The sequence below is a fragment of the Muscardinus avellanarius genome, assembly GCF_963383645.1.
Source record: "Muscardinus avellanarius genome assembly, chromosome: X".
Lineage (NCBI taxonomy): Eukaryota > Metazoa > Chordata > Mammalia > Rodentia > Gliridae > Muscardinus > Muscardinus avellanarius.
The window spans coordinates 36,223,758-36,295,846 of NC_137792.1; the positions used below are offsets into that span (position 1 = coordinate 36,223,758).

General features: G+C 35.9%; 1 pseudogene across 1 annotated transcript; it reads right to left on the reverse strand.

Annotated features, from left to right (window-relative positions):
* Positions 1–27,946: 27,946 nt before the first annotated feature.
* Positions 27,947–57,347, reverse strand: LOC308278852 (peroxisome biogenesis factor 2-like; annotated as a pseudogene). The gene is made up of 2 exons: positions 57,188–57,347; positions 27,947–28,914 (listed from the first exon to the last, which is right to left on the reverse strand). The product of its transcript is annotated as a peroxisome biogenesis factor 2-like (transcript).
* Between the last annotated feature and the right edge of the window lie 14,742 nt (positions 57,348–72,089).

The window sequence follows — 72,089 nt, forward strand, 5'->3', positions numbered from 1 at the left end:
CACAGTTGGACACTAAAGAATGATGACTACAGCCTTCATTTTTTTCTCCTGACACCATCTCCCCATGCTTAAACTTTCCTGTCACAGTGGGAGATAGTACCACTCAAAAAATTTGGTGGACCAGCAAAGATGTCATAGAGAAGGTTTTTTTTACCCTTTCCTCTCTTTGTGTTTCTTTAGTATTCAAAGTAATCACTGTATGATGCTGAAACATGTTTAATCTTTATCATCTTATCCATTATTATAGTCGAATGCCTGGTACTATATGTAATCTATGGTCTTGTAATAGTATCCTCACTGATCATCATATCTGGGGGCACTGTCTCAACAAATGTTTATTGAAATGTGAGCAAACATTCATTGAAAAGTTATCTCTGGATATAGACTTTCTGTCTATGTCAGGCCTGTTGTGTAGTATGTTTTGTTCTACAGGGAGGAAAAAATCCTTATTTCCTATTTTTCTCCAAAGTGAATGATCAGACCTGTGTTCTTGGAGGGGTCTATATAATGGTCAAAGATGGGAATGAGATGAGGCAGAGCTTATGATTTAAAGATCATAGCTCTGCAATTGGGATGTCAGCAGACTCTAAGCCCATTTACCTATGGCAGGTTGTGAAATTTAGCAACATATTATAAACTGAGTGTTTTACTTGGCTAATAAACTATTTTATGTTGTGTACCAAGCACCATGTTTGAGGCTATGGAAAACAAAAATATGCAAAATGAAGTGTCTTCCTCTATTTATTTATTGTAATGCTATTATTTGACTGTGTTTCCCCAAAGGTTGTATTGGAACCCTAATTTCCTCGATGTGGTAGTGTTGGGAGATGATACCTAGTAAAATGTGTTTGGAGCATGCACATGGAGCTCTCATGAATGGACTAATGCCTTTCTTGTGTAACCAAGTTCTTGATTTTGTGGGATCTGATTAGTTACTGCAAGTATAGGTCATTATAAATCAAGTCCAGTTTCCTGATGTTCCTCTGGCTTCTTTTCTGCATGTACCCATTTACCTTCCTCTTCCATTCATGAGTTGAAGCAACATGAGACACTCACTAGATGTAGCTACCAGCCGGGCGTGGTGGCGCACGCTTGTAATCTCCATGCCTGGGAGGCTGAGACAGGAGAATCACACAGCTTTGAAGCCAGCCTCAGCTACTTAGTGAGGCTCTCAGCAACTTAGTGAGACCCTGTTTCCAAATAAAATAAAAATGGGTCTGGGAGTATAGCCCAGAGGTAGAAAGCCTCTGGTTCCACCCCCAGTACTACCAAAATAAATAAATAAATAAATAATTAAAAATAGATGTAGCTACCAATCTTGAACTTCCCAGCCTAAAAAATTTTGAGCCAAAATAAACCTCTTGTCTTAATAAATTTCTCAGTCTTATGTATTCTCTTACAGCAACAGATAATGGATAAAAAACATACAGGTTCCTACTTTGGCCATGATTTCCTCTTTCTCTAGCAGTAGCCTGCTTAGATAAGCCTACAGCAGCTGCAGTATGCAGCAGAGAATTAGGAGGGTCTACATGGCTCCACAATCAACTAAAAATGTCAACATCTTGTCTGGTGTTCTCTGGGGCTCCAAATGCATCAGGGTACTTTCATTGTCCCCTTCCTTCATGTATCCTAGTGGTTCTAAAGCCTGGTTGTACACCAGAATTACTAAGAAGCTTAAAAATGATATACAACACTTAAAAATGGATAGTAAATTTTATGTTGTATATATTCTACCATGATTTTTAAAAAGTTTTGGGTTTTCTACCCTCAAAGAAATGGAACATAAACCTCTTTCCTCTCACACATGAGATGCTTATGGTGACTTTCTTCTAAAAGAAAACAAGAAGGAATACGGAAAGAGGAAAATAGGAATGGCTATGCAGTGGAGAAGCCTGAAAAGACTCAGCATGGCTATCAAGGATATGAATGATGATAAATTGTATTTATAGCATGCACCTTGACTGATATATCTCAAAGAGAACAGCACTTTACCTGTGGTCTTTCTCTCCAAAATCTATAATCCAAATATAACCATCAGAGAAATATCAGAAAAATCCCAGTTGAGGGACAATCTTCTAAATACCTAACCAGTAATCATCAAAACTACCAATGTTGTCAAAAGCACATAAAGTGTTGTCCTGGATGAGAGGCTGGCACATAAAAGTAACATTAGGGGAAAACTGAATAAATTATGAATATTAATTAGTAATAATGCATCAATATTGGTTCATTATATACCCTAAGTGTTCCGGGTGTGGGATAAACAGAAACCCTCTGTACTGTTTTTGCAACAATTTTGTAAGTCTAAAACTGTTCTAAAAGAAAGGATTTGTTAAACCAGAGTGCTTAGGTCTTATCCTAGGTAAAAAGAAACCCTATCTTTAGGTATGGAGTTTGGGTAACTGTATTTTTATTAGGTCCCCAGGTGATTCTGATGCACAGTGAAAGTCAAGCATCATTGGCTCTGCCCACTGCAGATCAAGGTTCTGATGTCAGTCAGCTGTTTCACTTCACTGTTTTTTGCCTTCTTTGGCTCTTATAACTGGATTTATTGATGGGTTTTAACTCTTGGCCTAGCCCCAGCCCATTTACTCAGTCAAATCTGAGCAGGCTAAGAGATCCAGTTTTAATGGTAGTGAACCTGGGCTGGAGATGAACATTTTTTTTTCTGCACTACATTCAGACTGGGGACAATGTTCAATATACTTGCCTTCTATATCAGCAAGTCTACATCTGTGGATTAAACCAACCACAGATCAGATCTATTGGATACAAACTGTTCTGAACATGCTCAGACTTTTTCTTGACATTACTTCCTAAACAACAGAGCACAACAAATATTTACATAGCATTTATAATCTGTTAGATATTATAAGTAACCTAGAGATGGCTTACAGTATATGGGAGTATTGCATAGGTTATATACAAATAGTCTAACAATTTATATAAGGAACATGAGCATCCATGGATTTGGGATTTTTCTGTCTGTGGAAGGTCCTGGTATTGATTCTCTAGGGATACCCATATTCCTCACCTGTTGATTGGCTTTTTTCCAATCAATCATACCCCAGTGTGTAGGGATGTACTTCCATGGAAATTCCTTTTCTGTGGTATTTTTCAAAACTGCTTATATCAAGACTTCTTCTTTGGGAGGAGCATTGGCCCCTTTATGTGGAGACCTTACCTTCCTTAAAGATTCTGCCCCCCCGCCCCAGGAATTGATTATACACTGATGGGGGTAGAGATTGTCTCTCAAATGATTTTTCCTGACTCCTGTTTAACTGACTTCCAGTGATCTGAAAGTTTTTACTACTTACTAGGTTCCATCTGCCAGGTTGAGCTCCTGAGTTCTGTGCCATGAACTTCCCAACTTCCTATCCCAGGTCCTATAGCCTTTGAATAAGGTTCTCCAGTTCATACTTGGAATATTAGAAGTGATCTTCACTCAGCTGCATATTGCCAACTTTCTTTGGCTCACCACTGATAATTTAATCCACTCCCATTATGACAATAGCCTTTCTGTTAAACCAAACTTGCACTTCTACTGGCAGTCAATGTGTGCCTCTAAATGAACCTGCCACCTGCTATCCAAATACATCAGTCTGGGAACAATACTTTCATATATACTGCTCTCCACCAAAACTTCACCATTATCTCACACTCACCCCATTCTGCTCAATTTCATCCATATATGCATTTTCCTCTTCCTTTCTGCATTACCAAGAGAATTTTTCCAATTCCTTTTCTTGCCCCACCAATATCATCAGGTATGCGAAGAAAACCTGTAATTTGAGAAAAAGACGGAAAAAAATTAAAAGAGAGACAACACATGAAATAGAAGACTCAAAAGAGTGGGAAAAGATGTATATTGTCCTAAAAGTGATTAGAGAAAGTATTTCATTTATAAAATGGAAAAAATTTCAATATTTGAAAAGTAAAAGTAAGAGAAGGCATGGTGATGCATGCCTATAATCCCAGTACTTGGGAGACCAAGACAGGAAAAATTTTCAAAATAAAAATAAAATAGGGATCAAAATCTAGTTCAGAGGTAGAATGCCCCTGAATTCACTCTCTGTTAATCAACTCCCCCCCCCCAAAAAAAATAGAAAAAGTAAGAAAAGGTTCTGAGTTAAAATTTGAAAACAGAAATTTTAAATCACCATTAGAAACTTTTTATGTTTCTTGCTGCTTAGATTTTCAGTGCAGTGTAGAGACTTTATTGGCACCTTTCAATTTCTTGCTTCCTTCAAATGAACAAATCAGGCAGAGCTCCTGCTGTTGGGTGTGTGAAATTGCTCTGGGGTTATGGACCATGTAATACTTGAGTAGAATTTGAACATCCTTTCTTAAAAACTTCACCATCCACAATGATCTCTGTGTGAATGGAAGCCTCTTCCAGGTTAGGAATGGTTAGGAATGGTCTGGTAGTCTCTGTTTCTATACTGTTTTTTAAGAGCTTTCTTGTAATTTTGCATGTATGACCCTTATAAGCACCATCCAAAAGGTGGTTGAAAAAAGAATCTGATCGTGCCTCTTAAATTTTTCATCATCCACAAAATTCTCTCTCAAAATGCAAAGTTCTGTCATGTTGGGATTGCTTTGGTTACTTCCATTTCCATATTTCTTTTCAAATTTTCTTACAATTGCATATTGCATATGTATGCATCCTAATGAAACCAGGATATTTTATTATTGAGCATTATACAAAAGGTTCTGAAAATATCTTTTTTTAAACAGGGTCTCACAACTAAATTTCTGAGGGTCTCACATGGTGAGACTGGCCTTGAATCTGTAAGTCCTCCTTTCTCAGCCTCCCAAGTACTGGGATTACAGGCATGCACCACTGCACCCAGAAACTATCTTGTTATTTTAAAAATAGTTAATAATAAAACCAATAATAAGCACTAACATTTAAAGAGCACTTATTTGGTGCACATGAATTGCATAAAATAAGTGATAAATGAACCTACAGTCTACACTGTAGGGCCATTCATATCTCTGTAGGACCACCAAAGGAAGTGGGTCTCAAGATCAGGACTTGAGGTGAGAATTAGGAAATTTCCTTTTAGACTTAACCCAAATCAGATTTTAAATCTGGATCTTCTCTGAAAAACCTCTATATGAATATTTTTTGATCAACTGCCTACTAATAAAGTCCCACTTGGGGCCCATCTTATTTCTGACCTTTGTGTGCATATTTCCACAGAATCCAAGATGGGAAAGGGTGAATGGTAACCTGAACACTTAACATATACTTTTCCTCCAGTAACTAGAAGGGAAGTGTTAAAAACCAAGGCATATCTCAAAGCTGGATGTTTAAGCAACTTTTAGTTGCCACAAGTAAAATAAATTCTTAATGCTACATTAGGACATTCATATGCCTCTATTATTTACCACCTCAGAAGACTTATATTCTGTATCTCCCACCCTTTGCTCTTATCAACTAAGATGATGACAAAATAACAGTCATATGTAGCACTTACTTTGTGGCAAGCATTGTGCTAAGTACTTACAAATGCTAATTCATTCATTCCTGATTAAAAAAAGTATTATAAGAGCCAAGTGCAATTTTTATTCCCAGGTTATAGACTAGAAAACTGAGACACAAAGAGATAAAATAAATTGCTTATGATCTCCTAGATTAGAAAACAGTGGCTGACTCTACGCCATGATCTCATTCTCAAATTTGCTGTTGATAGTGCCTTAGTACATTACTGAAATTTTGGTTACTGTCCCTCCTCATTTCATCTTTTTATTGAAATCTTGTCTATGATTCAAAGACTAACTCAAGTGTCATTTATTCCATGAAATATACACTTTAAAAATCCCTCTCTCTCTCTCGCCGGTCATAGTGGTGCATGCTTATAAAGCCAGAGCTTGGGAGGCTGAGACAGTAGGATCAAGTAGGTTCGAAGCCAGCCTCAGCTACTTAGTGAGGCTTTCAGCAACTTAGTGAGACCCTGTTTCCAAATAAAGTATAAAAATAGGTCTGGGAGTATAGCCTGGAGGTAGAAAAGCCTTTGGGTTCCACCCCCAGAACCACCAAAACAATTTCTTCTCACTCTTCAGCATTCCCATTAGCTTCTATAACTTTGGTAGGATTCCCCAGAAGCAGATACGAAGATGAAGCTTTGCAAGCAAGTGATTCCTAAAGGAAGTGCTCCAAGCAGGTATGGATAAGGGTGTGGGAAAGCAGGTCAGAGAAATGCAAGAAGCCAAACAAAGGGGAGATTTTAAGCAAAAAAGTTACATCTCAACATTTCTTTTGACCCAAGGAAGGGGATTAGACTATCCCTGTACCTGCCAGTCGTTGGCTAAGCATGGAAAATATAAACTCCCAGGCATTTCAGACTTTCTGTATTTTAAGGCAAAGTGGCTTAATAGCCAAGGTAAGTATATCATAAGAACATGAAAGTTGTAGGAACATGGCATCTTAGAAATAAAAAACATGTCTAAACAGGGTGGAGGAGCTCACAGAAATGGTAAAGGGGATCTGAGGGTATCAGGGCAGAATCACAGCAGTGCCTAACAATCTCTGTTATTGAAAAGCTATAACCTACTTTATTATTTTAGAATGTGTATACTTCACTATACTTTTTGATGACACCCCTCTATCTTTTTTATTTACACCAGGAAACATTATTTGTATTTAAACATAATAACGAAGAGAAGCCATGACCAGCCTTACGAATTCTCAATTCATTTCTTGGTGTTTGAAAATTCTTCACTTCCTACTTCCTATTCTGGGACCTATTCATTTTATAATCCCCAAAGACATCAACCTTTACTGAAAGTTCTCTTTTAAATTTAATGAATGGAAAAATTACACCAAGAGCTGTTTTTATCTTAATAGAGACAAAATAGCCAAGTTAGCCCTTTTACCCTTCTATTCTAGAACCAAAGACATTTCTACCCTGTCAACACCATCCTCTTCCATCTTCCATAACTCAATATTGAATAATGAGGATTTTTTAGGATGTCTTTGTAGGTGACTTAATACCAAAATAGCTACTAGATTCATAATGTTCAAAAATGAATACCCCGTTTCACAATATGAAGATAGAGGAAAAATTCTGCATGTAGAGTTGTTGCCATTGCAGTCACTGTATGACAATCTATTTACAGGCTAAGAAAACCATTTTCTGTCAGTGCCTGCTCAGGTCTAGAAGACTATACTAATGCAGTCATTTGGCTTCCTGAGAATACTTATAGCAAGAATGAAAATGAAGAGAGATGCCTGAAATAACTTGTTATATAGACATTAAAGTAGAAGCAAGAGACATTCTTTTTATCACATTTCTACAAATAATGCCCAGCATTATTGATTACTTATTGATGGCCAACCCATAAATGAGTGTTAGGGATATGTTATCTATTTTACCCTTATAACTATTCTTTGATGTGGGACCTGTTTCCTAAGTGAAGAAACTATGATCTTAGAACTTAAGTCATGTTTCCAAGGGCATATATCTGAGTTCTGAGTTCAGAAATAAATGATGAATGTCAGCATCTGGTCTCAGATCTTTGTGGACTTCTAGTTCTTCACATAGGATTGAAATGTTGAGGTTCTGTTTTGGGTTTCTTTTGTTTTCTTATTTTTATTTTTGGGTACTAGGCATGTTCAAGGTCATTCTATCTCTGGGCTGCACCCTCAGTCAATTTTATTTTTTATTTGGAAACAGGATCTCAATAAGTTGCTGAGACTGGCCTTGAAACAGCAATCCTGTTGCTTGGGCCTCCTAAGTACTGGGATTACAGGTGTGTGCTACCACACCAAACTTGTGAAGGTTATTTGATCAAGCTATTTCCAAATATACAGAGTCTGTTTATCATCAATATCATCAAATCATCTTGAAAATTCCACATCAAATATAATACTCCTCCCTATTGAACCTTAAAATTCATGAACAGAATTGGACACAAAACTTCAAATCATTTTCAGAATCCCAGATCAGATATAGTTCCACTGAAGTTTGTTAATTATAAATAAAATGTTCATGAAATATAATAGGAATAAGAATTCAGGCAAAATGTTTATCCTACTAAACAAAATGACTTGGTATGCATGCATTTGAGAACACTGAAATCAAGTAGGAATGGTAACTAAAATTGAAAACTATGTAGATGAACCTCTGTTCCAGAATCTGTGGTTAGCCACTAATCCATGTATGTCTATACATACAGAATAGTACATATACAATTCTATGATTTAGAAATTTGATTATTTCAATCTGGCTTTACCTCTATCAATCTTATTTAATTAAACTGCTAATTAAAAACTCCTAACAGAACTATTAATTAAAATGAATGCTTTTTTACTTAAAGCAATGATGAATAAAAAGGATTTATCAGGATGCCTTTGTAGGTGACTTAAGGCTAAAACAGCTACGAGAAACCTTTATGTATGTTTTTTGAGGGTAGAACATTTTTAATTTAACTTGATATGTTAAATTTTGTTTCATTCTTTCTTAGGTTAAATTTAATGACTAATATTATAGGATAGAAAATCTTTCATGGCTGTCTTTCTTATGGTATCAGGGTACCACCAGGAAACAGATGTCTAGCTTAGGTTAAAGCATTTGAGGGATGTTTAATAACATGACTAAGAGATGTGAAGAGTGTAGAGAAGTCATAAGGGATGGCACAGTACCCAGGGCTAGTAACAGAAGAGAGGAAACTTCTATCAAGACTACAGCCATTTCACTGTTATATAAATACACACACACACACACACACACACACACACACACACGATCTGACAGATCCTGCAGGAAGAAAGTGGAGGAAATAACCTCTCAATCTTGCTGTTCTCCCTCCTTCCATTCTCCCATCACTGGAAGGGCCCAATACAGAGCCAGAGGGTAAGGGAGCCTATTGATGGTCTGCCTCTCAGGGTAAAGAACCAGGATGTTGGCATACTAACCATTATAGTGTGGGTATTGGGTCCCTTCATCTCTCTAACTCCTACATATAGCAAGACTTATCTGAAGTCTGAGCTAAAGTTTCATTATTAAGCTGGGTATGTTAGTTCACACCTGTAATCTCTATTTGGTTTGAGGATAGCCTCAGCAATGTAGCAACACTCTCAGCAACTTAGTGAGATCCTGTTTCAAAATAGACAATAAAAAAGGGCTGGGGTACACATTTTGGAAGCAGAATGCCTCTTGGTTCAATCCCCAGTACCACAAAAAATTAAAAAATTTAAAAAGTCTTTTATTATTGGAAAAAAATCTCATCAATGCAATCTGTGGAAAATCAAAAGAACAGAACAAAGCTGTGCAATAAAATGAAGTCTTGCTTTAGTACATTTGTTTTGCATCTTTCTTATTTTCACATTTTTCTATGTATTTCTTCATCTTCCCCTTTACCCTTTCTCTTTTCCTTCCCCACTTAGTGGGTAAGACTCTGGTGATAGAAGATAACACATGTGGGACAAATGCCAAGAAATCAAAAGACATTTACTTCTTTCATTTGGCTTGATTAAGAAGACAACCATTCTAGTGAAGACCCAGTGCCCTCACTTCCCTTTTTGGCACCCAGGCCTATGTGATTTTCAAATACCCAGCCCACCATGATTTTCTCTCACAGGGGCAATCAGAAACCAATCAGGATGTTTGACTCAGTGCCTACACATGCACATTCAAATCACTTGATACTGTAGAAAGGTTTTGGTGGTCTGTGGTACAAGTTACGTTTGGGTCTTTTATCTTCTCCAGAAGATAAGTTGCCACATATTTTGTCTCTTACTTTTTATGCTTAATGTATATACCCTTCTTCAATAATTTCCATAAAAGTACTCATTCTACCTAGCACTTCTTGTCCTTCTCTGTCAAAATTCATCGAATAGCCAGGTGTGGTGGCACACACCTGTAATACCAGTAATCAAGAAGCTAAGACAGGAGGATCACAGGTTTGAGTCCAACCTCAGCAATGTAGTGAGATTCTCAGCAACCAAATAAGACCCTGTTTCAAATAATATTAATAATAATTAATAATAATAACAACAACTTGGAGGTAGAGTGCCCCTGATTTCAATCCCCAATAACACACACACACACACACACACACACACACACACACATATACAATAAGTATGCAAACATCAACCAAGCCTCCTTCTAAGCTAGACCCTCTTTTATACATCCCAGTGTTCTCTTATTACTTGGAATCATCCATTCCACTCTACCTCCCACTTTACTTGCCAGAAATCTTTCCTTTCCTCATTTGCCCACAAAATTATTTTCTCATTCCAGCTCAGATTCTCTTAATCATATTTAATTTGTATCTTGCCCCTTTTATTCACTCTGTACTTAGTCACTGTAAAGTGATTTACTTCACAATTATATTATTATGTTGGTAGTAATTGTCTGATTTTTATAATTATCCTATGGTTATGATTATCAATATTGATTTCATGTATATTTTATCCTTATTACTGGAATATGGTTTTCTGATAACTGTGCTATTTCTATGTTTTATACTATGTTTTATGTTATATTGCCTAACCTCACAACCCTGCAACCCAACTTACTTCATAGCATTTTTTGTACACATTGTTATTGAAGACAGACTTAAGCAGTAAGTGTTCTGTGACATGGAATAAGTAACCCAAGAGGCAGTGTTCATGTAGAAAAGAAATAGTATAGAAAAACTACTAGGAAAAACAACAAATATTTTACTTAGTAACTTAAGCATTTGTGTTTTTAAAAGAACAAGCAATAAAAAGAAGAGTGAAGGGACAATTGTGGCGTGTTTAGCCAGGACAAGGAATGAACCCACAGCACCTCTTCTAAATGTGGAATATTGGCTTCACGTTGTTAAAATAGGGTTGAATTCTGGTTTTAAAAGACATAGTCATATTTATCTGTCTCTCAATATACTCATTCAATTCATCTTATAACCATACCAATAAATCTCTTAAAAATTACAGGAAGCCATTGTTATGGAGTAAGCTCCTATGGCAGGCCCAAAAGACCAGGCTAAAAGTCCAAGTAGAGTTGCTCATGTTCCAGTTCCACATCACCAAGCTGAAACTAAACTGCTTATCTGACCTTCTGAGAAATCAGGATTAGAGAGGTAACATCCAAATTGTACAAATAGGCCAGTTTCAGTCGGTGTGAAGTTTCTTCTGCCTTAATCCTTACACAAACAAAAAGCAAGCTTTGTAACCTGATATTAATCAACCAGTTATTTTTCTATTATTCTGTCTCTCTGTCCCTCTATTACACAGAAAATAACTTAAATGACTAGTGTACTTTTGGGGTTTTGTTTCTGCCATTTTCTGTCTATAAAATGAACCTCCTCTACTCAGCTTACTAAAACACTTAAATTTTTGTGGAATGAAGTATCATCCAATTCTAGAATAAAAAAATAAAACCAATTAAGACCTTTAAACAAAATTATTATAATTTTATCACTTGACAGACTTAATTAGTGAGAAGTGAAAATGTGCACTTAGATTTTTATTACCTCCTCTATCTGGCTTTTAAAGCTTTTTGAAGTTCATTCTTGGTGTGACCTGTTTAGAAATTAGGAATCTACATCGAACAACTATTCATTTTCTTTAGAGGAAGTACATGATTATATTTCACTGTATAAACAAAAGAACGTCATGGTAAAGATAGAGTACAGGGTTTTACGGATTGAAAGTCTGTTGCCATGACAAATACCATTTTCAGACTATGGAATACTTTGTTTGCAGATGAGCACAAGCTGTTTTTTGACCAACTGAGCACAAATGTCAAAAGTGATGAGTACAGTTTACAAAAAGGACATAAGAAAGTATCATCTATGAATCCTTTTGTTGCAAAGAGCTGGAGTATCAGTAAAATTAAAGCATATCATTAAAATAAAGCTATTTACTCAAAATATTCAAATAAAATTTTTTCTCATACAAATATTCTTTTATCAGAGCTCTGGACATTTTATTTAAACATTAATATTATCATCTTTATTATTACTCATCATTAGCTGTACACTTATTATGGATTTGTCTCCTTTACTCACTAGCTTGGCATTTGCCTCTCTGTGCTTTACAGCCCCCATTGTAAAATAGAGATTAAAATCATACACACCTCATGTGGTTGTTGTAGTAATAAATGATGTAATACATATAAAGCACTCATGACTGTGCCTGGTGTTAACTGTTACTAGAGACAGCTATTATTTGAATCACTATCATTATCATTGTTTTTCCATGTTTGTTCATCTGTGAAGTTTAAATTAGCTATTAGTGCTCTCATTTTACAGATGAGGAAAATGAAGCTTTGAGAAGTTAAGCAACTTTCAAGGTAATGTAACTAATCAGAAGAAGAGCCAATTGAACAACTATGCTTCCAAGTATATTTTTATCTGCATTTCACTAATACAGGTGAATAAGAGAAAACTTACTATTTTAACTATGTTGAGAATGGACTGTGTCAGTTTTATTTATTCAGTGACATTTTCATTACAAAAAGATCTCTGCTTCCTGGCTTCCTTAGTCCTATTTGTTTTCACATTCTTCCATTCCAGGCCCTCCCCCAGCAATTACAGGTTGTGCAATGAGAAAGAGGAGGGAAGGGTAGAAAGACAGAATCAGGCTGGAGTACAATGTTCATAATCTTTGCACATTTACACTCAGAACTCAGAACTCAAACGCATAACTCAGCTCCAACAGCAACCCATCTTATAAATCAATTTGGCAAGGCATCAGCTTTAAAATCCATTACACTGAATCAGGAGTGGAGTTTACAGCAAATATGCCAACAGAGTACCCTTACAAAACAGTGACCTTTTAAGCTGGCATAAACCAGTGTTCTTGCCCAGCACTGCCTCTCTCTATGCTATTTGAGTCACTTATGTTCCTACCTGTTACTTTACACAGAAAGATCTCAAGTTTTGACTCTCATTCCCCATAGAAAAAATAGATATTAGCAGAATAATGACATTGTTTCTTACTGAAGATTATCTCTTCATTGTCTACTTACCATAACAACCATCATCAAATCTGTTTTCTTAATAGGAAGGAGTTTAATATATGTTCTTTTAAAAATGCTAATTCATTTACCATTTACGTTAAAACCTGGATTGTTCTGGAGAAGCTTGACAAGAATTGTTTTCTGACAAGTCATTAGTAATGTCCTAATTACCAAATCTGAAATTTGATTTTTCTTCTCATGTTTGGCAAAGCTTTTCTAGCATTCAACCATATGAAACATCTTTCTTTCTTGAAAATCTTTGTTTTATTTGCTTCTATAGCATTCCAATACTTTGGTACTGTAGTCACCCACCTGAAGACTACTTAGTATCAAGATTTTCAGTATTTTGTAGATAATTGATGAAATTATTTTCTTTTAAATTTCTATGGTAGACAGACTATTGACCCTAGTATGATCATGTCTAAACACCTGAGACCTACAAACATATTGCTTTACATAGCAAAAAGGACTTAGCAGATGTGATTGTGTAAAGGGTTTTTAGATGGGGAGATTGTTTCTGGATTATCCAAGTGAGTCCAATGTAATCACAAGGATTACATTAAGAGATAGTTAAAAGGGCAAGAATCTAAGTCAGAGATGTGATGATAAAAGAAAAAAAAGAATTTAAAGATGGCCCATTACTGGTTTTGAATATGATAGGCCCTCTAAAAACTGGAAAAAAAAAACACAAAATGTATTTTCCCCTGGAGCTTTCTAAAGAAACACAGCTCTGCCTATATCTTGATTTTAAGACTTCTGACATCTTGAACACTATGATTATAAATGAGTTATTCTGAGGCACTCAGTTTGTGATGATCTGTTATATAAACCATAGGAAACTAACACGACTGTCTTCAGTTTTTTGTCATTCTGAAAGAACTGACAATTATCTTCTAGACATCTCTACCTGGATACCTTACCAGCATCTCAAACACAACTATTTCAACAATAAACATATTGCCTTCTTCCCCAAATGCATTCCTCCTGTGTATTTTTCTTATTGCCTTCATTCAGTTTAAATGACTATTTAACTTATTTATTTACAAACCACAATGTTTCTGAGTGTCCATATTGCCAGATACTATACAGAATACTATACTCTTAGAATACAGAAGTGAACAAAAGGCAAAACTTTCTGCCTTGATGTGAATCACATTCTAGGAAAGAGACAAAACCCAGAAACAAATAAATCAAGTAATGCCAGATGGTGAAAGCTTGATGAAAACTTTCAAGAAAAGTAAGAAAATAGAGATGGTGTGAGGTAAGACAGCTGAGGTGTGGCTATTTTAAGCAGGATTGTCAAGCAGGGAATGATGTCCTGGAAGGATGAAATAGGAGGATTAGAGGTTCAAGGTTTATCCCAGCAATTTAGCAAGACCCTCAGCAACTTACCAAGACTCTGTATCAATATTTAAAAAAAATAATAGGACTGGAGCTGTATCTCAGAGGTAGAATTTCCCAGGCTTAATCTCCAGTACCCAAAAGTATAAAAGTAAGATGGTCCGTGAAGGCTTTGGAGAAGATAACATTTGAAGAGTTGAAAGAAGGAGCAAGAAATTATGTATGGAGGAAGAGAATTCCAAGAAAAATACAAAGAATATAGGAAGATGCTGAGGCCCAAATGAATTTGTATTGCTCATAATTAAGTGGCTGAAAGAAAATGGGAGTTGAATGAGCAGAGTGGAGAATGGTAAAAAGATGGGATCAGAAAGATGGGAAGATTTTTAACTATCATATGATCAGTCATAGATGAAATTCTGATTGTTTTCTGTGTGTGATAGGTGACCATTAGAGGATTTTGAACAGGCTGCTATACAGAGAACAAAAGGAAGTGGCAAAGAAGTCCATTTAAGAAACTAAGTAATGGATGATAGTGGCTTGACCCAGAGTAAAAGCATAGGTGGACAAAATCAAGATACATTTTGAAAGCTGATACCGCCTGCCTAAAAATTGATGTATGGAATAGAAAATAATTAAGGATAAACACCTATGTTTTGAACAATTGGAAAAAATGTGGTTGTCATTAACTGAAATGTGGAAGACAAAAAGTGGAAGGTTTGGGGACAAATATCAAAAGTTTGGTGTCTGATATGTTAAGACTGGCATTTATTTAGTCATCAAAGTGGACATGTCACAGAGGTAGTTGAATGTTGGTGTGCAATTCTGCTGTTTAAAAGGCACTCTAGAATGAAGATAGACTTGAAAGTCATTAGCATAAAATGATGTTCAAATCCACAAGGCAGGATAAATTAACGTAAGGAAAGACTGAAGATAAAAAAAGATAAGAGGTCTGAAGGATAAACCACTAGGGGACTCCAATATAGAGAGATGAAAAGAGGAAGAGAAGCCACTGAGGGTGGTTAAAAAGGATCAGCCATGCTGGAAGTGGTGGCACATGCCTGTAATCCCAGTATTTGGGAGGCTGAAACAGGAAGATTGCAGGTTGGAAGACAGCCTCAGGAAGTAGTAAAACTCTCATCAACCTAGTGAGACCCAGTTTCTAAATAAAGAGAAAATAGGGCTGAGGATGCTGCTCAGAGATGTAATGCCCTTGGGTTCAATACTCAGTACCAAATAAAAATGTATTTTCAAAAGAGAAGAATGAGCACCTCTGTTAAATGCTCTTGAATACTTGCATAAAAGGAATTTACACAATAAAGCACTTAATTTGTTGATATAGAATTCTGCTCACCATGACAAGAGTTGTTTCCAAAAAATGGAGAGAAAAGATATTTGCTATAATAGGTTTAAGAGAGAAAAGCAGATGAGAATTTGGAAAACAAAGCATGGAGACAGCAGATTTTTGCTATTAAAGGGGGTAAGAAATGAGATCATAGCTTAAAAGAGACATAAGATAATGGGGTATTTTGATTTAATATTCAAAATACTAAATATAAAATAGTCAATTTTATAACAAGTCTACATGTTGATGAAAATTATCCTATAGAAATGGGATTATTTCTAGAGCAAAGACACCAGATGTTACAGAGGAGAGGAATACAGTGTATAAATATAGTGATGATTATTATTTATTTGTTTTTATAGGTAATAGAAAGTATTGGTTCTAATAGAAGAAATTATAGATGTGATAAGAATAAAAGAGAGTGTGAATGTATTGGAGAACTGTAGAAGAGAAAGTAGAAAATAGACATCTTTGAGAACAGCCCAATGACTTCCTAGCAAGACAAGGCATATTTGCTAGGCATTGATGAGGACCCACTTGGTTAGTGCTAGGAAAACATGATAAGTTTTAAGAATAGTAGGAGTGAGGGTATTAGTTTACTAAGCTTAAAATATAGAAAGATATTGTATGAAATTGTGGTATTGAATTTGAGATTAAGGATATTTCCCATTATGAAAGGCTGAGTGACTAGGAGTGCAGTATATGAAAATTGCTAAAAAAAAACAAAACAAAGATTGTGAAGTCTGGGTTAATGTAATTAAAAACCTTCACAGGGTTTTTGATGGAGAGTGCAAGTAAAATTATAAATGACAAGGACATCTATCCTTTCTTGAGGTTCTCTAAACAGCATTTAGGAGGACTGTAAAGGAAGCATCATTGTCCTCAGAAAACAGATTATGTGTAGAAGAAGGTGAAGGGAACATTATGAGATGAGGTGAAGGATATAGGACTTTGCTGATGATAGACCACAAGTCTCAGAGGCAAAGGAACTGAGAATCAGGAAAGTGTGAGAAAGGAAGTCAAACTTGTACATGTACAATGCTGGATAGGAAGAGAATCTGGATGATGAGGGATAACCTTGAAGACCTGCACTTTTAGTAGTAACTGATGAAGGAATGGGAGAGGTAGGCTAAGGGAAGGTAAGGGGGAAAGGCCTAGTTCTAAAATCATGTCTTTTTTATCTACAGATTCAATGTAATATCCATTAAATTACTAAGATCATTCCTCAAAGACATAGAAAAATCAGTCCTTAAATTTATTTGGAACAACAAAAAACCCAGAATAGCCAAAATAGTTCTCAGCAACAAAAACCATGCAGGAGGAATCACAATACCTAACTTTAAATATACTAAAGAGCCATTGTAATAAAAACAGCATGGTACTGGCACAAAACCAAATACATAGACCAATGGAGCAGAATAGAAATAGAAAATGAGCAAACTGACACTTATCCACTTACTTCTTCCTTGTTGTTTTTTCTTTTCTCCCATTACACAAAATAGCTTCTTTCTTCCTCTAAACTTTGAATTCTATGCTTTCCAGATATTAGATATATGGGTTCTGTTCCAGGATAGGAATTTTGTCTCTTGACATCAAAGACACTTTCCCCTCCCTCTTGGGACAAGGGCTGAATTTCAGCATGGACACTGGCATGTTTCCTCCAGAAGGAAACACATACCAAGACCCAGGTGTGATTATGTGGACTCACAGAGACTCTACCATCTTCAATGACTGTTCAGTGAAGTTAGAAGAGGTGTTAATGCTCCACAGGTTAAATTTTTACCAATGAGACAAGAGACAGAAAGGAAGTGGCAAATAAACAGCTTTTCCTTGTTCTCTTTTCAACACAAATGGATGGTTCAGAAAAGCAGTATTTCCACAAATCCTTTATAAAGATATCCTATATGACTGACCAATTACATAATTCTCTTGCATACCTGTGAGTATCTTGGTAATTCATCACTTTATATTGGCTTCTATTCTTTGTTCAACTAAAATCCCTGTCCTTTATTCTTGATTCACTGAGATTGTAGCCTTTCCAAAAGTCATGCATATAACTTGTATATGATGTTCGCAGGGTTTGTTTTTAAGATAATTCAGTGTAAGACAAAAATGGAGACAATAAGTTTTCATGATTGTGTGCATTTCTATTAAGTAAACAAGGACTTAGGGGACTTGTTTTGACCAACAAATGAATAGTTATCCTATTTGAGAATATTCTATTTGAGAATATGTTCTAGAGTAGAACTTGTTTTGCTTAGGCTTAATTTATCATCCAATATGCTTTGAGGCATATTTGTAAAGTCACCTAGCTAGAGAATATCTGCAGCTTGCCTACAACAAGTCTAGGTTGGGAAAATATTTAGTGTGGGACATTTTTAAACTTACAGAGATCAAATAAATTTTGACCCATAATGATGACAGAATCTCTGTAATTATGAATATATAGACGTAGCAATGAACTCCTTATGCTATTATCCATTTTACAACTATACAATATAAATTAAAAGCTGAATTTATCACATCACACAACAAATAAAATTGAAATAACAACAGTTTTATATAGCAGGTATTTTTGGTTAGAGTTAAAGTAGTATTCACCATTGATATTTCATATTGATATATCATAGTATGTTATATGATGACTTGATTCTCCTACTGTTTGCCCTGTTTAAACAATTTTAAGACCTTTTATTTTACAAATATCTTTAGTTTGTGTCATATTAATGGACCATTAACATATTAGTTTAGCTTATGTCTTTTTCTATGAGCCCAAACAATTAAAGTATAACCTTGCTCCAAAGCACACTGTAGTTTTCAGGATATCACCTTAGATTCTATATAATTAAGTAGCATAAGTCAAAATTTAATAGTTTTATACACTAATACATTTTAGTTTTATTTTTTATTTTAATGCTTTTATGGTTGCATTATAGTCTCACATTGTAATATAAAACATGTTAATGACATACATACACAAAGTACTTTAAAACAAAAGTGTAGGATTTAAACAGTTTAAGGGTATCAATATTTGCACAATGGTAGGTGCTAGAAAATTTTCATTTGTGGCATTAGGGGAAGCTAAAATGAGTAAAGAGATATACTTACCAGCTGTTATGGTTTGTATTTGAAATGTTACCCACACTTCATGTCCTACACAAGACAGCTATGTTGGAGGCAGGGATTGGTTGCTTGTGAGTGTCTCTGGGAGTATGGCCTTGAGAACTCTTTCTCTGCTCTTGCCCTTCTCTTCCTGCTGCCATGCACTGAGCTCTACAAACTTCATGTAGCCTAACATAAATTAGTATCTCTGAAATATCCATAACTTTTAGCAAATAAATCTTCCTTACTCTAAGTTGTGGCCATTAGGTATTTTGGGTCATAGCAGTGAGAATGCTGATTGAAACACCAGCATACCAAAACTTAAATGTTGTCACTTCACAATTTTTTATGGTCAAAATATCATGTAAGCACAAATGCAAGCATGCATGTTGAAATAAAGCAAGCAGTACTTGATTATAAAGTGGTCAATGATATGATACAGAATGTGTCATTCTTATTAACTTTAAAATAATCAGAATGGAAGCTCATGGGTTAAAAAAGAATATTGTAATAAACACATAGACATACAAAACACTTTCCAATGAATTCCCAGAAAGACGAAGTCCTTCATTGGGGAAACATGCTCTAGGGCTGTGGTTTTTAATTTGTCATCTCTTTGTGAGTAAGGTTAAAAATTCATTGATCCTCATCCTATAAAATCTACATATGTGTGCACAAAAACTTATTTTGACTATAGTTTAGTAAGATCATGAATGTCCTGATACCAATCCAAGGAGTGACATAATTACATTATTTCACTTAATTTCTCTGATTATTTTGGTAAGTAGTATCCTGTAGAGCAATCTCAGAGTAGCATAATTATTCTCTTTTGTATGTTAATTGTCTTTTTTCTGAGATTCCCTTAGGACATTTTTACTTAATTTTTAAATATCAATAGATTTACCAGTTACTTTTCCTAGGAAATTTTCAACCCTTTTATTAAATCTTTATTTTATCTCTATCCTACTTTTGTCATCTTTCTGTAATTTTATAACTTATTTCTTTTAAATTTTATTTTGTGTGATATTTTTGAAGCTTGATTTCCAGTATCCTGATGTTGAGCTCAAATATTATTCTAGTTATTGTTACATCCAATGTCACATTTATCTCTGTAAATATTTTCATTTATTTCTCATATTTATTTTTATTTCTCATATTTCTTCCCAGTGACAACTTATTTCTCATCTCCTAGTTTTTGTTTCTTTAAAAGCAAGACTGTGATGCTTATACTTTTTTTTAACTCTTAGCCTTTAAATCATGCTGAGTAAAACATGCTATGCATTTGTTTTTTAGGGCTATGTAATTATTATTTTTATACTTTTATTGGTACATTGTAATTATACATTATAGCAAGGTTCAAAGTGATAAAGACATACATGAATATAGAGCTTGATGTGTTTCTTCCAAATTCCACCCAATACTCACCTCTCTGAGTACATATTTGTATGATTGTTAGTGATACCTTCATAGATGAACATAGCATTACTTGAACTATTTTCCTTATCAGTTCTTTCTTTTACCTTCCCACCTCCTTCTCCCAATCCCCTTCTACTATTCTACTGGTCTCTCTTCATTTATCTAAAGTGACTTTAGTTTCCTATTTTATCTCTAACTTCCATATATGTGAAGAAGCATGTGACCTTTGACTTTCTGTGATTGGCTGGTCTCACTCAGCATAATATTCTCAAGATGTGGCTCAGCGGTAGAACACTTGTCTATTATTTGCTTTTAGAATGTTTTTCCTCTGTTGAGTGATTTTTACTCATTGTTCAATTAGTTTGTCTTTGATTTTCTAAAATTGGACCAGATATTAAACTTTAAAGAAATTCCTTACTAGTTCCTGCTTTCCAACTTCCAAATATTTTCATGTAAGAAAACTGATTATTCTTAAACAACCGTTAGGAAGGGCCTTTGTCACTTACAATCAAATATAATTTCTAATTTATGCATGTTAAATTTATAAATGGAGATGTAACATTTATAAATATGTATACGTCAAATATTGTGTTATCATTAGTAAACAAACTATAAGAAATATATAGAAATATAGATAAAATTACATTAGCATTAAATAGACTTTGGTTCATTATTCCACATTCATATTAAATCAATTATATACAGAAGTATATAAATATATGAGAGAAATGCTATAATTAAATAAAGTAAAATTAATTGTTATATGTTAAACCAAAATTAACTGACAGAAAAAGCATGACATAGGCTGGCAAGTTCATATAAGACATGAATAATGTCATTCATGAACTTTGACTTTTTGGTAACTGAGAATAATAAATTAAAATCTACCTAAGTGGATTAACACTTAGGTACATTTACCACTTAGGTAGATTTTAATCTATCACTAAGGTAGTTTAATCTACCACTAAGGTAGCTTAGTGAGATCCTCAACAACTTACTGAGACCATTTCAAAATAAAAAATAAAATAAGGTTGTAGTTCTGAGGTTAGACAGCTCCTGAGTGAAATCCCTAGTACTTAAAAAACTAGTACTATTCTTTTGAAGTTGATTATCACTTTATTTTATCCTATCACCTTTTGATTTGTAGGTTTGGGGATATGTTATTAGACATAAATCTAAAATTTTCATATTTTTGAAAGGTTAACTCTAGATCATAAAATGTCTTTCTTGATCCACAACGTCTAGACAAAGAGAACAATGAATGTGCTAAAAGAGAAATGGTCATATATTTAATTACTGAAGCTTTCTGACTGCTTAATTGCTGGCTCTCATATTGCAGCTAGAGTAAACTCAGCACTTGAATATATTGTCTCAACAGCTGGAAGCATAAAAGATTTGTAAAACTAAAATAATATAAAACATCTTTCTTCCTAGAAATGCTTTTGTCTCAAAGATTGCTCTGTCTTATATTAGCTACATCACATTCCTTGTGGCAAATTATATCAATATTTTTCTATTCTTTAAATTTCTTGTGTCTTGTGAGGCCGGGATCAGAGCCTGCCGTGAGGCTAGGCCGGTGATGGGGCCTCCAAGGCCAAGATCGGAGCCTGCAGAGGGGTTAGGCTGGAGCTGGAACCAGTGAGGCCGGGATCTGAGCCTGCCGTGAGGCAAGGCTGGTGCTGGGGCGTCTGAGGCCGGGATTGGAGCCTGCTGAGGGGTGAGGCTGGTGCTGGGGCCAGCAAGGCCGGGATCGGGGCCTGCCATGAGGCAAAGCCAGTGCTAGAGCCAGTGAGGCCGGCATCAGTCTGCTGGGTGGCCAGGCCAGTGCCGGAGCTGCCAAGAGTGGGATCAGAATTTGCAATGCGGCATACACAGAGAAATATCACAGAAAATAAAAAACCAGATGCTTTCCCTAATATGCAAAAACTGGAAGAAATAGGTAATAGGAGGAGATCTAGTTGAAGAAAGGGCCCTATAGAGGAGCAATTAAGGTGACCAATCAGAGGGGATAGGATGGGGAAGTATGGAATCGCTTTAAAATTCATGATGTATGTAAACAAATGTATCAAAGTTAATCACCAATCAAGCATGGGCTTGAGGGAGGGGGAAGGAATGGGATGGGGATTGGATAAAGGCTAATTGGATGACGTGTGCTTGTATATACTCACAAGTTCTTGTATTCCATTGTGATGTATGACTACAATGCATCAATATAATATATATATTAAAAGAAATAAATGGAATTTCCGGGAAGATGGCGACCGAGAAAAGCGGGGCTTAAGAGCCCCGCTAACAACAAATCTCCATTACCACAAAATCAGCGCCTTTCATAGCCAGAAAACACCATCACCAGTGAAACAAAAAATCACCAGGCTCCAGAGAGAAAGCGGACTGAGAACAGAGCCACAGAGGAGATAACCGGCCTTGCGCCCGAGGACGCGGCAGACGCGGCAGCAGCGCCATACTGCCGGCGGCACCAGCGAATTCACAGGACGGCTACAGCAAGCCGAGGTGAGCCACTGCGGAACAGCCAGGCGGGATTTCTCCGCGCAGAGGGCATCTAAAGCTCCCAGTGGCCGTGCTCAACACACGCTGCAGGGATTCAGAGTAGAAATCAAAATCAAGAAGGAAAACGCCAGCCCCATAGCCGAGGGCGTAGCAGCGGCGCCATATTGCCACCGGCGGCAGCAGCAGCGAATTCAGCGAGGCCAGTACAGCTACATCTGCGTACTCAAGAACAGTGAGTCAAATTGCGGGCCACAGAGGAGAAATCCCAGTACTGTACTCCCTGGGACTTGACCCAGTGGGGGAGGGGCGGTGGCAGAGATATCACACCATAGGAGAACGTGCAACCTGGAACCCCCCACAGTCTAAAGCAGCCTCTATCGACTCTCTGGGTTGGAGACTCTGTGATAAAACCCAGTAAAGGAGTAGTGGGGTCCGAGATACTACTGACTCGAGATCCAGAACACCTTAAGGGTAGTCATAGTGACCCAAGGGAAGAACCCAGAGAAGGCACAAACATCCGAAATCATGGGAAAGAGGAATAATACTGGAGCAATTAATGCCCACAACCCCACAACATCAGAACCTGATAAAACAGAAAATCAGAGATTTCTAGAAGATCAAATCAGGAAAATAACTGTAGAAATTATAGAGGTGCTTCGAAAAGAACTCAGAGAGAGCCAAAAAGAGATAAAGGATGCAATTAATGAAGTAAAGGCCTCAATTCAAAGCACAAACAACCGATTAGAACACATGGAGAACAGAATCTCGCTCTTAGAAGATGAGCAATCCAAAAATGAACTCATAGTTTCTAATCTAGAAAAAAATATCCGACAACAGGAATCTGATATTGAAGAAATATGGGCCCATTTTAAGAGAGCTAACCTAAGAATAATTGGAATAGAGGAGGGAAAAGAAAGTGAAACCAAAGGGATCAACAATCTCTTCAAAGAAGTAATAGCAGAAAATTTTCCAAACATAGAGCAAGAGGTTGATACAAAGGTCCAGGAAACTTATAGAACTCCCTTTAGACAGGATCGGAGAAGAGGATCCCCACGCCACATAATTGTCAAAATGACCAATGTGGAAGCCAAGCAGAGAACCTTAAAGGCAACAAAAACAAAGGGCCAAGTGACATTCAGAGCCAAACCAATTAGAATCACTCCAGACTTCCCAAACCAAGTCATGAGAGCCAGAAGGGCTTGGAGTAACATATTCCAAACTCTGAAAGAAAACAACTTCCAGCCAAAAATTTCCTACCCAGAAAAACTTTCTATCAAATTAGATGGAGAAATAAGAAGCTTCCATGACAAACAGAAACTGAAGGAATTTATGTCTTCAAAACCAGCACTAGAGAAAATACTCAAAGAGATTAACTACAAAGAAGAAATAGGTAACACACACCAGAACCAGAGAAAGAAGAGTTTCCATCCAACAGACAATTAAGATTGGTTATCTGTGGAGATTCATTATTTATGTTTGTCTTTTACCTATCTCTAAATGGTATTGTTTGCTTTTATTGTTGTTAATTTTTAGGATTTCTAGTTGGAATATTAATATACCTTCAGATATAGCAATTGGAAATATTTTATCTCATTCTATTAGTAACTGTTAACTCTGTTTATATTGTCTTTGGATATACAATTTTTTTTTTTTTTTTAGGGAGTGTGTATACTCCTCTGTTGCCTGTGCCATTGAAATCATAACCAAGAAATCACTGCCAATTTCAATGTTGTGAGGTTTTATGACCCAGATTTTCTCCTAAAAGTTTATAGTCTTAAGATTTATATTTAGGTCTATTATCTATTTTGAGTTAATATTTGTATATGGGATTAGGTAAGGGTCCAATTTTATTCTTTTCCATGTATTTATTATTTTTTAACAATATTTAGTTAAAAGATTATCATTTCCACCACCAAATGTTCGTGGAAACTTTGTCAAAAATAACTTGACAATATAGGGAAGAATTTTGCTCTAGGCTTTTATTTAACTCCAATGGTTTATATATCTGCCTTTAGAATAGTACTACACTGTTTCAATTATTGTAGCTTTATATGGTTTGAAATCAGAAAATATATATCTTCTAGCTTTGTTCTTTTTCAAGATCGTTTTGGGTACCTAGACTCCATATTCCATATTAGAATAGTTTTTTTTCTGAAAAATAAATATATAAATATGATAGTTTCACCTAAAAAATAGAAAAAAATATTCTCTGGTAAGAAAGAAAGCAAAAAGAAATATTGAAATGTTATCTTTAAGTCATCAAAACCTTGGTATCAGACAAATGAAACTGTTATGTGAGATTATCATTTTTAATTTTAGATAAATTGCCATAATACTAGATGTCAACTACTAAGCCAAGAATGGGAGGGAGGGATAGGGAGAGAATGGGGTGGGGATTGGGTGGGGGCTGACTGGGAAAAGTGTGCATGTATGTCTACAAAAGTATGTATCCTACTATGATGTATGAATACAGTGCACCAATAAAAAAAAATAATAAATTAAAAAAAATGTAAAAAAAAAAAAAAGAAATAATTGGGTGTGCAAAAATAAATTTCTTGTGTCCTTATATTTGTGTATAGTATACACAGAATATAATTGAGCTGGGGTTTTTATCCCATCTAATAATATTCAAATCATTCATATTTTATACTTTTATTGGTGCATTATATTCTCATCATAATGTAGTTTAGAGCCAGGTGTGGTGGTGCACGCTTGTAATCCCCGCATTTTGGAGGCAGAGACAGGAGGATCGCGCAGGTTCGAAGCCAGCCGCGCACGCTGGCTTAGGAGACCCTGTTTCCAAATAAAAATGTAAAAATAGGTCTGGGAGTGTAGCCCGGAAGGAGAAGGGCTTCCAGGAACCCCAGTACCACAAAAAATGTAGTTTAGAGTGATAGTTACATACATGCACACATTAGGTGAGTTTTCCCTCATGGCTCGCTTCCAATTCCTCCCCTGCCCCATACAGGGTATTAAGACTGACACTGGTATTCTCACATAGGTACACAATGTCAATTGAAGTAATTCCTTCACTGTATCTCCCTCTCCCTGCCCCCTTCCTGTAGACCAACTCCCTGGTTCCCTTAGAGTTTCTCCACCATTATCTGAAGTCCCTCTAGTATGCTGATTATTCCCTATATCCTGCATATGACAGAAAACATATTATCCTTCACTCTTTGTAACAGTTTAATTTCACTTAACATAATGTTTTCCAGGTCCATCCATTTTCCTGAAAATAACATAATTTTGTTCTTTATTGCTTAGTAGAATTATGTTGTGTGTATATATATATATATATATATATATATATATATCCCATAATTTTGTAATCTATTCATCTGTTGACAAACACCTAGGTTAGTTCTATAATTTGACATTTGTTAATTGTGCTACTATAAACATGTATATGCCGGGCATGATGGCGCACACTTGTAGTCCCCAAGCTTGGGAGGCGGGGACAGGAGGATTGCACTGGTTCAAGGCCAGCCCCGCTGGCTTAAGAGACCCTGTTTCCAAAAATAAAAAAGTATAAAATAGGTCTGGGAGTATAGCCTGGAGGTAGAAGGGCTTCCAGGAATCCCAGTACCACCCAAAAATCCCCACATGGATATGCATGTATTACTATAATATTTTGATTTATGACCCATTGTAAGGATACTTAGGAGTGGGATCTCTAGCTAATATGATACCTCCATTACTAATTTTCTGAGGAATATCTGCATTGATATTCATAGTGGCTGGACTAATTCACAATCCCACCAACAGTGCATAAGTGTTCCTATTTCCCCATATCCATGCCAGCATTTATTGTTGTTTGGCTCCATAATGATTGCCATCTTAATTTGGGTTAAGTGGAATCTCAGTATACTTGTGATTTGCATCTCCCTGATTGCTAATGGTATTGAACATTTTTTTCATGCATTTATTGTCCATTTGTATTTATTTTCTTATAAACTGTCTATTTAGTTCAGTTGCCCATTTCTTGAGTGGGTTATTAGTTTTTTTTAGTATTAAGTCTTTGTGCATTCTAAATATTAGTTCTCTAGCAGTGGAATAGCTGACAAAGATCTTCTATTTTGTAGGCCCTCTCTTTAGACCCTTGATGTTTTGCTTTGACGAGCAGAAACTTTTTAGTTTAATCCCATCCCATTTATTAATTATTGTTTTAATTTCCTGAGCTTTTGGGGTGTTATTGAGGAAGTTTCTACCTCAGCCTATGTTAGAGTGTTGGGCCTATGATGATGATATTCTCTAGTAATTTCAAAGTCACTGGTCAAATTTCCAAGTCTTTGAACCATCTGAAGTTGACTCTTCTGAGGGTAAGAGGTAGGGATATAATTTCATTTTTTCTACAAATGAATAACTAGTTTACCTAATATCATTTGCTGAAAAAGTTGACTTTTCTCCAATGGATGTGTTTGGCACCTTTGTCAAAAATCTATTGGCTGCAAATATATGGGTTTGTTTCTATAACTTCTATTCTATTCCATTTGTTTATGTGTCTGATTTTGTTCCAATACAATGCTGTTTTTATTACTATAACTGTATAGCATAATTTGAAGTCATGAATTGTGATTCCTCCTGTATGGCTCTTAGTGCTAAGAATTGCTTTGGCTATTCTGAGTCTTTTGCTCCTCCATATGAAATTTAGGGCTGATTTTTCTAGCTCTGTGAAGAATGACATTCGTGTTTTGATAGAGATTGCACTGACTCTGTAGATCACTTTTGATAAAATGGCCATTTTGATAATATTTATTCTCCCTCTCCAAGAGCATGGAAGATCTTTTCATCTTTTAAAATCTTCAGTTTCTTTCTTTAGTGTATTATAGTTTTCATTGTGGAGATCTTTGACCTCCTTGGTTAGGTTTAATCCTAGGTATTTAATTGTTTTTATATTTAAAATAATTATGTTTTTATATTTAAATCTACCATGCTTTCATTTCTATATATTCCATACATTTGTTTTTTCTACTTTCTTGATTAAATGATATTTTTCTCCAAAATATTTTATTTTTAGTCTCACTTCTTTCTAGGAAGCAGCCAAATGAGGGAGCATTCTTAGTAGTCATCTGACAAAAACTCCATTATTCTCTACATTTCCAGTGACTAGAATTTAGTCCTGCCTTGAAAGGAACAAAAGGGAAGGAGTGAGAAGTAGGAACCTTCTAAAAGACACCTAAATGTGATACTTAGGATGATTAATAGTAAGGACGTAAGTATAATACTTTTATTCTCAGAGGAGATAAATTTTGTTCCTAAAGAGCATTCACTCTGACATCTAAGTTCTGGATTTCAGTGGCTGAACATTGTGTACCTCTGTCCCACACTTACGACAAGGAAAGTACATGTCAAATAAGAAACTGCTCTGAATACAGTAATAACAGAAGATGTGCTCACATCCTATGGTGTGAGGCATGGTGGGCCACTTTCCACATAAAGAACATTCTTTGCCACTTGTGGCTAATGCACCATCACTATTAGGAGCACCAGTAAGAGGGATACATCATGAAGATAATTTGGCTTTCAACTTCTGGATATTGGTAAGTGATCAGAGAAAAATCAGAAACTCAGCAATACCATGCCAAAAAAGTTCCCTATTCATGTACTCAAAGCCAACCTCATGGATGTTTTAGTGCTTGCAAAATACAGAATTAATGCCTAGGAGATATTCTGTCAAAATTGCAAACTTTCCCCTTTAAAGGAAAATAAATCAATCAACTCACCCAATTTCAAAAGCCCAACCACAAAATTCACACAGTGTTTGACTTTCCCAAATGATGCTAAATGATGGTTTTGAAACAAATCATAGCCTCATTCTTCTAATCATCTCCCACAAATGGTACAAAAACATACCAGAGTTTCTGGTTTTTACTTCAAGAAAAATGTTTTTGTACTGAGTATTCAAACCTGACTGTCCCATGGATATTATTTTTGGAGTAGATGGTGAATCTCCATAAAAAAGCCACAGTAATACTTTCACTTCTGGTTTGAAGTGAACAAACAACCCTGGCATAAATCCATGAAAGCACTGAGTAAACGGGGACCAAACTAGCTGCTCCAGGGCATTGTTTAGTTTCAGGGCATCCAGCTGACTTATCTTGAGCACTCTTTTTAGACTCTCTGGGTGCCATGCCTTCTCTGAAGTTCTCTTTTCCCTCCTTCCGGCAGCTCCTTTAAGACTTGATAGCCTACCACTATGGCAGCAGGAATTTTTGCTGCAACATTTGTAAAATCCTTGCCTCACACCTGCCAGGGGGGCTTAGGAGTTTGTGAAATGCTCACACTGCGCATAACTTTTTCTAAAAAGCTTGTCTGTTCCTAGCAGAATCTGGGTTACTCTTAAATGTTATTTTGTTATTCCACTTCTATTATAAAGTTTCCATTATATTTCTTTTTATTTCTAGTTTCTAGTTATCTACTAGAAACTCTGGCCATAGTAACACCAATTATGCTGGCATAATCAGTACTTGGAAGGCTGAGACAAGAGGATCACAGGTTTGTGGTCAGGCTCAACAGCTTAGCAAGATTCTCAGCAACTTAGTGAGACTTTGTTTCAAATTTTTTTAAAAAAGTGCTGGAAGTATAGCTTAGAAGTACAAGGTCCTTGAGTTCAATCCCCAGGGCAATATTTTAATCTCCTGAAGACCTGTTTCTGTTGTCTAATATTTTTCCTGTTTATTTGCATATCTGACTATTTTCACTGTATATGATTACTAAGTATAAAAATTATATAGACAATTTAAAGTTCTAGATTAGGTTTTCTTTCTTCAGTGATGCTTTTCCTTCATTTCTCCAAGGCAGTTATGATCAAGTATCCTATTGTCTGATATTGAACTGCTTCAAAGTTGAATTTCAGTAATTTTTTAAGGCTGGGTTATTTACCATTTAGTATTATTCTTAAATTAGAAGAATTTGGGGGTCTCAGCTTAAATGTTATGGTGTTTTGTTGGGTCCTTCATTCTTCACAGGCTCTGAACATTAATTTCTCCCCCAGCCTATGAAATTGCCGGAAACCAACAGTTTAGGATTATTAAATGCCTAGAAGTGTGCATTAACTTCCTATAGTATTTTATAATAACACACATTTATCACAGCATAGTTTCTTTGGTCAGGAATCCAGGTAACTAAATTCTTATTTTACCTGTATAAGATGAACAGAATTCTAACACTACTCAAGATCACTTTAAGGCAGACTATTCTGATCACTACTTTATCTCTATTGGCAACTATGATAATTTTATCCATGTTGTCTTTGGAAATTTTGTAGTAGTTTCTTAGGACCACCTTACAAAGTACAATGAATTGGGTGGCTTAAAACAGCAGTATTTATTCTCTCACAATCTGGAGGCTGAAGTGGGAAATCAAAGTGATATCAAGGATTTTTTTTCTAGAAGCTCTGCAAAAGAATTTGTATTATTACCTCTCTCCTGTGAAATGGTGGTTGCTGACAATCTTTAGTCTGCAACTACATCATTTTAACCTCTGTCTCTGTAATTACATGGCCTTTTTCCTGTGTGTCTTTATGTAAAATTTTATTCTTCTTATAAGGAAATCTTAGAGTAGATTAGGAACCACTCTAACTCATTATGACCTCATTTTAACTTGATTACATCGTCAAGGTCCCTCTTTTCAAGTAAGGTCACATTCATAGGTAGCAGGGGTTAGTATTTCAACTTATCTTCTTGGAAGGCACAATTCAATTATCAAAAGTCAAAAGTAATTAAGGAGCCAAGCACAGTGCCACATACCTGTAATCCAAGCACTTTTGAGGCTAGACAGAAGGATCACAGATACACGGCCAACCTCAGTAACTTGCCAAGACCTTCTGAAAATTAGTAGGACCTTGTGTCAAAATAAAAAAAAATAAAATAAAATAGAGCTAGGTTGTAGCTCAGAGGTAGAATGCCCTTGGATTCAATCTCCAATACCACACACACACCAAAAATATTAAGTGCTACCGCTAGGCCCTTATCATCTTAGGATTCTACCATTCTCAATGTATTTAAAGATCCTACTTCTATGATAGCAGCTTTCACTGTAGCTTCTGACTTACTGTGATAGCCAGAACAATGGTCATCAAAAATGATGGTGTTCCCCTTACAGAATTATTTCTAAGAATTAGAGTGAAAGGTACATTCTCAGAAATCTCTTATTCCCTAATGTACATGATGTATATTCACACAAATTTCAAAGTCAATTATTAAGCCAAACATGAGAAGGAGGGAGAGGGGAAGGAGTGGGGTAAAATTTGGGTAAGGGCTAATTGGGTGATGTGTGCATGTATGCCTCTGCCATCTTGTATTCCATTAAGATGTATGACTACAAGCACCAACACAAAAATTTTAAAAAGAAACCTCTCAGGGTGAGTGATCAGGTCTTATAGGATAAAGACACTCTGACATTTCAGTATTCCTAAGCCTTTAGATTTTTCCTCTATGGTAAACCCAGGCAATTCTGGCATTTCCATTTCATTCACTGTAGGTCACCTTTGGGTCCATGTGGTAACCAACCAACAAAGTAAACTGTCATATTTATTTCAAGTTTAAACACTGATTCTGAAACTTAGCTGGCCTTGTTATGAACTGAACCATATCTACCTCCCTTCTACATTTAGATATTGAAGCCCTTATGCCCAATGTGATTATATTTTAAGATAGGACCTTTATAGATGTAATTAAAGTGAAATGAGATCATAAAGGTCAGGTCCTAATCCTACAGAACAGGTGTCCTTATAAGAGGAAGAGATACAAGATCTCTCTCTCTGTCTTACTCTCTCTCTCTCTCTCTCTCTCTCTCTCACACACACACACACACACACACACACACACACACACACACACAAAACGAGAGTTCACGTAAAGAGAGAAGTTGGATATCTGAAAAACAGGACGAAAACCCTGACCATAAACCACACCTGTGGGAGCCTTGATCTTGGACTTCAATCTACATTGTTCTGGGTGTTTTTCTATGGCAACCAAACTTACTAATATAGGTATATATAATAAATTCTCCCTAATATGACTAAACTATTTCTTTTACTTTGACCCCATATTTTTTTAAGATTTATTCCTAATCATATTCCCCAAGTTCTAGACTATACAAATTTTTTAAAAAAGCATGTATTTCATTTGGTGTGCATAGCTGTTCTTCATGGGTTGAACTTTGAACTTGACACTTGGGGGCCTATTGAGACTTGAATCTAGTTATAAATCTAAAAGCACATAGGAGGCTGAGACAGGAGGATCAAAAGTTTGAAGCCAGCCTCAAGAACTGAGTGATCCCTCAGAAACTTAATGAGACTTTGTTTAAAAATAAAAAAAAAATAAAATAGACCTGGGGGTGCAGCTCAGAGGTAAAATGTCCCTGGGTTCAATCTCTATTACTACATACACAAATAAAAATATAGAAGAAACAATAGATGGTAAGGGTAGGTACTGAAGAGGATCATCAATGCCTCACAAGTCAATTACCTCGGTGAAGAACATTACAAGTTCTTTAGGCAAAGGAAGGCTAACCTTCTCAAAAAGGTCAGAAAAGGCTCCTTCTACTAGCCAAAAAGGCCCAAAAGAATTCTGCAGTTAGAGATACCCAGATTTATTAGGATATTCCCATAGGCCCTCATTCCAATTTTAAGATTTCAATCTTTGCTAAACAGTGGCTTAATTTCATTCACAGAGATACTTCAAGGCTGGAAATTTAGTTTCTATTATTCTGCCATTGGCAGAAAGAGATTCTTTGTTTGATTTTTGGAAACCTTTCTCTGTGGCTACAGAAGACATGGATTCTCTCAGGGAAGACGTAGAAGCTTCTAGGTCCTTCGTGACACAGAAGTGAAAATTCAAATCCCTGAGTTCATCTTTTCCCTACTTCCTTTAATACAGTTGCCAATCCCATTATACTCCTTGGCTTGATGAAAATGTTCCAAGGCATCAATACATGGTCACCCAGAGCTTTGCCTTCTATCAGCATTAGATCAGAAGTGTCCAATGATGATATTCTATATACCTCTTTTTGTTTCTCTTTCCATATCATGCTATTGGCTACCAGTGCCATCTTTATGACTGGGAATAAACTGATTAGCATTTTTGTATATAAGCATATTAGAGAACAATTTCCATAAATTCAAAGCCAATTCAGAGAAATCGAGATTCTACTCCTCTGGCACTAGTCTTGGTACCACAACCTGTATCATTTAATCAGAGAAGCAGGACCACTAGGACACATCTATATCTATATCATAATTTCTTTACAGTAGCACCATTGACATTTGAGGGTGGATAATTTGGGGATGAAGGACTATTTTGTGAACTGTGGGGTGTTTAGCAACATCCCTGGTTTCTACTCACTACATGCCAGTATTTCAATACCTCCACCACATCTCCCCTCCACATCCCCGAGTTATAACAACCAATAATGTCTCCAGTCATTTTCAAATGTCTTTTGAGGGGCAACATTATCTCCATTTGAGAACCAGTGGCCTCTCTATCCCTATCATCTATATAAATTCTATAGCTATATTCTATATATATTCTAAATTACATAGAATTGGCCTCATGCAATTGTGTAGTAGTCTCTGTATGGCTGTTTCTTCACATATGATGCTAAGGCTTCAAGTCTCCAGGGACAGCAATCAGGAAGGGAAGTTCACAAATAGACTGTAATCAACAAGCTGAAGCTGGAGCCCCCAGGGAAGGACTAAAACCTGTGTTGGTTTTAATTGTCTCTGACCTTCACCAGGAGGGAAATCAGCAGAAGGGATGGGGGGGCTTTGTCACAAAGCTAAACATACACACTTGGTTTAGAAGTAAAAAAAAAAAAAAAAACTGAAGCAGATTTGGGCAGAGATAAAAAACACAGGCCCAGTTGTTGCTTCTCACCATTAAGGCAAATATATATATTTGCAAAAACCATGTGTGAGTTACAAAATGGCTGCTTCCCTTTCAGCCCCCAAATCTCCCTAGAAGCTGCCTTGTAGCTGACCTAAATACAAAATGAGCAAGAGAATGAATTATGGGAAATGTAGTTCAATCCAGGCAAGCTGACCTATACAAACCCACTATAAGATAATTTGTTCAGAGCAGGATCCAAACTAAAGCCACACTCAAATGAAAATATCAACCTAGTGCGAGAATTTGTAGTTACAAAGATTAACTGCAAAAGGAATTATGAGTTTAAATGGTTTAAAATCATATTGACTATCTAGGAGCTCTTCAGAACTCCTCAAATTAAAAGTATGTCATGTATAAATGCAAATTATTTTTCTCTATTAATGAGGTTGAAAATAATTTGTCTGGTACAAAGATTTTACTATTGTATATTCAAAATAATTGTAGCCAAAGCAAAACATTTAACAGAAAGCTAGATTTAATGGTAAGAAGCAAATTTGACAATTGTCCTAGGGAAGGTTATAGGTAATTGGATGGAAATATTTTTCCAGGTAATTGGATGGAAATATTTTTCCAGCAATGAGTGATAGTCGATGTTTTAAATGCACCATGGAGATGTTTATCTCAGAGGTTAAAGTAACATCAACTCATGTTAGAGAAAAAGCTTTCACTCTTTGACTGGAGAATATGCCAACCACTTGCTACATTTGTAATAAGAATATCTTATATTTTTCTCTAAATTTCCCAGAATATTCCTGAGGCTTCATGCAGCTCATGCAGTCATCCAACAATATTGAGTCACTGGTATGTGCTAGACTTCTTTTGCGTAGTCACTAGATAGCAGAAAATAAAATGACCAAAAGAATCTGATTTCAAGAAACAAAGTTTCTAGTGAAAGGATATAGATTATGAATCAATAAACAAATGTACATATATTTCTAGTTGTCCCAAACATGTCAGGGTGCTATCCCTTTTTATTTTTATTCCTGATTCTGAGGATTGAAAAGGGGCAGTGTAAGTCTACCACTGAGCTCTTTTATTTTTTTATTTTGAAACAAAGCCTCATTAGGCTGAGGGCATTTTTCAGTTTCTGAGGTTGGCCTCAAGCCTGCAGTCCTCCTGTTTCAGTATTCCAAGTACTGGGATCACAGGTGTGCACCACTGCATTTGGCTGGTACTGTGCTTTTTTAGGTCAAGTATTTGACGACTGTTCATGTAAAGGGAAGCCTAGAAGCAGAGATTTGAATTGAGGGTGAGTGAGAATTTCTAGAAGAGAAATGCCAGCATTTTAGAGAAAGGAAATTAGGAACACAAAGTCCCAGACAAGTGAAGCTGTTGGCATGCTTGGCATGTTAGAGGACCAACAAAGAGGCCAGAGTGACTGAAGTAGAATGTGCGAGGAGAAGAGACTTGGGAGATGAATTCAAGAGAGATCCAGAGCCAGAATCAGAGACCATAGTGAGGATTCTTTTTTGAGAGACAAGACAAGCCACTAGATCGTTCTGAGTCAAGTGGCATGACATTTTTTTGTTGTTGTTGTTGTTTTTGCAGTACTGGGGATTGAATCTAAAAGGGTCCTACCTCCGATCTACAACCCCAGCCTCTTTTATTTTATTTAATTTTGAGACAGAGCCTCGCTAAATTTCACAGGCTGGCCTTGATCTTACAATCCTCCTTTCTCTGCATTCTGAGCAGCTGGGATTATAGGCATGTCCCACTGAGCCCATCCTGACCTTTGTCAGAAAGAACCTTTCTGTTCACTCTGTGGCAAACTAATGTCAGGGGTACAACAGAAGAAGCAGAAGGACCACTGAGGAAGCTACTGAAATAAAGAGAGCAGGTTGGTAATGATAGAAATAGGGTGAAGTTATTGGATTCTGAGAAGACTTGGAAATAGAGCTCGTGAGATTTGCTATACCACCTAATAGATGTTATGTGGGAGTGAGACAAAAAGAGGGAGTCAAATCAATGTAATCACTATAAACAAACAAAAAGTCTTCCTATTTAACTTCTCTCTCTCTTCTTCAACAGTCATCTTTATTCTCCTTGCAGACTCTCAGCATCCTAGCACTCAGCCTCTAGGTGCCTGAAGCACTTGCTATACCTCTACCCTACAAATGGGGTGTACAGTACGACCCTACTCTTTCTGTTCCTCTTGTAGTCCACTAACAACCCTTTGTAACCCCTTCCTGCCTGTTTCCCACTCAATGCTTGTCCTACTGGTCCCTTCAAAGCCCTCATTTCCTGATACCAACTTTTTCATTTAGGTGCTAGGCAGAAAGTATCTGGTATAATTAATTCATATTCAGGTAGAAATGACTAATAGCCTAGAATAAAATAGTTTTCTTCTCAAGAGAGCATTTTAAAGAGCTTTGAATTCACTCAAATGAGCCCTTTCCTTGTGGAATATTTTTAAGTAGTGATATGTTCCATGATCATCTGCAAATTACACTTCGTTGGTTGCTGTGCCCACACCCATGCAGGCTATAAGCTGACTTTACCCAAGGGCTCAGGCAGGTTTATTTTTTTAAAGGGTAGCTACAGGGAAGTGAATCATGAATGATTATTTTTAAAGACCGACTTCACAACAGCTCTGTTATCATAATTAATAAATGAAGGAAAGAGGTAGAAAATGTAAGCAGATCTGTGTCCCTGCTGTCCCAGCTAGCAGTTTTTAAATACTTTCACAGCAGCCTTCTTCTTACAGATGCCTCAGAAAGGATTTGGCACTTCACAAATGATTTCATCTGAGCTAGGATGATTTGGGGGTCTCTCTTTGTTTTATGTTATGTTGTGGTGGTGCTGGGTATTGAATCCAGGGGTGTTCTACTTCTGAGCTACACCTTCAGCCTTGTATTTTTTATTTTGAAGGAAGGTCTCATTAAGTTGTTGAAGGTCTCACTAAGTGACTGAGGTTGCCCTTGAATCTGTGATCCTGCTGTCTCAGCCTTCAAAGTACTAGGATTTAGGCCTGTGTCACATCTGGCTTGGGAAGTCTCTCTTCATCTTATCACTTTTTATTATCGATAGGTACAGCTGGCATTTTAGTCTCTACTCTCTCTTTGCAGAGTAAGTTTCTTGGGAGTGGGGGTCAGGAGGGGAAAAGAGCTGAGATGCTTTTGTATCAATTTGGGTTTAGCTACCTATTTTTTGTTCTAAGAGGAAAAAAATCATTGTAAAACCCAAACAAAAAATAACCCTCAATAATTGCCATGTTATTTTCAGTTGGGAAACTATGAACAAATAAAGCCTTCCAAATTCTATAGCTGGATTCAGATATCCACTGAGTAACTAAATATAGAGGAGTAGAGGCAGTTGATCCACTTCAATTCTGTGATAGCAAAAAAAGTAGGAATTCTTGGAAGCACCTGCCATTTCAAATGGATTTCAGTGCATAGAAAATAAACAGGCTATACCACTAGTTACTCATATAATATTCACTCTGCTTTTTCTTATTTATTTACTATTCAGTGATACTAGGGATTGAACACAGGGGTGTTCTACCTCCTGTCTTAAAAAGACACCTCATGTCTTTTTATTTTTTATTTTGAATCAGGGTCTCACTAAATTGTTGAGGGCTTCTCTAAGTTGCGGAGGCTTGTCCTGAATCTGAAATCCTCCTGTCTCAGCCTCCCAAGTGCTTTTTATCCTTGAAAAGAAAATCTCAACTTTATTAGAGGAGAAAATGAAACCTAGACAAAAACGTTATTTCCCAACCTACTGTGATGCTACATTTGGACAGGTGACTAAAATCTGCTTAATGAGATAAAGTATAGTTGTTATTGGGAAGGAATTTTGGAAATGGACCAACAGAAATACACAGCTGTTGAATGGTTCTTTTGCATTTCCCATTTCTCCTTGCTTTCTAACCTTGAATTTAATGAAATTACTGGAGCTCCAGCAGCCACCATGGGTCATTAGGAAACCTTGAGGAGAGAAGTCACTTGCTGAAAGTGTTACAGCAGAAAGGAGAGGAATAGTGTATTACTGACAATTAAAAATCTTCCCTGCCAGTGATATACTGAATAGCTTTAGACTTATCTGACAAAAGAGAAAAATAAACTTGTAGTTTTTTCAAGTCATTATTATTGAAAGGAACTGGTATGAGCAGCCACATACAACTCATAACTAATAAGATGGTTTACTGTACACTGATTTACCTTTGAAAGCCAACAATCTTTTGGCAAAACACAATTAAGCTCACATTTTTATATACTAAGTATATATTTCAATCTCATTTTTAGCCACTCCTAAGTGGCCAGTGGGCCTGTGAACAAAGTGGCCATGGTAGCAGGGATAGAGGTTTGCATGGGCTCAGCAAGCATGGCTACCATTCACCAAGGCCAACCTGATTATAATCACTGCTTCCTGTCCACTCTTCCAGCATCAAAGACCCATACCAAGTCTCTAATATGGCTTCAGTTACTGGAATGGTCAATCAGCTCCTTGGTGACAGGTTGATTTCATCATGAAAGGGGCAGAATTTTGTTCTTACTAGAATAGACATTCACTCTGTTATAAACTTTCCTCCTCTGTACAAAAAGGTTTCTAGTGAAACTATCACCTCTTAACTCACGTATGCCTTATCGGATACCATAATCATGTTGTTGCACATGGCACTGCACCTGATCAGGAAATCACTTCATGACAAAAGTATATCAATGGGCCCATGCTCTTGGAATTCATTCAATTTACCATGTGCCCCAACATTCCAAAGCAAATGGCTTAATACAATTGTGGAATGGCCTTTAGAAGTCACAGATATGGTACAACCAAGGTTGTTACAGCTTGCAGGACTGGGGCAAGGTTCTCTAGGAGACTGTATATGGTCTAAATCAATTCTGTGGTTTGAATATGGTTTGTTACCACCAAGATACAGGTCAAGACTTGGTACCTAATGAAACAGTTTTGAGAGGTATGGGGTCTTAAAGAGGTGTTTTGGAGAACAGATAGACCATCTTTGGAAGAGATTAATGACTGCATTGTGGGAGTATGTCATGGTTAGGTCTTGTGGGACTAGACTGGTGTCTGTGCAAGCAGGTTGTTAAAAGGAGTTTGGTTCATTCACTCACTCTTGCTTTCTCTTTCATTATATGATCTCTTTTGAATGTACTTGCTTCTTTTTTAGCTTCTCTGCCAAGTTGTAATGCAGTCAGGATAACCTCCCCAGACACCAGTGCCATGCCGCTTGAACTTTCCAGCCATCAGCGTTATGAACCAAGTAACCGTTCTTTTTTCATGATGCATTACCCAGCATCTGATGTTCTGTTATAGCAACACAAAATGGACTAAAACAATATGCATCCAATATATAGTGCTGTTTCTCTCCTAGCTGGTATTCATAAATACAGGAATCAAGGCAAGGAAATTGGAGTGGTACTTCTCACCACTACTTCTAATGATATATTTGCATATTTTTTTGTTTTCTATTTCTGTATCTTAAGGTTCTCATGGTCTAAGAACCTTAGTTCCAAATAGAGGACAATTTTTACAAGGGGATTCAACAGTGATATCCCTGAACTGGCAGTTGAGACTACTGTCTAATCACTCTGAGTGTCTCATGCCACCAGATGAAGAAGCAGAGAGGGAAGTTACTGTCTGGCTAGAGTAGTTAATTCTGATTGCTAGAGAAAAACTCAGTTGTCTTTACTTCACAATGGAGGCAAAAACAGGAATGTTTGGAACAAGGGGATTATTTAAGGTACTTCTTAATAGCCCCATTTCCTATAATTAATGTTAGTGGAAAACTTCATGCCACCTCAGGCAGGATTGCTAATGTTCTAGACCCTTCGGGAATAAAATTTTGGGTCATCCTACAAGGTAAATAAGTGAAGTGAGGTATTTGCTGAGGGTAAAGGGAATATAGGATGGGGAGTGAAAGAAAGTAGTTATAAATACCAACATATGCCCACATGAATACTGCAGAAATGAGAACTGTGATAGTTATGAGTATTACTTCTTTTTTAATATTTTTACTTGAAAATTTAATTTTATACTTGAAAATTCAGTATCTTGATAAAATATCTGTCATCCATTATTATTTAAAATAACACTTGCTAGTGATTATTAACTTCATAGTATTTTTAAGTTACAAAATATAAAACAAGGGGCATGAATCAGCATATATAAGTTGTTTGGGGGGTATTTTAATTTTTGGTTAATTTAATGGTACTCTGGATGGAACCCAGGGCTTGTACATGATAAGTGCTCTACCTCTGAATTATATCCCCAGCCCAAGAGATTTATTCTTAAGAAATAATGTGATCATGCGATTGTACCAGCTTGGCATCATAGTCTGTTCAGCCTGCTTTAACAAAACATAATAAAGAAGGTAGCTTATATATACAACCAAAATTTCTCTCTCACATATCTAGGGGTTAAAAAATAGACAATCAACTTATGCCAGATTTGTTGTCTGATGAGGGCCTACTTCCAGGTTCATAGATGGTGCCTTTTAGCTATGTCCTTATATGGTAGAAGAAATGAAGAATTTCTCTTGGGCTTCTTTTATATAACACTAGCACCACTCATGAAAGTCCTGTGACCTAATCACTTTCTACCTGCGGGCTTAAGATTTCAGTGTATGAATTTTAGGGAGACACACACATTCAGGACATAGCAATTAGCAAGTTCAAAACCCTACTGAGTAGTCCAGCAGGCTGATGGCCCAGGGGAAAAAATTTACTTGGATCCCAAAAGGGGTAATGGGGTCAGAATTTCTTCTTGCTTAGAGAAAGTCAGTTGTTTGTTTTGGATCTGGAATGTTCCTCCAAAAGTCCTGTATTGAAAACTTGATCCCTAATGTGGCAATGTCCAGAAGTAGGAACTCATCAGTAAATTGATAGCTGATTAGACTACTGAGAGGTTGTAGAAACTATAAGTAGGTGGAGCATACTTGGAGGAAGTAGGCCATGGGGACATGCCACTGAGTATTGTATCATGTTATTCCACCCCCTGCTCCACACACACTTCTTGGCTGCCATGAGCTGACTGTCCTGAACTAACAAGTGTAGCAGTACTTTCTCCTGCCACACTCTTCAGCATGATATTTTCTCGAACCTCATGCCTAAAGTAACGAAGCCCACCAACCATGGACTGAAATCTCTGACACTCTAAGTCAAAATAAATCTATCCTCCTTTAAGTTGTTACTGTCTAGTATTTTAGTTATAGTGATGAAAAATTGACTTAACACATCAGTCTCTGTTCTAATAAGTTCCTCAACTGATTGGATTACGTCTACCCATATTGTGAATGGTAATCATTTTTGCTTAAAGTCCACCAATTCAAATGTTAATCTCTTCCAAAAATACCTATATCCAAAAATACCATTGCACCTTTACATCACAAAACACCATGGCCCAGCCATATTGACACAAAACAAGCATTACACAAGTTCCCAGGATTCTTCCCAGAAAAGAAGTTCTTCCTGGGAAAGAAAGTCCTGTCCTGACATACAAACAGCATGTTCCTAGTGTGAATGACATGGCTATGAGGAGGGTCATTGAAACCAATCTAAATCCTATAAAGGACTGTTTGAGCTGGCACATACATGCAGCCACTGAGAAGAAATCATTTGGCGCTCAATTAACTTTTCTGCCATGAGGCTTTCTCTCCTTAGCTCACTTCCCACTACTTATAGGGAATTTAATTCAACCTATAACAAAAGATAGCTACAATAAACAAGGACAGTTTCATGTTCTCATTTTCTGGAGATAGATGGTTCTGGATACAGAATGCAACTCAAAGTTGAGTATTAGACAAACCTGTAGTTCCCTCAGTAAAGCCAAGGCTATTTAAAAAAACAGAGACATTTTGGAAAACCACTGGACTTTTAAAATAAAATCTGGAAAATATAAATATCTAGAAATACTTGTATAATAAATACTATATTTAATACATAATATGGAATATCTGGAATATCTGGAAAATCTGGAAAAAATAAATGGGGTATTTTGATGTAGGATACAAGAAATAAATAGATAAAAAGAAGTCAGACAGGAACATAAAGGGAAAGTAAAATATAATTTTAATATAAGAACCTAATACTAAAGTGCCTCAAAATTTACACCTCAAACCAGTTTTCTTTCAGATACCTGTCTCTCCCAATTTTTGGGGAGATCTGTAGATCCTAGAGTTCACTGATAAAGACTATGATTGCCCTATTCACTGTTAATAAGACAGATACACTACCTTTAGAAACCCATAATTTTAGGATACTTTCCAGTTAATCAAATAATGAAGACCTCAAACAGCCTGAGGACGCTAAGAATGACTAGAACACCCTAAACTGGCTCGGGAACTATGAGACCGAGATCATCTTCACATACTTCCTCTTACCTATCCACCACGAAAGTCCCCTATAAAAAAGAGCTCTTTAGTCCCCCAAAATGTTTTTCTCTCTCTTGAGATGGTCTCCATTCTCCCTTAAATGTGAATTTCCTACTTCCCTAAATAAGCCTCTGTCTATTTCTCTCACTGGCATATGCTGAAATTATTTTCTGTCACGTTAGCCAAGGACCCTACCAATCCTGAGTTCCTGAATTGAGAAACGGACTCATCACCTCAACATCTTATCTTGGCAATTCAAAATAAGTCTAACCATGTTAAACAGTACTGTATCAAGAATAGTTAATAGCTGCTAGGCATGGTGGTACATGTTTGTAATTCTACAACTTTGGATATTGAGACAGGGGAGTCACAGACTCAGCACCTTAGCAAGGCCCAAAGCAACTTAATGAGTTCAAAGTTAGAACTCAAACTTTAGTAGCTCAAAGTTAGAACAATCGTGAGTTCAATCCCTAATAACACACACACACACACACACACACACACACACACACACAGAAAATTTAACAGATAAAATATGTTTGTTTATATCCTCAATAATATTTGTTGGAATTCTGTGCCAATAGAAAGAATATCATATAAACACTAGATTAAATATATTCAGGTAAAAACTAGAATTAATAAATTATTTATTTATTTTTGCAGTACTGGGGATTGAATTCAAGGATGCTCTACCACTGAGCTATAGCCCCAGAAGGTTTTATTTTTTTTATTTTAAGACTTGGTCCCATTAAGTTGTTCAGGCTGACCTTGAGCCTCCTGAGTAGCTGGGATTACCAAAATTGAACAATAGAGGCTATAAAAAGCAGATAAATAAATGTAAAACAAAACATCATTTCCTTCATAATAATTAAGAATAGAATAAATAAAAAGATAAAGAAATCAAATTTATGAATAAAATTAATAAAGTTACAAGTATATGTGTTTTTCCATACTTTCCACAAAATAAGATGATGAAAATTAAACATAGTTGAAATTTCAGGCAAATATCCTGTTCTCCCACTTCAGATTCACTGGGCACCTCTCCCCCTTGCTCTTCGGTATCAGGAGCTGACCAGAATGGATGATTTCAAGGGGCTCACTAGAATGTTCCTTCTGTGAAAGACACCCACAGAAATTGTAAAAAAATGAAAGGAGAGCAAAGCCAGCGTATCTATTCCTATAGCTAGCTCCAGTTAACAGTGTTCTTGTTCCTCTACTGAATTGCACAGGTCCTATATAGGTAGCCTTATCTTAAGTTCTATGAGGTAGCTGTATCCCAAAGCTAATTTGGGGTTCTGAAACCACTCTTTCTATCTACCCTTTCAGACCCAGAGGTGGTAATGGATCCCCAGCTTCAATCACATACTATATAATGACATTTTAGTCAAGAGATTATATATACAATGGTGGGCTCATAAAGTATTATCACTTAGTGACATCATAACATCACAGTTTATGTAAGTATTCTCCAGGATGCTAATATAATGACAAAATCACTCTAGTAATATGTTGCTAAGAATATACTGTTATTGTCAGTTGATCCAGGACTATTTCACATTAGGTGCCTCAGTATCCCTTTATTTTCCTTCAACCTTTCAAAGCATTGTAATTCATTAAACTCCACTCAAATATTCTATTTGAGAATTTCATCATCTTTATGCTACTGAAATCATGACTGATGTAAACAATAATTAAAAACCAATAGAAGGAACAAAGGAAACACTTGAGGCTTTAGATCAGAATAGCCCACCTAGTAGGAGGACATAAAGAAATTCTCACTTCACAATGAAAAAAAATTCCTAGGATATAACAAAGGTTTAAAAAGGAAGATTAAAAAATCATTCAGGCAAAGAGGAATTATGCAACCTAAAGTAAAATAATTATGACAGGTCAGGCTGACAACATATCTTTCTTTTGTTATGATAATTATCAGTAGATACTGAAATATCAACAAAATTGTGAAAGCCTAGCTAAGCCATCCTTCCTGGAACAGAAAACCACTCACATACATGAAAGAGCTTAGAATGTATTTCATCCATAAGAAGCCCTAATAATGTTTTCAGGAAAATGATATACTCCAAAAAACTGTAACAAGAAAACAAAAACAAGCCAGGCATGGTGGTGAACACTTGACTCCTAATACATGAGAGACTGAGACAGGAAGATTGCAGGTTCAAGGCCAGAGGGCCAGTGTGCAGTAAATTAGCAAGATATGGTTTCAAAATTAAAAATAATAAAGCTGCTTGGCGTGGTGGTGTATGCTTGTAATCCCCTCACTTGGGAGGTGGAGACAGGAGGATCACGCAGGTTCAAAGCCAGCTACCCTGGCTTTAGAGACCCTGTTTCCAAATAAAAGTATAAAATTGGTCTGGAAGTGTAGACCAGAGGTAGAAGGGTTTCCAGGAATCCCAGTACCACAAATAAATAAATAAATAAATAAATAAATAAATAAATAAATAAACAAACAAACAAATAAGCTGAGGCTATAGCTCAGAGTTGAAAGTTTCCTTAATTCAATCCCTAGTATCAAAACAATAACTAAAACCAAAAATGGACATGAATCATAAATACCTCTAATAGGGAAAATTGTGATTTCAGAGTAACTATTGTTACTACTGAGATCAGTAATATTCCTCTTTAATGTCAAAATTGCTAACTGATTAATAAATATCAAACAATTTTTGAAAGACATGATAAAGTAATCAATATAGTTTTCTTATTCAAGATTATTTAAAAAAAACTGTAAGATAAGGGGAAAGGGGTGAAAATAAAATGTACTTTTACTTCTTTATTTTTTCCATTTAAAGAAAAATTAGATCCCACTAATATTCAGTTGTTTCAATGTAAAATGCTTTAATGTATAAATAATTATCAAAAAATTAAAATAAAATTTTAAATTATAAATAAAAATAGCATGATAAAATACAAAATCTGAAAGAATATGCAATAAATATTAATAATGTTTTCTTTTGAATTGTAAGGTCTTAGACACTTTATCATTTCTTGCTTATCTATATTTTCTGTAATGCACTGTAATATGATGAAACACATATTTGTTCTTTATCTCAATTTCCTGACATATAACTTCTAAAATTCTTGGAATCTTTAGAATGATAAGTGGGTAATGTCAGAATGCTTGCTGATTATTGGAAAGATGGTTGGGAGTTTTGGGATTCAACTTACAAGTTTCTGGGGAAGGGATAGGGGTTAAAGATTAAGTTGATCACCAGTGGTCAATATTTTGATCAATCATGTTCAAGTAATGAAGCTTCCATTAAAAATAGCAAAAGGTACAAAGGGCTTCTATAGAGCTAAACACATGGTAGTTCCTAGAGGGGGGAATACCCCAAAGAGGGCATGAAAGCACTTTACTCCTTCCATCTAAACCGCACTCTAAGCATCTCCATCTGGTGTCCACTAGTACCCTTTATAATATCCTTTATAAGAAATCTGTACCATGTATATTTCCCTGAGTTTTGTGAGCTGTGCTAGGAAATTAATCAAACCCAAGAAAGAGATTGTGGAGGCCCTGATTTATAGCAGGCCAGTTAGAAGCACAGGTAAAACATCCTAGAGCTTGCAATTTGCATCTGCAGAGAAGAAGGGCAGTCTTGGAAATTCATTCTCAACATGTGGGAGCTGACACTATTTCTAGATAGGTAGTGTCAAAATTGAATTTAATTAAAGGACACACACCTGGTGTCCATTGCTATAGCATTTGCTTGCCTGATGATGGGAAAAATCTCACACATACCTGCTGTAAGAAGCTTATACCATATAGTCTGTAAGAGTATAGTGAGAAAAACTGAGTTGGGTTTTTCTGTATCCTCAGATGTATGTATATTAACTAATATAAAGACAAATACCTAGGGCTGGGGGTATAGCTCAGTGGTAGAGCAGTTGCCTAGCATGTGCAAGGCCCTGTATCCAATCCCCAGCACCACAAAAAAAACCCTTAAAATTTTTCACATCTTATAAGTTGAAATTAAATCACAAAACTTTTGATATCTTGAAATCTAGATGTTTATTATTCCTCCAAAGTATCTGAAGCAGTTAACAAAGAGACTTTAAATGTGAGGAAGACATACAATGGATTTAGATTAAAAAAAAACATCAGATTTTGGATTTAAAAATTCCTGGGAATTTGAGAGCAAGAGGAAATCTGATATAAGTAAATATACCAATTAAACAATATGATGACTTCTAAAATGGATGAAATATACTGGAAATAACAAAAGTCTAAAATGATTTTTAGAATCAATAATTCCAAATGTTACTCATCTTCTGAGAGATATTGTGTTCTGCATATCTTTTGGGTTTTCTACTCAACTTGCCTTTTAGCAGAATTTTCCTTTCCTCCTATATATGATGGCAGCATACGTAGCCATATGCCATGTTGTTATAGTGGAAGAACTACATTTTCCTTCCTTCTTTCCTTCCCTTCTCTCTCCTCTCCCCTCTCCTCCTCCCTATCTCCCTCTCCATTCAACACAGGGGTTCTCTAATACTGAACTACACCTAAGTCTTTCTTTCAATTTTGAGACAGGGTCTCACTCAGTTGACCAAGCTGGTCTTGAACTTGTGATCCTCTTGACTCAGCTTCATGAGTCACTGGGATTACAGACATGTGCCACCGCACAAGACAGAACATTCTTTCTCTCGAGGCTTTTCCTCTTAGAAACACAATATCCAGGGTTAGGGTTTGTAGTTCAGTAGTACAGCTAACGTTCAGAAAGAGCAAAGAATAAAAGGGTGCAGAATAGTATGAGGATTCTTTAATGATATCCTAGCTTTATGTTTGACTTTTTTCATGTACTCCAACTATGTTCTTGTCCTTAGGATCTCAAAGATATGTCAGGATCCTGAGGCAGAGTACTGCAGTAGTGGTGACCATGGGATACGACATTATATTGCCTGGAAATTAATCTTTATTACCATTTATAAGCACTACTATTCCCCCAGACCTTGATTTATTCATCTGTAAAAAGGATCTAATATTGACCTTACTTTAAAGGATTATGGGAATAAATTAATATATTTTAAAGTGTAAATACAAAATGAGAGCTAAAAATTATCATCTATTTTAATGTTATAATTTTAATAATGTTATTATTTATAATATACAAATCAATATTCTTACAACAATTTATTCTTCTGTGTAAGTAATATAGAAACAGTAACACTTTGATCATTTTCTAAACCTCATAAGAGTCAAGACCAGATTAACAAGAGAAACTATAACATAATTACTTAAAGTTTTACACAATACAGGGACTTTCAGAATAGATCCAGAGAAAATTGCTTGATTTTACGCATAGATTCAATGAAGAATGGACAGCCATGTAGGAAAATGATTGAATCAAGAATATATGATCCAATGGTAATAAAAGAATGGCAGGAGAGACCCAGAAAAATCCATTTATTTTTTGGAAAGATAGGGAAGGACGAAGACTGAACTTGATTAATGAGGGTCTACATCCAAATATGTGTAAAATTATGAATATGACATGGTTACCCTGGACAATCTTTGGTGGGAGGCGGGAAGGGAAAACAGGGGCGGGGGGGGAGAGGGCACCAAGTATAGTTTGAATGTATACCACTTATGTTCAATAAAGAAAAAATTAAAAATAATAAAATAAAATAAAATAAATACTATCTACCAGGAAAAAAAATCTAAATTTAAAAAATCCATTTATTTTAGAGTTTTCTTGACCTCGCTGTGTGGCATTTTTTTTTTATCTTGGGTTTATGGCAAGACTCCTTCAATAATAGTGGCCTTATGACCTATTGTTAGATAAAGCAAATTAGAGGATATCCTTATGTCTAGCTCTTACAAAGAAAATTCAGCCCAAGGTTAGAGTAACAGTTTTAGACTTTATGACCCATTTTCAGGGAGAGGGCTTACCTAATCATTTATCTAGACTTTACTTCTGAGACTCTTACAGTATTCTTCAGTTCAAAGTACTCAGCATATCAAAGTGTGGTACTCTGGGGTATCATTTTCTGAGTCTCATCAATATTTACTAACAAAAGCCCATCCATATCTGCAACCACTTTATGGTAGTATACTAGGAATAATATAGAAATGTGGGTCTGGTGATGAGGTCTCAGATAAGGCATAGGAAGGAACTTAATCAACTATCTAAGGATATGAGCTTCTTAGTCAATAGAATATTTATGTCCCAGATTTTTCCTACTCATAAGTTCTTTGGCACATTACTGAACCTTATATTCCTTATTTGTAAAAATCTGTCTAATAATAGATCTGGCTCATAGGGAAGTTGTAAAATTTTAAAAATAAGACTACATGCCAGGTATCTGAAACATAAGAATACAGTACTAAATACTTTATAACCTTGATTATTGTTGCTAACTCTACATGTACAGGTACCAACACATCAAATGGCCAAGCTTATGTAAGAAAGATGACAGATATAGACATGGTATATACTTCTTTGTCAAGAGACATGTGACCCATTAGCTCACACATTTTCCTTAGTTCAGAATGTACCAGCTGTTCTTACAGATGCGTTAATTTAATTTACTGAGGTCTTAGATTGTTCTAAATTCATAATATTTCTGCTTCAATGATGTTGTATATCTAGCAGGGACTATAGGAGTTATTTTTAGCTAACTGACAAATATTATGCATTGGAAGAGAAAACCTAAGTTCCACAAGGTAAATGCAATCCTGAAAATCTGCCTATCTTGTTTAAAATCCTTATAAGACAGGAGTTGAAGAGGTGCTTAAATGTGTGAAAGTAAAAGTTATTAAGACCAATTTTATTTTTCTATTAGCACACTTTGCCAAGCCCCTACTAAAATTCTGCATTAGTTAAGTATCCAATAAACATTTATAGAAGGAATGAATGAACGGACATATTACCAGAGTAAACCAAATCCATAAACATGAGATCAGTGAAGATATATTTGAAACACTAATTCTTAACTTCGGGACACCACAGAAGTACTTGGGAAACCATTTCAAAGCATGTATTTCCAGGCCCCACAGACAGCCCAATTGAACCAGTATTTCTGAGTGGTCCAAACAGAGAAACTGTATTTTCAAAAGCCTCTTCTGGTAATTCTCATAAACACCCAGGTTAGGAACAGAAGCTTTAAGAAAGGAACAGTTGAAGGTCCTAGACATGCAAATTATTCATTTGAGCTAAAGGATGCTTGAATGGAACCAACTTGCACCTTTTTTTCTATCCTGACTTTATCTTCCTGTAAAAAGGAGTCAGGATGGCCTAAAGAAGCATGGCACCCTATAAACTGTCTGACATAAAACTGCAAAGCTAAAATTATTACAAGGTGCAAGATGGGCCAATTATTTGCCTCTTATTGTATCCATGCTCTTGACCCTTTGAAATACCCTCTCACTCTATCTAGGGTGTTCTTTCCCAGCCCTTGGTTCTGGAGTCGGCCATGTGACTTGTTCTGGTCATTAGGATTTTAGCAAATATGAAATAAGCAGAGACATGGAAAAGTGTTTGCTACAACTCTTACTTACACTTAAGTATTAGCTATGAGAATGTGGCCTATTAGAGAATGAGTTATATGGATCAAAGCTGAAGGAATTCAAGAAATGCCAACCCCCCAAAATGTCACTTTAGCAAACTGATTATTTTGAGCACAAAGCACAGGGAAAATATCAAATGCAATGAGAGGCTTTCTCCGAACACCCATTCCCCAGGAGCTCAAAAATGGATCCTCCAAAAGAAAGAAATTTTCATCAGTAACCTCTGTAGGAGTTTCATCAACCAGGGAAGATTGACTTGTATTACAAGAGAAGAAACTCAAACTTGACACCATACCCAGAAAAACTGTGTCACAAACTATTACCTGGTCTCCTAAGGACCCATTTATCTTTCTCCTGAATCATATACTGTACCCTAAGTTGCCCATATCCTCCCCCTCTCCTGTGAAGTAGGTATATAAGCTTCTAAACTTCTGCTTTATTAAATATTCATATTTATATTCTAATATACTCCTATGTATGTAATAAATTGATACACTTTGCCAGGTGTGGTGGTGTATACCTGTAATTCCAGTGCTTGGGAACCTGAGACAGGAGGATTGCAGGTTTGAGGCCAGCCTCAGTAACTTATTTCAGCAATTTAGTAAGACTGTTTCAAAATAAAAAAAATTAAAAAGGGCTAGGCATGTAGCACAGAGATAGAATGTACCAGTGTTCAGTCTCTGGTACAAAAATTTACACCTTTTCCCCTGTTAATCTTATTGTTAATTTCACCAACTAAATTATTAAGACCTGGAGGGTAATGGGAAGTCTTCCCTTGTATGTATGTGTGTGTGTGTGTGTGTGTGTGTGTGTGTGTGTGTGTGTGTATGTTTTCCTACTGGGGCTATCCTAGATTGAATAATGAATAATGTATCAGTGGTTGAGTGGATCACTTCTAATATTGAATAATGATCAGCCAACCTACAGAGCCCGGCCAAAAGATCAGAGTGCCTAGCCAATATGCATTAGATTACAGATGCAAAAGCGACCCCCCAACTGAGACCTGAAAAAGTATACGACAAAACCAGATTTGATGAGTTAAAAATAATACTGTTAAGTAACTGGATTGTAAAATACTTTGTCCTAAGCATTATTGTTTCAAGAGATGACTGATACACAAGTAAATCAAGGTACAAACCTCAAACCATGACAAGAATGATATAAATTTGAACATTACTTAAAATTATTTTGCAGAACCTACCTTCTCTGAATCTCAGTAGGTATTAATAAGAAAATGCCTAAAATTGGTAAGGACTGTGGGGAAGGTAGTTATTAGAGCTCTGAGTGGAAAAATAAAGAGAAAAGGAAATTTGTGGTTAGAGGAAGGTGTGGAATCTGGGGTAAGAAAGAAAGAAAAATGTAGGCAGAAGAACTGAGCATGAAGTCATCCTGAGAAAATAACTGTTAAAGAATGTGTGATAGAAATGTTTTTCACTTTGATTTTAAACCAAACACTGATTTCTATTTGAAGTGATCCACTCAACCACTGCTACAATTCCACAGGTTCTATTGTGATGCTAGATTGAGATCCTCAGCTGAGCCTCTGGTAAGAGTCTATTGAGCAAATTCTTACAGAAGACCCTTTCACATGTTCTCTTGACAAAGTCTAGCTGTAGAGAAGATCATGCCACTCATGTTGAAAACAATAGCTGTATGGTATTTAGATTGTTTCAGCCTATTTGAACTAAGTTCCGACTTTTGGTTTCAGGCAATAACATCAAGTTAATATGAAAAAATAAAAGGTATTTGTTTAAAGATAACTCTAGGCTATAGTTTTGCCAGAATACTAGATTCTGATTCCTTATCTCCTCCTGACTTTTTATGATTTTATCTTATTTGTATATTTTGGTACTGGGGATTGAACCCAGGGCATTCTTCCTCTGAGATACACTCCCAACCCTTTTTATTTTTATTTTTATTTTATTTTATTTTTTTGTGGTGCTAAATATTGAAGCCAGGGACATTTTACCTCTGAGATACACCTGCAGCCTGATTTTTTATTCTTTATTTTGAACAGGGTCTCACTAGGTTGCTGAGTGCCTCACAAAGTAAATGAGACTGGCTGTGAACTCCGATCCTCCTGTCTTAGCCCCCCAAGTACTGGAATTACAAGTGTGAGCCATCATACCTGGCTTTATTCTTACTTTTAAACAAGGTCTAAATTGCTGAGGGTCTTGGTAAATTGCTAAAGCTAACCTCAAACTGGTGATTCTTCTGTCTCAGCCTCCCAAATACTAGTAATCCATGTGTGTACCATCTTATCTGTCTGTGACTATTTATTGGTGCTTTCTACTTCTGAGCTATACCCCTAGCCCTATTTTTTTCTTATTCTTTATTTTGAAATAGGGTCTCACTGAGTTGCAAAGGACCTCACTATGTAGCTGAGGCTATCCTCCTGTCTCAACCTCTCAAATGTTGGGATTACAAGCATGTGCCACCATGCCAGGAGACTATAATTTTGAAATGAAATAATAAAATAATTAGAATACAGTAGCATTGATGCATTATTCAATGGAAAAATCAATAATAATATCTCAGGCTATAGGTATAGCTCAGTGGTAAAGAGCTTGCCTAGTATGCTTGAGGTCCTGGATTTAATTCCCAGCACCACAAAAATGGGAAAAGAAAAAGAGGAAATATATCAAGAAGAATAATATAATTAAGTATAAATTGAGTGGCTGCACTACACAATGAAGTGAATCAAAATCAAAATAAAATAACAAGTGAATAAAGTATTTACATGTATGAAAAACATGAGTTTGATACCTTTAATATAGAAAAAATCTGGTATACAATCGTGAAAAATTAAAAATTACAATAGTAGAATAATGGGAAAAACACAAATTGTTATTTCAGATAGAAAGAAATAATGTGGCCAATAGGCATATAACATTCAAGTTCACTAGTAACACAGAATGCAAATTAAGACTTTTGCTTCTGGCCAAGATGCAGTAACTGGGACTAGATTTATTTTCATACCTGAAACAATTAAAGAAAAATAAATATATAAAACAATGTTTGTGAAGACATTGGATATTATGCAATAAAGAACTGTGATCTCTATGAGGCGGGAAACAAATGAGGTGACTCTTGTGATTGCCCAAGCTTACTGCCTGTAGGCAGTTTTCAGACTAAAGCACATGGAGGGACAACCCTAGGAGATCTCTCTGAGTTGAAAAGACAGAGCTGAGAACCCAGGCAGAACAATCTCCTAGAATTCACAGGAGGGAATACTGGAAAGGATAGAAGTTCACGATAAGAGAACCCTAGAGATACAGAGATCTATAGAAGAGCCTGCTTAAGTATTTAGCAGAGCACTAAGACTATATGTGATAGGAAAGTACTCAAAACCAGACAAATAACCATTTGGAAAGATTCAATTACTACATGGTAGCTATGTGTGGTACATGCCTGTAATCCCAGTACTTGGGAGGCTGAGACAGGAGGATCTCAGGTTTGAGAACAGACTCAGTAACTTAATGAGACTCCCAGAAACCCAGTGAGACCCAGTTTCAAAACAAAAAAATAAAAAAGGGCTGGGGATGTAGCTCAGAGGTAGAATGCCCCTGGGTACATTCCCCAGTACCATATACCCTCAAAAATTATTACATAGTATTCACATAAGACTAAGAATAGTGTCTATTCCCACCAGCTGGATTGGGAAAAATTGTAATTCCTGAGATATTTGGTGAGCCAGTTGGCAAGACTGAAAGATCTTGCTTTAGTACAGAGGAATAGTAGCCTTGTTCCATGTCTAACAAATCATAAAAATAAGGCATGAGGGATCAGGTATTTCCACCTAAAGTAATTGCATTACAACAGGAAAAGTTTTAAAATATTTATAGACAAAGAAATATATCCAGAACCGAAATGTAAAATTCATAATGAGTACAATCTGTTATTAATCAGATTTTATCACTATAGCAAGATACCCTGACACATGTTATTTATAAATTAAAGGGTTTTATTTTGGTTTGGGGGGCATGTCCAAGATAAAGTGGGATGGAGGGGAGAGACACTGGTTTACCCTTTGATGAAGCCAATGGATAGTGACATATCATGGCAAGAGCACATGTAGGAGCAAGTAGTCACATCTCAAATCGGTACAGAGAACACAGGTATGGCTGTTTTCTTTACTAGCTAGCTCATTATACTATGTGAAGAAAAATCTAAAAAATTCCATATTATATCATCCCATTTTTATGGCATTTGAAAAAGAAAAAAATATAGGGACAAGAAAGAAATGAGCAGTTATCAGTGATTATGGATGGACAAAATTTGCAGCTACAAAGGATTAGCATGAGGGAGATTTCTGGGGATTAAATAGTTTTATATCATGATTGTGGTGATAGTTATATGAACCTTTATATGTGCTAAAACTCATGGAACTATACACATACAACACAATGAAATACCACTATGCACATATCAAGATAAGTGCCAAAGACTGACAAGACCAAATATCGCCAAGAATGTCCAGCAGTTATATTTCTCATATACTACTAGTGTGGGTACATGTTTGAAAAATCACAGTAAAACTCTAGCACCACTTATTAAATTTGAATAAATGTATATCCTTTGGCTTAAAAATTCTATTCCTTCATATGTATAGAACACAAATGCATATATATTTATGGGGTATCTATAATATTCTATTGGTTTTACTGCATTATGGTGACCATTAAAAGAAAGCATTAGCAAGGTAGATTGTCACATTAAAAGCTGCAAATGATTATTTCTCAATGTTCTGACCATTTGCTTTTGTATTAAAATCAATGAACTGTAGTGAATTTTGTTTATTGATACTGTAGGGTAGAAAAATACATTATTTTTTCTCTATCTGTATTAGGCCATTGGGTGTGTAATGAAAGACAGATTAACAAGAGCAAAACAAATTAATGTTTATTAACATGTATACCTTATGTGTACATGACAGATATACAAAACAAAAGTAAATCTCCAAACAGGTAATTTAAAGTCCAGCTCTTAAATACCATCTTCAGCCAGGCATAATGATGCACACTTGTAATCCTGGCTACTTGGGAAGCTGAGGTAAAAGGATTGCAAGTTCAAGGCCAGCCTCGGAAAGAAACATAGTAAGATTCTGTCTATAAATAAATAAAGAAAGAAAGAAATAAAATCTTCAGCTGAAACAAAGAAATAAGAGCTGGGGGGGGATATTGAGGAGAGGAGAGAAGTGATCAGGTAACCATAGTAAATAAGGGTAAGTTAGTACCTTCTACATTGAGAAGAATCTCTGTATATTTATACTCATCTGTCTCTTCCTGATACTCAGAGAGAAATATACTTACAAGTGGTATTTCCTCTATAGATAAAAATTTCCTTATAAAAGATTAATTTGTACTCTGTTCTCAGAGAATCTCATGTCTATGGCTTTTCAAAACAATCACCTTAAAATAATCTTTATGCCAAAGAGGGATATTTGGGGATGATATATTCTGGTTTTCTACAGTACCAATATAAGAAAAATCTAAATACTGCCTGGGAATACCAATAATAAACATAGAAAACGTAAATTGCTTTCAGCAGAGTGGCAAAATTTTCAGGTTCATGAAAACTATCCCCACAGCTGGAAACTACACATAATCACAGTGCTTATATAGCCCTCATGGAATGGGCCTTGCAAGAATAACTTGTATAAGAATTTGTAACTTGAGCCAATTGGCAGGATTAATTTAGAAACAGAGGCAGAGTAGCCAGATTCAAGTTTCCTTCCATTATTGGTCTATTCAAGGACTGAATAAAAGAAGGTAGTAGGTAGAAGCTAAAGAAGACATTTTCTTGAGCACCCCCTACTTCATCTCCACTCAAGTGTCCCAAAGCATTTGATCTAATGTTTTCAAGACTTATGTAACTATAGGACAGTATTTCAAGATTTTCCATTTTTATACTAGCTTTCTCATTCTCAATACCTATCACTGTTTATCACTAATAGTAAAAAATGCACTAAATACAAATTTATTTCATGGAAGAAGAAAATAAGAATGAGAGGAAGAAAGTGAGAGAAAAATGTTTCATAGGGGTCCTAGAAAAAGAATGGATGGCATGAATGTGTGCGTGAAAGGAACATTCTGCCTCCTGAAGATTTGATCATGATCTATAAAAGGAAGAAAAGCATATAGCTTATTAATTTGCATAGAAATGGCATCACACAAAGTATGAAAAGCAAAGGGATTTTAGCAATTTTAAAGAAGAATAGATGATTTTTTAGGGAAGATCAATGGGCCTGAAAATAGATATAATGGTTTGGATTTAAAATATCCCCTGTTCTTCATGGAAACAAAGTAGCAATGTTGAAGGTGGAGCTTGGCTGTCAAGGAGGAGTCTCTGGGGTGTGGTCTTGGTGATTAAATTAAGGTCCCACATTCCCTGGTTCAATCTCTGCTCTGGCCTCTGTGATGTGAGAGAGATCCCTTGCACTTTCCCTCTCTACACTTTCTGACATGATGCTCTGAGTTCTGCAGACCTGGCTCACATGGACTGAACCTTTAAATATCCAAAAGTATAAGAAAATAAATCTTCCTTCCTCTAAGTTGTGGTCAGTCATTACAGCAGTAAGAATATTGATGGGCACAACAGACAATAGAATGGAACAAAGTTTGCATAATCTCTGAGTGTAGCATCTACTCTGGCTTTTCTTGCTGTAAGTTAATCTTCTGAAGGATGTGGCCTTTAAGTAGACAGAGGTACTTTAGAAAAAGCACCATGATTTTTTTTTGTTTGTTTGTTTTGGGTTTTTTTTTTGTTGTTTTGTTTTGTTTTGTTTTGTTTTGTTTTGTTTTGTTTTGTTTTTTTCTCCAGAGGAAAGGGGGCATGAAATGAGCAGGGCAGGGGAAAGGTCAGAGACATACTTCTTTAAAGTATGTCATGTACTATAATTTGGAGTATCATTTTCTGATCCTCAACAAAGGAAGGGTGGCAATGCAATATTTGAAATAAAAACTTAAAAGTCTAGAACTTAAAAAAGACATGGGTATTCATATTAAGAGGCATTCAAACTAACAAGATGAACACAAAATAACTTTCTAAGAAACATCTTTTTTAAATGAGAGAAACCAAAGATAAAGATAAAAACCTTAAAGGAGAAAAGAAAGACTTTTTTCTGTAAAAAAGAATGTATTTGGTCCAGATGGTATTGTGAGTTTATTCTCTGAGCATCTCATCTGCTTCAAGCACATAAAAATGATGGATAAAATATTAAAAAGCGAAAGTTAAAGAGATATAACCAGGCTTATGAGCAAGATACGCAAATCAAAAAATAAAAAGTGGAAAAGAAACCAGAATGGTGGGTGGAGCCGAAGCCATAAGCTGGCTAAATATTAGGGCTGAAAACAGAAATGACCAGATGTTTAGCAACTAAAAGTAACAACAGTTTAAAATCTCCATTTAGGTGGGTAGCTAAAATCAAGACCCCTTTCTGAGATGTAGAAAAGTGTTTCTTCAAGTTTCTTACTAAGTTTTTAGCTCATGATCCATACCAGGCTTGGGACATTGGAAGAGATAGTTGTCAGCTATCTCTGTGACTGAATTAGCCACATCCCCAATAGTACTATCAGATGAGCACTGACAATTTCCAATATTTACCTAGTCATAGATGGGGAGACTAGGCAGCTTGAATGGAGTAATAAGGAGAAGAGATACAAGAGAGAAAATAAAAAAGAAGACAAAAGAAGAGCCTCAATGGCCTTTTCTTGTTTGGGTGGGCTATGACCATCTTCTCCATTGCTATCAAAGAGCCAAATATGCAGGCACTCCTCCTACCATCAGCCCTGGCAGAGAGTGGGCAGCCATCACTTGAAGTCCTTAGAAGTGCTGGTGTTCTTCCCATCAGTGCACACCTGATGGCCTTGCTGAAGACTGTTTCCTTTGATACTTCCCATAAACCTCTGGTGAATGTTCTGCTTTCACAAAATATAGCCATTTCTGCATGACCATTTCTCTGATGCCTTTCTTTCTTTCTTTCTTTCTTTCTTTCTTTCTTTCTTTCTTTCTTTCCTTCCTTCCTTCCTTCCTTCCTTCCTTCTTTCTTTCTATTTTCTTTCTTTTTTTGTTGTGTATGGTATTGGGGATTGAACTCAGGGATATTCTACGTCCAAGCTACACCCTCATCCCCTTTTTATTTTTATTTTGAAACAGAGTCTCACTGATTGCTGAGGGCCTCAGTAAGTTGCTGAGGCTGTCCTTAAACCTGCAATCCTCCTTTCTCAGCCTCCCAAGTACTGGGATTGCAGGCGTGAGGCACCATGCCTGGCTCAAACTTCATTTGAATGCATACTTTTTTGGACTACTCCTAATAATGAATTGTGTCAGTTGAGATCCTTTGATAAACAAATACTAAGTAAAAAGCAGAATTCCAGGAGTTTTGTTGTGGTTAATACCTTTAATATGCAAGAAGACAGGAAAGAGTGGTAGACAAGGAAATCCTTCTTGCTGCAGTGATGGTCTGAACACTTGATGAAGGAGAGGGCAAGGGATTATGTATGAAGAGTCTCATGCTGAGCAGCATCTCTAAGAAATCATGGCCAATGTGACCAGGCACTCTAGATAAATGTAGCTTCTAGAAAATTCTTGCTTATGTAGAAATGGCCAGGCTCTGGCACCCCTGTTGTCTTTAATCTGTGGGTAGAACTGCCAAAGCAGAGTATGCTCCTGACTCATTTACTGAAGTAGAAGTCAGCTGACTATGAACCACCCAGCAGGTTCCCTCTGAATGGAGGTCTGAGTGGGCCATATTCGTGACTACTGCATGAATTAAAAGTGATAACATTCAAAATAAGAAGAAACCAATAAAATAAAATGCCTAACAATTTATATACAAGCGATTTGTAGAAAAATGATGAAGCAGTATGAAAAGATATAAAAGAAGTCCACATTAAATGAAAAGATATGTCATATTCATGCTTAAAAATCAATACAATAATATGTTAATTCTTCCAATTCTGACCTCTGATTTCAATGGCATTACAATCGCATATGAAACAAAAATTTTAATACAGTTTACCATGGTAATTCTGAAACTCACATGCCTAAAGTTCACTGTCTAAAGTTCGTCAATAAAAGAAATAGCAGATGTTAATATTGATTTCAAATATATAATATTTAGAATTGTTAGAGGAAGAGACAAATAACCCTCTAGGGGCTCAGAACAAGCTGCTCCAATGTAGGCATCTTGGTGAGTTGAGTATTTAAAACTAAAGGAAGGGCCTCAAACCAATATCTTTCTAATTTGCCTTCATCCTACAGTCTCCTCCCAAAGCGATACATACAAACCAGAACTCCTCTTATGTAGGAGTCACAGAAACTAGAACTCCTTCCAAAGAGAGCCAGGAAACCTAGAAAATCCACATTCTCCCTTCTCCCTTTGCCCTTGAAGATACTCATTCCAGAGGAGTCCTGCTGCTCTGGGAAGAAGGAATGCTACACAGAGTGGCAAAGAAGAATCTGAACAGAGATGCCTTGTTGGAACCCTCCTTTGGTTTATTACCATTTGACAATGTCTTATTGTGTAATCATATTTCTACATGGCAGTCCATTTTTCATCAAATCTGAGCATAAAAAGGTTTTCTGGGTCTTTACATCTTCATTTCTGATGGCTCCCTTGTCATGTCAAAATTTGATTAAATAAATTTGCTATATTTTCTATTGTTAACCTGTCTTTTGTTAGAGAAGTGTCAGCCATGACTCTTATGATGGGCAGAGAAAGGAATTTCACACCTCTCCAACCCTAAGAATGAGAAACAGAATAGTTAGCCCTTGGCTCCACACATACTTGGGAACTTGGTGTGAAAAAGTGTCATTACAAATCAATGGGAAAACATAGACTACTCTATATATTTGCTAGTATAACTGAGTATTTTTACATTCTAATGAGTAACAGACTTGTGGGAAGAGACTCCTCTCCCCCAATCCTGCTGTAAAAGCACCAATTAATTTAGGCTCAACTACAGAACTTAATGGAATTGAGATAGCCATACAGAGCCAGAACAGATGCCACATCAATTAAAATTGCTTTTTCATTTTCTACTTTCCCAAAGTTCATAACATATGAATACCTGCCAGGGACAATATCAGAGCACAAAATGGTTGAATTTTACTATATGATCACCCTATTATAGTTGAATTTACATCACTGGTCCATACAAATTTCATTAGTAAACTAGTGCCTCTATTTAAGGAATATTCACATATACACACTCAAAATTGCTCTGATTTTATAAAGCCATTTTTACTGAGAACTAAGCCAATTACTTTTCTAGTGAAAGAAGGAAGAATTATTACCCAGATCAACTCATTTAATTCTGTCCCTCCAGCTTCTTCACAGACCACCTCCTAACTCTAGTTAAATATCCTTTTATCTCACTGGGCTCTGATACTACATTTTATCTAAGGGTTGTGATCATAGATTTTTTTCTTCCATAGTTATTATCCATATTTAAAAAACAACTAAATATGCTGAAAATTTGTCATCATTAAAATAAATTTCAGCCAGGTGTGGTGGTGCACTCTTGTAATCCCAGCATTTCAGGGGCTGAGACCAGAGGATTGGGGTTCACAGAGAGCCTCAGCTACTTAGTGAGGCCCTTTGCAACTCAGTGGGACCCAGTTTCAAAATAAAGAATAAAAAATATGGCTGGTGGTGTAGCTTGGAGGTAGAATGCCCCTGGGTTCCATTCCCAGTACCACAAAAATAAATAAATAAATAAATAAATAAATAAATAAATAAATAAATAAATTTCAAGTTGAATAAAGACCTAAATGTGAAAATCAAACTAAAATCTCAAAAATACTTATAGGAAGTCGGGTATGGTGACATGCTCCTCTAATCCTACTACTTGGGAGGCTGAGGTAGGAGAATAACAGGTATGAGGCCAGCCTTAACAACTTATTGAGACATTTCAAAAATAAAAGAATAAAAATATCTGGGGAGCTGGGCATAGTGATGTACACCTGTAATACTAGTATTTGAGAGGCTGAGACAGGAGGATAGTAGGCTAAGAGACTACTCTCAGCAATATAGCAAGACCCTCACGAACTTAGTGAGACTCTCTTAACAAAAAAGTCAGAATTGGTGGCACATACTTGTAATCTTCTCACCATTTGGGAGGCTGAGACAGGAGGATTGAGGCTCAAGGACAGCCTCAGCTATTTAGTGAGGCCCTTTGCAACTCAGTGAGACCCTGTTTCAAAATAAAGAATAAGAAATAGGGATGGAGGTATAGCTCAGGGGTAGAATATCCCTGGGTTCCATCCCCAGTACCACAAGAATAAAAATAATAATAAAAAGTAAAAAAATAAAATAGGGCTGACAGTTTAGCCCAAGGCTAAAATGTCCCTGAGTTCAAATTCCATCACCACACACGCACACACACAAATATTTACGTATACAGGAATATACATGTAATTTTAGGCTTAAGAATATTTCTTAAGCTATAAACAAGAAAGCTTTATAAGGAAAAACACTGAATAAATATTAAAAACATTTATATATCAAGATACAATAAGAAGAGACAAGGCACAGACAGGGAGAGCATATTTGCAATGTACACAAATTAGCTTCCAGAGAGTTTAATGATGCCTGCAAATAAATAAATAATGCAAATAACTCAATAGCTAAGCAGGCAAAGAATATGAACAAGCAATTAACTGAAGAGGAAACTCACATGGCCAATATATTTAAAAAATCTATCACCTTGCTAGAAATTAAGAAAATAATAAATTGGAAATCAATGAGACATCATATCAGACCTATCTGGTTGGTAAAATATAGTGTCTGACTATTTGTTGATGAGGATGTAGAGAAAGTAACTTGAATGAATACACTGCCATTGGGAGTTTAAGTTAACAGCACAGATTTGGAAGGTAAGCCGGGTAGGGTGGTACATGCCTGTAAGCCTAGTATCTGGAAGGCTGAAACTGGATGATTCCAGGTTTTCAGCCATCCTCAGCAACATAGTGAGACTCTCAGCAACTTAGTGAGATTCTATTTCAAAACAAAATTAAAAAGTGTTAGGGGTGTACCATAGAGGTGTAATGTCCCTGGGTTCAATTCTTAGTGAAGCAAAAACAACAATAACAAAGCTGGAAGGTAAGCCCAGGATGGTTAGAAAAGTTGAAGATGCATTTCTTACAACATAGTAATTTTACTTGTAATTGTATTCTAGTAAATACTAGTGTCAGGAAGTGAATGTTTTCTTATATCTGCAAATGGAATTCCTGAGCAAAGAAAACAGATTTTAGAGAGTATGTTCTTGACCCCAGACCTATTGGATGACTCCTCACAATCCTAGAATATTAGATGTATGCTATCTGTCTAATTCAAAGGAAAATACAATTTAACTGTCCTAGAGCCTGAGAAACATCCCAGGGGTTTTAAACCTAGAGACAAAGACATTTGTCTTATCTTTCTCCAGAAGACATTTATTTACGTTTCAGAGTCTGGGATGTTCCCCTTTTTGTTTTTTTTTGTTTTTGTTTTTTTTTGCAAGAAGAGATTATTTACTTTAGAGAGATCATGCTTCCCCCTCTCAGGAAAGAAGAGGAAAGAGGTATGTATAAACTCCCAAATTCACATTGCTTGGTTCCTCACTTATAGTATAGTGACCCTGGTATAAGTAGGCTGACATCTGGCTTTCATTGTATACTCCCAGATTGGAAAAGAATTGTGTCAAAGAAGAACCTATGAGGTTTTTACTGTATGTCATAATAATCCACCTCCATCTAGCAATCCTGAATTGATTTTCATGATATTATAAACATAGACATTAAAATTGATTTGCACATGAGAATGAGGAGAATGCACAGAAATTTTCACTCCAACATTCTTCTATATTGTGTGTGATACTGAAATAGAATCCAGGGATATTCTATTCCTGGTTACACCCCAGCCCTTTATATATATATTTTGAAAACAGGGTTTCTATAGGTTTCTGAGAGTCTCACTAAGTTGCTGAGACAAACCACAAATCTGTGATCCTCCAGTCTCAGCCTCCAAGTACTGTGATTATAGCTATACAGCAATACACCTGGCTTCAACATTCTTTATAATATGAAAAAATAAGTTTAAATGTCCATACAGAAGAAACTTGATAGATTTTTCTTAAATTCAGATAACACATGCAGAAAGAAAATGAAAAAATTAATGTTCTTAGTATAACTAAAAAATTCTGAAATGCCTCATTATAAAAAGACAAATTGTATGGCAATATGTATAATATAATATATTTTATATAAATGGTAAGAAATTCTAAAATGTTTCATTTAAAAATATGATATATCCTGGTGTGGTGGTGTACACTTGTAATCCCAGCATTCAGGAGGCTGAGACTGGAGGATCTCGGTTCACAGACAGCCTCGGCTACTTAGTTAGGCCTTCTTTAACTTAGTAAGACCCTGTTACAAAATAAAGAATAAAAAATAGGGCAAGTGGTGTGGCTCTAAGGTCGAATGCCCCTGGGTTCCATTCCCAGACCCTCAAAAAGAAATATATATATATATATATATATATATATATATATATATATATATGTATGTATGTATTTCAAATTTAAAAAATGAAAAACAAATACCCATTAACTATCAATGCTTAAACTAACTGTGGTTTACCCATGTACTTGAATAGGAAAAAAGGAAAATAATTTTTTTCTACCTTTTCTGAGTTCTTAACTGGGACCCCCGTAACAAAAGAAAAGCAAGAAGTTCTAACATGTGTACCTCAGACATGCATGGAAAATACCAGCAATGAGTAATTCTCAAAGCATTGGCTTAGAGTCCAGTCTTATATACCATATTCTTCCGAAACAAAAAATGTAAGGGTGATGAGGTGATAAGGTGACTAGGGAAAGTAAGGAAAAAAGAGTCAGATTTCACTTAACATAATGTTCTCCAGATCTTTCCATCTTTTTGCAAATGGCATGATTTTGTTCTTCTTTACAGCTGAATAGAATTCCTTTGTGTTCATTTCCCATAATTTTGCAATCCATTCATCTGTTGATGGAGATCTGGGTTGGTTCCATATTTTGGCTATTACGAATTGTGCTACTATGAACATAGGTATGCATATGTTACTGTAGTTCTCTGATTTCAACCCCTTTGGAAAGATACACAGGAGTGGTAGAACTGGATCATCTGGTAGATCTATTCCCAGTTTTCTAAGGAATTTCCACACCAATCTCCATAGCGGCTGAACTAGTTTGCACTCCCACCAACAGTGTAAAAGAGTTCCTTTTTCCCCCACATCCTCACCAGCATTTGTTGTTATTTGATTTCTTTATGCTTGCCACTCTGATTGGGGTTAGATGGAATCTCAGCGTAGTTTTGATTTGAATCTCCCTGATGGCCAGTGATGAAGAACATCTTATCAGCCAAGCAAAGAAAGTGAAGGGACATATGTTTTCTCTAATATGCCAAAACTAGGGAGTATTGGGGATCCCGGAGGGACTCCAGATAATGGAGGGGAAACCTCAGCAAAGCTATAATGGAAGGATAGGAAAGGAAGAAGACTGAGGTTGATTAATGGAGGAGCTATATCCGAATATGTATAAAAGTATGAATATAGCATGGTTTACCTGGACACTCATTGTTGGGAGGGGGTGAAGAGGAACTGGGTGGGGGTGAGAGGGCACCAAGCACAGTCTAAATGTATACCATTTTCAAAATGTTCCACATATAAATAAAAATTAATAAAAATAAAAATAAAATTATTATATCTGTACTAAAAATGAGTAAGATTTGTTATGCAGATTTCTCTGCCTTCTCCAGTAATAAGAATCATCCTTCCCTTCCTGGTAGAGTGGGAGATACCCCTGAAAATGTAGATTTCTTTATAGAAATAAATCTTTCTCGCCGAAGGGTCACTTCTTCTGTGTTTTCAGCCCTTCTCTTATATCAGCCATTTCTCAAAATAATCAGTACAAAATAATCCTTATGCCAAAGAAGCATATTTTGATGTAGGATATTTTGGTCTCCTATACTTAGTAATAAAAACAAACAGGCAATATACAACAATATGGATTTACCTCAAAAGAATTATCCTAAATGAAATAATTGAAACACTAACTACTATATACTGACACGATTTGATTTTACTGATATGATTTCCTAGAAGAGGCAATATTATAGAGACAGATCAGTGGTTGCCAGGGGGTAGGGACAGGGATAGGGTACTCACTCTAAAGGGACTCAGGTAAACATTTGCAGGTAATGAAAATATTCTGTGTTGTGTTTATGTGGATGAATATATGACCCCCTCCAACTGGGTAATAAACCCAAGGGTGCCTTACCACTGAGCTTTACCCCAGCCCATTTTATTTTAATTAATTAATATATTTCTTTATTTATTGTGATAGTTAGGACTGAAGCCAGGGACATTATAACACTGAGCTATATCTCCAACTCTTTTTATTTTCTCATTTTGAGACAGGGTCTTGCTAAATTGCCCAGGCTGACCTCGAACTTGCAGTACTCTTGCCTCAGCCTCCAGAGTAGCTGAGATTAAAAGTCTTCCTTACATCAGGTGTGGTGGCACACACTTGTAATCCCTGCACTTGGGAGGCAGAGACAGGAGGATCGCATAGGTTTGAAGCCAGCCGTGCTGGCTTAAGATACCCTGTTTCCAAATTTAAAAAAAGTATAAAAATAGGTCTGGGAGTATAACCCGGAGGTATAAGAGTTTCCAGGAACCCCAGTACCACCAAAAAAAAAGTCTTCCTCACCACACCTGGCCTTATATAACTGTTTTCTAAAGTGCACATAACTATATACCTAAAAAAGATCACTTTTGTTGTAAGTTATACCACAATAAATCAAATGATTTTAATCTTTTGTTTTTTAATTTTCATTATTACTGGCTTATATTTAAACTTTTGCTTGCACTTTCGAAAATAAATATTTACATAATGGAAAATTAACTTGGTACCAAAGGAGATAAAAATTTAAAAGGCAAATATCTTCCTTATTTTCTAGCTTTTTCCTTTCATCCCCCTGAGGCAGTGCCTAGTATTTTTTTTATCTTGTGTGTCCTTCCAATAAGTTTCTGTGCATGTGCAAATTATTTCACAGAATATTCACATAGTTGCTTCATTATTTTTAATAACTTCATAGTGTTTCCTTGTGTGATATATCATAATTATACAAAGTCCCCACTACTGCCCATTATATTCTTTCTAATCATCTATTATCTCATTGTAAGTTAGAATAAAAGAAATAAAAATAGGTGGGAAGGATATATAAGGAAAGGACAAGGAAATACCATTTTAATTTAAAAATTTTGCATATTTTTCTAGGCCTATCACTTGCCAAGCCACTCCCTCTGCTAGGTCTGTCAATACCAAATTTCAGAGAAATCTATAAATCTACCTTATGTACTGTTTATTACCACAAAAATAAACAGTTTAAGCAAAGAGAGATATGATATAAAAAACAGTAATTTAGGGGACTTTCCAGCATTATCTAGTGATCAGATGAATGAAATCACTATCAGCCTAAGGATCTGGTAAATGACCAGACCACATATCTCAGCTCATTATCACCAAACTGTTGTCATCCACACATACCTTCTTATACTAAACTCTCATTAAGTTTCCTTTAATAGAGGAGCTGGGAATCCCTAGAACGTATCTTTCATACTTTATATGGCCTGCATTCTCCCTTAAATGTGTATTCCTTGCTTTCCTAAATAAGTCTCTGTCTCTAATGACATATGCTGAAAATCTTTTCTGTCACATATGTCAAGAACATATGAGTTGAGTTGGTCTCCTCTCTGGGAACTCCTCTGAACTCTCTTTGGGAGATATCTCTCTTCCCATTGTATAAGAATCACTTAATACATGTATGAATATATCTAGTTTAGTTTTTCTAGCTATGACAAGGTTTAGGATATACTATTCCAAAATATGGCATGCTGCCATATTGAATATTCTAAGCTGAATACTTACTTTGGCAAAGTAAGTCATCTTTGTGTATTGTATTATATTGTACACATTTTCTAGATATTTCCTGTTTTTCTTCCTCCTGCTTGTTCTAATTTTCCATATATACAAGACTGACCCTGCAAATTGTATATCATTCATTCCTTGCAAAGTTGCTTAGAATATCTACAAAATATACCATATGCTGGGCCATACAACAAATTTCAAATGAATAAAACCATTCATAATGTATCCTCTATAATAATGAAAGTAAGCCAGCTATTAATCATAAAAAGATAACCAGAAAATTTCCTCATGTTTGAAAATTTTGTAACACATATTTGAATACACAATAGGTCAGAGAAGAAATTACAGTAGAAATGAGAAAATATTCTAAACCAAATAGCAATTAAAATATAGGCTATAATATCTTGGAATATATTTAAAGCTATGTATATAAGACAATTTATAGTCTTAAATGCATTTTTTGTTTGTTCCTTGGAATATGTGAATCTGTTTCAACTTTGTTATTAAAATGCAAATTAACATCAAAATGAGATATCACTGTATACCTACCAGACTGGCTAAAATTAAGAAGAATGAAAATAGCAAGCATTGCAAGGATGTGGAACAACTAGAAACCTCATATATTATGGATACTATTGTGAACTGGTACAAATTTTTTTTGGCAGTGTTGGGGATGGAAGCCAGGGGCATTCTACCTCTGAGATATACCCTAAGCTGTATTTTTTATTCTTTATTTTGAAACAAGGTCTCACTGAGTTGCAAAGGGCCTAAGTAGCTGAGGCTGGCCATGAACCTCAATCCTCCTGTCTCAGCCTCTCAAATGCTGGGATTACAAGTATGTGCCACCACGCCCGGCTTGGTGTAATCATTTTTGAAAAGTTTTTTACTATTCACTGCATATCCTATAATATAACAATTTCATTCCTAGATAAATACCCAAATAAACATATACTTAAATGCATCAAAAATCATGTGCATGAAACAGCTCAGATACCCATCAGTAGAGTGAGTAAATTCAGTATATTTATTCAAAACATAGCAATAAAAATTAATGAACTACTCCTACATGCAATGATACTGATGAATTGCTCACATAAATATAATGTTGCACAAAATGTCCAGATACAGAAGAGCACATAATGCAGGATTCTATTTATTTAAAATTCAAATAAAAGAAAAAATAATCTGTAGGTTTAAGAATTAATATAGTGGTCATCTTTGGGAGGAGAATTGAGTTTTCACCTGGAAGGGGATACAGGAGTCACTCGTGGATGGCTGCTAATGTTTTAGTTTTGCTCTGAATAGCAGCTCATGTTATGATTGTTTTGTGGTGGAAAACCTATGATTTTCTGCCTTTTAGTTCATGTATTTTTCTTTAAAATGCTAAATAATTGAATTGGAAATTACTATTTTGTCATGTATGTCAGATATGAACATGTAAATACTGATCTGAAGTGAATTTAGGTTTCAGAGAAAGACACAGGAGAATGATTAGATTGAAAAAGGAGACTTTCAAAGAAGCTAGAACATATATTTTGAATGATAATATGCTTTCTGGTTTTATCACAAATAATTCAGTTACAGACACATTAAACATTTGCCCTTTTATTTTGCCTCCTCTAATTTTATTGTTAGTGATCCTCCTAAGTCTTAATAAACAAACTTCCTTAATTAATTATTTCTTTCTCCTGCATCCTGAAATTTCTTTGCTATACCCTCAAAATGTAAGAATACAAACATTTTTTCACTCTCTATACCTTAGTTTGCCTGGCTAAAGTCACTTAATTTTTTCCTCAATAGATAACATATATTCCTACTAGTCTTTCTGCTTTTACTCCTGTCTTCTGTTCTGGTTTCCACAAAGAAGCCAGAAATTCCCATTAAAGGTAAGTGAAAGTCACTACTCTATTCAAGACATTTCAATGGCTTCTCATTCATTGAAAATCAATTTGAAATGTTTATCCTAACCTAAAAAGCCATAGCTGGGCATTATAGCACGTGGCACATGCCTGTATTCCCAGTACTTGGGAGGTGAGAAAGGAGGATTTCAAGTTCCAGGCCAGCCTTAGAAACAAAGTGAGACTCTGTTTCAAAATAAAAACAAAATAGGATTAGGAATCTAGCTTAGAGGTAGAATGTTCCTGGGGCTAATCCCCAGTACCAAAATAAATAAATAGCCCTAAAGGATTTTATCTGTCTCTTATCCCTCTTTCCCCACTAATTTTTTCTAGCCATACTGTCCTCCTTTCTAGTCCTGTAAAGTGACTAGCATGGCTTTACCTCAGGGCCTTTGCACTTAATGTTCCACATTCTGTACTAGATTGTTACTGATGTGAGACTATGGATTTTGTCTTGTTCCAATTGGTATCTTCAGCATGTAAAAGAACGTTAGGTAAAGTAGGACTCAATAAATAAATGTTGAATTTATGAATAGCTGAAGGATAGAATAAGCATTAATTAAATGGCTAGACTATGATACAAATTTGGCAAGTGTATTTTCTAAGGTACTGATCCACAGCTCAATGACAATTTTTTTTTTTTACGGGTCTGGGGATGGAACCCAGAGGCATTCGACCTCCAAGCTACAGCCCCTGCCCAAGTTTTTTTATTCTTTATTTTGAAACAGGGTCTCACTGAGTTGCAGAGGGACTCACTTAGTAGCTGACGCTGTCCACGAACAGCGATCCGCCGGTCTCAGCCTCCCAAATGTTGGGATTACAAGCATGCACTACCACGCCTGGTTCAATGACACTTAGAATGAGCTTTTTTTTTGCCATACTGGGAATGGAAGCCAGGGGCCTTCTACCTCTGAGCTACACCTCCCAGCCCTATTTTTTATTCTTTATTTTTGAAATAGGGTCTCACTGAGTTGGAAAAGACCTCACTAAGTAGCTGAGGTTGGCTGTGAACTGTGATCCTCCTATCTCAGTCTTCAGAATGTTAGGATTACAAGCATGCACCGACTGAATGATCTATTTTTTAACACTTCCTTTCTCTATATGACAAAGTTGTTTTCAATAATAGCCATGCAATAATAACTAATAATAATCATTTTATTGAGTTTGTCTTTACTCTCAATATAAATAATTGAAATTAAGATAATATATTTCATATTTAACAGTATTATGTAAGTTCAACAAAATTCTTTCATTTAGTACCTACAATTCAGTTATCAAATAAACATAGAATATTTAGTAATTCACATTCAGCTGCACCATTTGAAATCCTAAGCAGAAATCAAAATTCAAAGTGGTTACATAGAATGACAGAAGTGATAGAATGGAAGAAATTTAAGTTCTCTTTATTCATTGTTATAATTACTCTGCTATCATTGTTCATTTATTGCAAAGCTATGATTGACATTCAAGAATGTGCAATAACACAGGATTTAGAGACAGAAACTCTGCCAATGTGACACTAGATAATTCTGAACTCTTATGAGCTTACTTTCAAAAGGAATGTATAAACTGGGCATAGTGGAACAGACCTGCAATTCCAAAACATAGGAGGCTGAGACAGAAGGATTGTAGGTTCCAGGCCAGTCTCAGTGACTTAATGAGACCTTATTTCAAAATAAAAAATAAAAATGGCTGTGGGTATAGTGTGGAAGTAGAATGACTCTGGGTTCAATCACCAGTATAAAAACCCCTCCAAATCTTAAATAATAGACAAGATGTATTTCCTATTTTACTTGAATGATTCAAAAGAATTCTAAGGATTCTAAATTCTAAAAGTAATTTATAACTCTAAAACTTAAAAATATAATTTCAATGATTAGAAAGAATTTTGGTGACATGGTATGGAATATATTGTTTATATAAATAAAATATCTATTTTCCTAAATCATTTCCAGAAACTGAACTTTGGAGAACAGTCACAGATATAAGCATGAAAAAACCCAATTATAACCATTCTGCATTCACAAAATCAAATTTAATATTTAACAAAGTATTGGTTAAGTAAGGGACTAGTGTATAGCCATTAAAATGATGATAAAGTCATATTTATCTATCATATCTGCTATGGTTAAATTAAAGGATTTACTAAAAAGGATGATATATATTCTCAGAAGCTCCAGGAAGGTTTGGAAGCCTCATAGTCAAGGATAATGCCCTAAATCATGCTCTGCAGACATAGTAGTGACCATGATACTGGAGCTGCCACCATAGCTGCCTCTGGAGAAAGGAAATGGAGGCCACTGCTATTGTCACCATTTGATAAATAATGACAAAGCATTTCAATGGGCCACAAAGGAAGTCATCTAGGCCTGGGATCATAGTTGGGCAAAATAACATAACCTCTAGCTCTAATACATGATTAGTTGTTAAATTATATACTATGTTAGGAATGCATGAGTGTTACAGATTAAAAAATAATGTAGAGATTAGAAGTGGTGGGGCTAAACAGAGCACTTACAAAGCAACTTTTTAAAATAAGCACTTGAAAGAGATAGTGGGATTTTCTATGGTGACATCTGCAGGAAGAAATTCCAGGAAGTAAGAACAACCCAAGGCATGCATGTAGCTGCCATATTGTAGGATCATAGAGAAGGATAGTATGGCTGAAGAAGAATAGGTAAAGGAGACAAGTAGGATTGATTACTGAGAGCAGCAATCATGAAGAGTCTTTTAAACTACTGCATGTACTTTACTTCTTACTATAAATAAACTATGGAGCCACTGCTAATTTTGAATAGAGAAATGACATAATCACTGTTACTATTTCAAATGAATATGTGCTTTCTTCAGAATATTAATGATATAGTTTGGACTGGTATGGTTTGGGAAGCTGTCCCTGGAGACCTTTGTTAGGCTCCCGGAAACTATTTCTATAAAACCACAGGTTTTTGTCCTGAGCATATCAATATGCAATATCAATATTGCATATTGATAAATATGCAATAACCCGGACTCTTGCTAAACATTTAAAGGAGTTTATTAAAAAGATAGAAATATAGAAGACAGTTATAGCTCCATGTCATTCAGGAGAGGCATGGGGTGTGGTTCAAATGAATTCACTGAAGATTCCCGGACACAGAGTATTCTTATAGCCAATCTCCTAACCCAACCAGATCCGCCCCCTCTAGGGCCAGCCCTTTTGATGTGCGGGATTCCTTCCTGCCGGCCTGTCCTGTTTCTGGTACATACCCCAAGCCCCAAAATGTGTTATTTGATCATCAGATTCTAGTATCTCTTGAAGGCTTAGGGCATCTTCCCTTGCTTATTGAAGTCTGGGATCTCCTAAAGGCTTATGGCATCCTTCCGCTTCCTTGGGAAATCTTAACTTTACACTGAAAAAGGCCCTGAAACCATCTCTGTTGTCTTTGCTAATCACCCTTGGTGCCTGGAATCCTGCAGCCCTTTCTCTGAAGCTCTTGGCTTCTTTTACTACCAAAGATATATTTGAAAATTGAAATACTTTCCCAATACTTGTACATTAATACATTTTGAAGCCTCTTCCCAATGCTGATACAATTAACCTATGATTCAATATGTGCAACAACAGTGATGTAAAAGTGATAGTAAAACTACAAAATTAATTGAAAACAATAAACACTTCCTTTGACATTATTTACATATGTGAGGATACCAATTTCAATCTCAATACCCTGTATGGACAAGGAGAGGGAATGGGGAGAGAGCTGGGGGTAAAGATCACCAAGTATGTGTGCATGGATGTCACTATCAATATGAACTACATTACAATGTGAGACTACAATACACTAATTTAGT